Here is a 55,258-nt window from a genome sequence, read left to right as displayed (position 1 = left end):
TTGTAGTGCATGGCTTCCTACTTCTCTTATCAAGTTTAACACTACTACCACCAGTGGCGGATCTAGAACCCGGGGTCAGGGGTTCAAATTTTTTAAATGAACACATCGGTAAAAATATAATTAAAAAAACTTTAACATGTTTTATACATCAGAAATTATACAAGTCATAGTTGTGCAAATAGGTGAATTTTTTATGCAAATAGGTGCAAAACTTGGTTTCCTAGTATAATTTAAAATTTTCAGCGGGTTCAAAAAAATATTATATAGGGGGGTTATGTGCAATTTTTTTTTCCAGGGGGTTCAATTGAACCCCCTCACTCTAAGCTACATCCGCCACTGACTACCACCCTTCCTATCAAACTCAATGCCACAAATTATTCTTCACGGTACAAACAATTTAGCTCTTTTCTTGTTGCTCGTGACCCTGAAGGTTATGTTACCAATGCTACTCCATGCAACACAGCTACTATTGGTGAAGACAACATCCCCATTGCCAATCATGCACACTCTCATTGGGTACGTCAGGATCAGTTCTTGTATGTTGCATTCCTTGGCTCTTGTGATGCTGATGCACAAATCATCATGTCTTCCACTGACATGTGCCCAAGCCTGTAACAAGCTCCGTCAAGCTTACTCTAGCAAATCTCGCTCTTGTATTCTATGTCTTAAGGAACGCTTCAACACAATCACAAAAGAGTTTCACCTATGAGTAATTATCTACACTTCCATTCGTTCAATTCGTGACGAGATGAACCTTATTGTTCATGTCATCGATAGCTTGGACCTTGTTATTTATGACCTTAACGACCTTTGATGAGCTCTCTAATAAACTGGTTGATTATTTTGAGGTTTTTCTTCAACGTGAAGATCATCTCCATATCGCTCCTCCAATCACTCCCAATTTCTCAAATCACCATGACCCTCATGATCGTCATTATCCTCATGAAAAAGTGAATTTTATTTCACTGTCTCAAATTTCATATTTACACCAATCGACCTTATTTTAACTTTGTGTCGGCTTAACGTCAGTATAGCCGACACTAATGTAAAAATATAGCGTTGGTGTCATGGCCGACACTAGTTATACAATGCTAAAATGCACTTTTTTTCCTGTATTGCATGTTTTCATACTTCTCTTATTGATTTTAACACTACTACCAACCTCCGGATCAAACTCAATACCACAAATTATTCTGCATTTACAAACAATTTTACTTTCTTCTGCTCGAGACTCTAAAGGTTATGTCACCAGTGCCACTCCATGCCTCGTAGCTACCATTCATGAGGGCAATATCACCATTTCCAATCCTGCATACTATCATTCGGTATGTCAGCATCAATTCGTGTATCTTGCACTCCTTTGTTCTTATGATGTTGATGCATGCATCATCATGTCTTTTTCGAACACGTGTCCCAGCTTAGAAAAAGCTCTGACAAGCTTACTCTAGCCAATCTCGCTCGCATATTATGTGTCTTAAGGAACACTTCAGCACAATCATAAAGGGGACTTCATCTTTGAGTGATTACCTACTCTTCATTCGTTCAATTGGTGATGAGCTGACCCTTTTTGATCATCCCATTAATAACTTAGATCTTGTTATTCATGCCCTTAACGACCTTGGTCCTTACTTCCGTGTATTTATTGACTCCATTTGAGCTCTTGATTCCCATATCACCTTTGATGAGCTCTTTAATAAACTGGTTGATTTTAAGAATTTTCTTCAACGTGATACATTCAGTCCAGTCATCAAACTATAAACAATCAAGTCGGTGTTATGTGTCGCTCTCTTAAGGGTGGTAAATCAGATAATTGGATGTCAACAATGTCTTTCTCCATGGCACCTTTATTGAGGATGCTTAGTACATGAAACAACCTCCGACATTCGTACATCCCACATTCCCAAACCATGTCTGTAAGTTAAACAAAGCTCTCTAGTAAACACTAGATAAAGCAAACCTAGGGGGGGATTAAGTTCTAAAATACTTCAAAATGATAAGTGTTAAGTTCAAACGCATCATAACGTTTTTAAAATCATGTTTTGATTATAACAATTTTATAAAAGAAGTATCGCTGGAAATTTAACTCATTATAACATTTGAATTTCAGGAGAAAACCAAGGAATGCCATATGCTTCAACGTTCTATCATTTCAAAAAGGAAAAAGCTTCAGAAGTTGCAAGACAGTTCTGTAAAGCGAACTGACTCTGACTCAAGCTATAAGACTCTGACCGTTCAATATCACGTCATCAATCAGATTTATTGAAGACAAATCTTTGAGCGCCAAAGTTAAAATTTAAGTGCAATGGGTTGTCCAACATTTGAATCTAAAGGCAACCAATTGACTTGCATTCAAACCAAATCACTTGAAGACAATTTGCTTCAGCTAAAGGCACGCTGACCAATGGGGAAAAGAACAAGCTGTCAACATCAAATTTCCAAATTGTCTCATGTCTGAAAAGTAGTCCAAAGTCTATCACCACCTACTAGCTGACAAACATCATCTTTATAGCTAAAGGGTAGACTTGCTTCTGAGTCCGCATTAAATGAAGCTACCAACCAAAGCCATTTGAATCAACGGTTTGATCTCACCTTACAACGGCTAGAACAACGGTTGGATCTTGTCTCACAAACGGCTACAACACTAGCAAGCAAGTATTTAAGACACTCTTGAAGATCTGAAGAAAGAGAGAATTAATTTTAGAGAATACAAGCATTCAAGCATTCATTCAAAATTGTTCAAAAGCATTCAAAGCTCAAGCAAAATTTCTTAAGTGTCAAACACAAGCCATTACTTCTGCAAGTGAAAGAGAAAACCTCGTACCTCAAAAGAGTCAAATCCTTTTATTCTCTTCAAACTTACGTTAGAACTCATAAGTGATCCAAAGTCAAATCTGAACACAAAAACTTAGAGTTCCAGTGCCATAAATTCTCTACCTCCACTCTTGAAAGAAGAGAAACCCTGTAGAGTGATTTAAATCTTTGTAAGATTTTGGAGAAGTCCTGAACAATACTTATAGGAGGAGTCATGTAGAATACTTGGAGAAGTCCGTGATAATACTTGGAGAAGTCCTGTTGAATACTTGTAATGGAGAAGTCCTTGATACTTGCTAGTGAAAATCTTGGTGGTGGCCAAGTACTGGACGTAGCTCAATCGTTTAGGGTGAACCAGTATAAATCCATGTGTGCTGATCGTTCTGTCTTACTTACTGTTTTATTTCCGCTGCACTGAACAGTTTACGAAAAGTCATACTTAAACGTTTTCATAAAAGAACTTATATTCTTTTCATAAAACAAAGATTTAAAACGTAAATTTCAAGTACACAATTCAAACCCCCTTTCTTGTGTTACTTATTTGCGTCTCAATAAGAAATAATTCCTACTAAAACCAAAAAAATATGGGTAATCTATTATCGTACCGAGAATGAATCTACTATCGTTCTTGGTAATCTATTATCAAAATCAAGCAAACTCATATTTATATTGTAAAAAGAAATTTTAAGTCCAATCAGGTATGTACAAGATTTACACAAATCATATACAACAGATACAATGAACCTATAGCCCAAAATTATGAACCTTAACAAAAGAATTTGCGAAATCATTAAGAGAAAGGGATGAAGATTCGGTTCACTCTCCAACTGAGCTTCATCCAGGCCCTGGCATGCAACGGGATTCGTTGTCCACTATTTAATAAAACATCTATTACAAGACTCACAACAAGTCACTCATGAATCTCTACCAAAAAGCTCAAAACCTAAAGCAATAACACTACTTGCACTATTGCACTCACACTAAACCCTATGGTGCCATCAATTTCACCAAATGATAAGGAATAGAAGAAGATTTTTGCAGTAAGATGGTAATTTAACCCAAGACCTACGAGAAAGAAAACCCTACAAGAAGAACAGACTCATGAGCGCTCGGAAACCTTGCTCTCAATTCCGAAACTTAGAAAATATTTGTTCTTGTGTTAATGTAAGATGGAAAAACTTTTATAGAGCTAGGAAACCCTTTTAGAATTAGATCAAGAGGTTTATGTGTGAGGGAAGTGTTGAGAAGAGGTTTCAATTCGCAAAAGTGTGATAAATCACGTTTTTATTCACATAGCACTTATGCTTAAAATCGGGAATGAATCATTTTTTTGTGGTTACATGGAGGGGCAAAGCCCCGAAAGCGAAAGAAACGCTAGCCTACAGTAGCACGGAGAGAGGCTAATGCCTCATCCATGTCCTGGCACAAAAGATGGCGGCATTCAGCTAGAGGAGAATGCAACACATGAATCTCAAACCCAAACACATGAGCAGACTTAGCTAAACTATCTGCCACAGAATTGGCTTCCCTCAGAGCATACTGGAAAGAACCTCCTTCCCATGTGGGATAGTGCGGCGAATGGCCCGAACCATCTCTAAATATGGATTAACCAAGCTTCTTGTTGCCTGAACAACCTCTATAGCCTCTGTTGAATCACTCTCAACCACTAGCTTCTTGTTGCCCAAAGCTTCGCCATTAGAGGATTCGAAGTACCCAGCCGACGACTGAAGCCCGGCAACCAATGTCCGGAGTTGTTCCGAAGCACACCCCCGCACGCCGCCTCCACAGTATCCCAAACTGAGCCATTAAATATTCACATGTTGGTCTGAGACTGGATAGTCACCGTCTCTCATGTTTCTTTGTGAGCTCAACTTGGTTGTAGATACTTTGCCTCGCCAAGCGTATATATAGAGAGATGCAAGATATGGGAGTTTCCTCTTTCCAATTTGATCCCGCTTTTGCGCTAGATCTTCTTATTTAATTTATTTTTTTGAGTTCTTTAATCTTGCAAGTGTAAAAAAAATTGAAATGAATTTTGTTCTTTATAATATTTATCGTCGTTAAGTACATTTTAATTTTTTTACTTAAATAATTGCTAACACAATTATTATATTTTTCTGCTAAATTTATTTTTATCAATTTGTTATTAATGATTTTTTTCCAATTTTTTATTAATGATTAATACTCATAAGTGAATTTTAATAATTTGAACATAATCATATAAATCACAAAATGAATTATCAACTTTAAAAAAAAATGAAGTCATTGTCAATTACTCAATTCTTTCATTGATGTTCCTTATCGCTTTTATTATTAACTTTATAGTTTATACTAAAAGAAATATTGTCATAAACTAAATGAGTATACTCAATAGGTGTAGGTCACAGATTCTCGTTGTAGTTAAAACTACTTGTTTGAAAGTCTGATCCTTATGATAAACGCTAGCTCTTGGGAGACCTTTGGCAATTATAACACTCATGACGAATAAGATTGTCTTGATAGAGGATACATATAGTTAACCAACAAAATTAATTAAGTATCTCACCTCCTTAAGAAATATAGTTAAATAAAGCATTATTTTGTTCTCAATTATATCTGTTTTAATTTTCAAAATTACGTATAATTGTATAAACCACTTTTTTTTATTTTTATCCCTCATTAATGCGTTATAGAATACAAAAATGAGAGAATTAATGTTATATTTAAAAAAATTAATGCTTCACATATTGTAAATTTATTCTCATAACAAACAAGTTATATCTCTAATTTAGGTTTTATAATAAGGATCATAGAAGCATATATACTACAATCCTATTTAATAAATTAATATAAATTAATAATATTTTGGTGTAAGACAGATGTGCTCCTTCGGAAAAAAATTATGTCCTAGTTGGGAACATCCACATCATGGTGGAGCTAACTCTCCCAACGAGGTTTTTTTTTCATCTACAAAACTCGAATCCAAGACCTTAGTTAAGAGAAATTAAGCATGTACCACTTGAACCAACTACCCGTTGGTATAAAACTAATAATATAAATTCTCATAAATATTTAATTAATATAATCATTGATACTGAATACAAGTTAATTTGACTTAGTGATGAAACATAATTAATTTGCTTACATGTATACATCACAAAAGCCAGCAAACGTGCCCCGCGCCATATAATAGCGGCATGAAGATGGAATTCTGACCTGTCTCAATGCCAAACAAGACAAAGAACCGGTCATCACTCTTCACTATAAATAAATAAACACACATTGTTTTTGCTCACTCAGTGGAAGAATTAGAGTGAGTGGAATTAGAGGTTGATGATGGCAATGCAGCAACAAGAGCAAGTGATTGGAGGTGGTAGCAACCGTATAGCAGCTGTCAATGTCACACCCTCTAACAACACTAACGATCTTCATACACCATCACATTCAAAAAAAGAGGTATGGCCTTAATTGGTTACCATCTTTCCCTCTCCCTCTCTTAAATTTTATGCATTTTTCCATCCTAACGAATCGTTAGTTCAAATGATACATATTTAATTTTTCTAAAACAAAGTTCCAAGTAAGCCTTGTGTATGTAAAGAATCAAGTGAGAAAAACTAGCCCCACACGCATGTAGATGTTTGGGGCTCAAACAGTTTTAATTGCAAGATGGTTTTAATACTCCTCCTATGATTCTTAGTTTTACCTAGTTTCATTTATGCAACACATACATATATGAATTTTCTAAATATGATTTCTAACAGAAGCTTATGTAATGACACAGAAACCATGGAGAGAGTTCTTGACATATTTAGGTCCCGGTTTTCTAGTCTCCTTGGCTTACCTTGATCCTGGAAACAGTAACTCCCTCCCTCTCTCTGTGTATCTCTTTATATTCATCTTGATCACTCTCTTACATGTGCTTAATTGCTAGTTATTTTCCATTTTGGCAGTGGAAACTGATTTGCAGGCGGGAGCCAACCACAAATATGAGGTAATAAAGCAATTAATTGAGTCATAATTAAAACCAAAGTTTTGTCTACCGGGAACTAAGAAAAATATGGTTCACAAATTAAAAGAATTTTTTGCCAAATTAGTTTTAGTACATAATGAACATATTATAAATAAATGTACTAAATGTTATTTATAAAAACATGGTTCATGTGTGTACCGATATTTAACATGATTCCCCATAGAACTGCGCTTAAACTACATCAAGAAGTTTTAAGAAATTAATTAGCAGATTCATTGACATAAATGTTATCTTAAATGAAATTACCATAAGCTCTCGAACTTTGACATATTAATAATGTTGGTGTTGTTTGCAGCTGCTGTGGGTGATACTTATTGGGTTGGTGTTTGCTCTTATAATTCAGTCATTGGCTGCAAATTTAGGCGTTTGTACCGGTAAGATCCAAAGCAGTGCACAATCATATATATATAAATAGTTTGTACAAGCTAATGGGATAATATTAAAGACAAAAAAATACAGCTTTTTTAAATATTTGTAGCCATAACGATCAATGACAATAAAGCTAAGAATTGTATCTTTCCTTTTCCAACCGCCTATTGTTAAAAAAAGAAGAATTATAATTCAATCATAGTAATAGCTGAAACAAGAATGTATTATTATTATTTCAAAAAAAAGAATGCAATTATTAATGTTATTTAAATTGTGCAGGCAAACACCTTTCAGAAGTATGTAAAGCAGAGTACCCATTATTTGTCAAGTACTGCTTGTGGTTATTAGCAGAGGCTGCTGTCATAGCTGCAGACATACCTGAAGGTAGTAATTTGTTTTCAATTTTATTGGTTTCTTTTTTTCCTTTCAACAACAATAAAATACACACTTTGTATTCATAATTAGACTTGTAAATTAATTAAATTTGTCCAAACTTGATACATTGTTGCAGTGATTGGCACAGCCTTTGCACTTAACATACTCTTCCACATACCAGTATGGGTTGGAGTTCTCTTAACGGGCTGCAGCACTCTCTTGCTTCTTGGTCTCCAGAGATTTGGGGTAACAAATATGAACAATATAATTATAAAGTAGTGGTGGAGCCGGAATTTTATGTTAAAGGATTAAGATCAAAGAGTATGTATAGTAAAATTTTAAATACCACATCAACATGTAAAATCTCTCTCTAGGCGCTTGTGCGTGCAGTATAAAGTAGTTATTAAAATTCAATCATGTTTTATTTTCTTTGAACCACTCATCTCTAGACAATACAAACTCGCTTATAGTGGTTTGTTTATAGCTATTTTTCTACATTTTTGTGTGATATTATGTTTTGGGGCAGGTAAGGAAGTTGGAGCTGCTTATATCAATCCTAGTTTTTGTGATGGCTGCATGTTTCTTTGTGGAAATGGGATATGTCAAACCCTCTACTTCCGGCGTATTGAAAGGAATGTTTATACCTAAACTCAGCGGTCATGGAGCCACAGGCGATGCCATTGCCCTTTTGGGTGCCCTTGTCATGCCGTATTCATATTCTTCCTCTTTTCCTTAAATTGCACCATACCAATTTATTTCATGTCTCCACTTATTTTGTGCGTATTTGGATATGCAGTAGAAAAATATCGTGAAACCAAAATCACGGTGAAAAAAAAAAACAAAGGCTAAAAGAAGTTGTTATATATCATGATTTTGACTTCATTGCGGTTTTACCGTGTATTCACACATGCACTTCAATTTTTTTCTCTTGAAATAACACTTGAGTTTGTTTTTTTTTTATCTAAAATACTCTGTTTGAGACTTTGAGTACACTAATCGAATTAATACATAACTGAGTTTTGAAAATTTATATTGTAAGTAACATGTTATTAATTTATTAGCATATATACACCCAATTAGGAAATCGTTTATGTAATAATCTCTCCAATTAAAATCTCCACCTAATTTCTTTCTTTTGACAAAATACAGACACAATCTTTTCCTCCACTCTGCTCTGGTGCTGTCTAGAAAAGTGCCTACTTCCGTACGTGGCATCAATGTAAGTCTCTCATCACTGATAAAGATACTTACACACTACACTCGGAGAGAGATAGAAAAAGAAGTGAGAGATATGAGGCGACGTGATGGAAATACAAATAGAAAGTAAAAGTAAGGGAAAATGAGATTAAAGAGAAAATTAGTGTTAGTGAATCAATAACTCCCTTTTATCACACAAACAAATTAAGGGTAGACAAACTTCAAAATTCAAATCCAACCACGTACCCCTATATGTTGTTAGCATTCTTTGCTTAGTATACTCAATACTGTACACATAAATGATAAAACTCATTTGACCAATTAATCTAATTGATTATGCAGGATGCATGTAAATACTTTCTCATAGAGAGTGGATTCGCATTGTTTGTGGCGTTTCTAATCAATGTTGCAATGATTTCTGTGTCTGGCACTGTTTGCTCTGCTACCAACCTTTCTGCAGAAACTTCTGATCAATGCAGCGACCTTACCCTTAACTCTGCTTCTTTCCTTCTTAAGGTTCTTAATTTAATTCACTGTATATATAAGTTGTTATAATTAATGAAATCATTATATCATGTTTAGTACTAATTAAGCTCCAAGTTATCTCACATACAATTTTGATGTCATGCTTGTAGAATGTGTTGGGACGGTCGAGCTCAACCATTTATGCCATAGCATTGCTGGCATCAGGACAAAGTTCCACCATCACTGGAACCTATGCAGGGCAATACATTATGCAGGTAATTTAGAAAAGTATTTGTGAACCTCCCCATAATGCAGACACGCCGTATACCATCATTGAAGTTCGGCTTTCTTTGGATTGTGTGCTATAGGGTTTCTTAGACTTAAAGATGAAAACATGGAAAAGGAACTTGGTGACAAGGATCATTGCCATAACACCTAGTCTTGTTGTCTCTATCATTGGTGGTTCTTCTGGTGCTGGTCGACTTATCGTCATCGCATCGGTTTGTATATTCCAAAATTTGTCATTCTTTTCTCCACGTGTGTGCATATTCTTGCCTACATACTAACTAAAATTGTTTTGCAGATGATACTTTCTTTTGAGCTCCCATTCGCTTTAATTCCGCTCCTTAAGTTCAGCAGTAGCAGTACTAAAATGGGACCTCATAAGAATTCTTTGTTTGTGAGTTTTCATCTTCCATCGTCACTTTAGTCATTATACTAAAGCAAAGTTAGAGATACTCTTGATTCAAAATTGAAAACTTGGCATATCATTTTGTGCAGATCATTATCTTCTCATGGATACTAGGTATGGGGATTATCTGTATCAATGTGTACTACCTCATTACCGCTTTTGTGGATTGGATAATTCATAATAGTTTACCAAAGGTGGCAAATGTGTTCATTGGGATCTTAGTGTTTCCTCTGATTGCGATCTATATTCTCTCAGTTATCTACCTCACATTCAGAAAAGACACTGTCGAAACATATATCGAGACAAAGAATGACCCAATGATGCAAACTCATGTGGAAAAGGGGTTTATGAACAATGGTCAATTAGAGCTGAGCCAAGTTCCTTATAGAGAAGATTTAGCTGATATCCCACTACCACAATAGAGGACCTAAGCTATGAACCAAGCGCATCACCGTCTATAAACAGCAATTTCAAATTGCTTTCGAGTCATTTCAGTGAGTTATAAGAATCTGATGATGGTCGATTCTCCAAATGGTTGGTTTAAAGTGATTACAACTTTAGGGCCTTATAAATCTACTTCTCAAGTTGCCCCCCGTTAATGGTTGTGTGCTATAGTAAAGTTTATAAGAAAACTAAATTAGGTAAATTAAGCTCCAGAGTCAAAGAGTCTTGAAATTTATTGAATAACAAACCCCAATACTAAGTAGTTTTGTCAATTTCTCCAGTGTAGTAGAAGGTATGTACTCATTGTATTCAAACATTTTCTCAGAGAATGTGAATTGTTTTCCCTTCTGTTATTTCCCTTGTTCTAGTACTTCTTACTTCTTAGGCAAACACGGGACACAAGCTAGGATTACAATATAATTTCTATCTTTTGTACATGAGACAAACTACTTAACAGTCACGACAGTAATGACAATCATACACATAAAATTGATATCTTTACATTTAAACCGTCTGGTTGAGATATACTAAGGAGTCATGAATGCAGTGACTTTAAGGATTTCTGACAGCAGTTAGTTCAAATCCCATTATAACACTAAAACGGGACATGGTTGATGGACATCTTCTCAAACATGCTATTACTACTAATAAACAAGGTTTGTGTGAACTTAGAGAAAAACTAGATTTATAGAACATCAAATGCAACTTACGTTCTTTTAAGCAAACATTACGAATCAACAGCAAAGAATTACAGGTTCTAACATTAAAAAATATATTAGAAAAATAAAGCATTTATTATATTGAAAATGTAAAAATATAATGAATAATTTCCCTTTTTAATAAAATTATCTATTTTTTGTATTCTTAAAATCACCTCCCAAACTAAGGGCTGATGTTAATCAAATATAAAAATATGTTAATTCCACATAAACATAATATCAATAATGGAACACTTCAATCCTTCATCACTACAACAGAAAATGTGATTAACTTGCAGTAATAAATGGCAATTGGTTACTATAATCTGAGTGCCAGAGGTCAATAACTCACTGCCGGCTTTACTGTCGGAAAATAATAAGGTAGAAAAATAGTCAGCATACTTCAATCAAATATACCTTTCCAACTCCACTAGTTTGAGCTACAAGGCAGTTGGGCATGCTAAATCCTCAAATTTGAAATTTTATCAGCAATTTGTTACCACTGCCTCTTGTCAATCACAGCAGCAATAATGCCTTTCAATGTCTCCTGCATAATGTTTGAATATGAGTAAGGCAGCTATATTGATTTTTCTTCGTTTTTTTCCTTTCGACAAAGAAGAGCAACTAAGTAAAACTTACCGGAGAGTGGTCTTTAAGACCAAGTGAGAGCACCAATGGCTTAGAGAAGCCAGACAAACTGCAAAATGCAAATGAGGAATCGGATAGTCAGTTATGATTTCCAAAACCAAATAATGAATTATACAAGCACAAAGTCCATATAGTAACAACTGTTTTAAAGTATATATTTTAGGAGATCTTTAAAACCTATATTAATTTAGATGAAAAGTCAGAACTCACAATAAACAAGTTGAACACCCTAAAAGATGTGGAATGACAAATAAGAGATTTTCTCTAAATAAGAAAGAGTTACCTACGTCATATGCTCAATCAGCTGACGTGCACATGCTACTAACATTGGCTGCATAAATACATTTAGTGAACAAGAAGCACAACCTTCATAGAAAAGATCACAAATAATTCAAAACATATACCAGCTTACCTCATCTCGTTTGCCAAACAAAACAGAAACGCTGAACGTTGGATTAATGGACATCCCTTCTTCCTTCCTGGCATTGAAAATATACATGTGATTGTTTGCGCAATCATTCCTCCCTTAAGCATAACTATCTTGAAAGTGCATGATAATCCAGAATTTCAAGCACGGAATAAAAAGGTGGATTCTCAGAAGTCTTATAACAGCTTTCCCATAAGTTTTAACCCAACCAACCCATAAATGATGTAATGTTTGGGGAACTAAACAAGTGACTTAGTTCAGTTGTAAAAGAGAAAATCTTTGGTTGAGAGGGAATCCCTTGGAAGGAGAATTCTCCTCTTTGATCTCTGTTTGTGATTCAATAAACCATTAAATATTTGCTCTTTCTCTTTCTCTTTGCTGTACTTTGGGTCTAAAAGAAGTTTGGTCTGACCTGATGGGCCTAAGGATAGAGGCTTTGGAAATCTTGGTGGATTTCTTGAGGAACACGAGAAGAAAATATGGATTCTTAGATCCTCCGGATTCTACTGTGGTTGAGACTCGGAAGAACATGGATGGAATCAGTAATAGAAGGAATATGGCAATAATTGAATAAATGGATGACAAAACAGGGCGTCAACCTTGATATGGAGGAAGTCACTGAACCGCCCACTTCAAAGAGACCAAATTTGTGGCTCATTCAGGAGAAATCTGAGAGCAAAGGTCGGATCGTTCAATTTATAGTAAGCAACAACTCAAAGGGTTGGATCGTCCAATGCCCAAGCAGAGAAATCTTTTAGGTGCATCAAACAAAACTGAATGTGAAAATGCAACAAGCGTTTGTAAATTGTAACCATAGAAGGATCCAGATATTTGGAGGAAGAAATTCAGGAAGCATGTATAAAAGGCAATGGTATCATCACATATAAGTGTTGCATGAGGTGTCAGATGTGGAATTCTATTTGGTACAATTAGTTCTCAAAGAATTTGTTGCTAAAATTTTAAGGTCTGTTCATTTTCAGAAAAAAATTCTATTTTAATTTCTAATTGCTAAAATGCCACCTTATTTTTACTTTTTTTTCCTGTTTTCAAAATTTTTGTCTAAGAAATAGTAACATTTGATTGTTTTCATCATTTCCTGAATTGAAAGTCGAAATGGAGGTAAAAACCATAAAGACCCTTAATTGCACAGAATTTAAGTATTGACCTGGCATGCAGTATTGTCCCCATGGATCCAATTTGTGTGGCAACAACCTGATAAGAAGTCAGAAATTTAGTAACAGTCACCATATTAAGAATATAGATCCACAGGTCCGTCAGCACTCACCAGAAAGTGATCTTCATAATTTGAAAGGAAAATTTCTGTTTTGTTTCCCTGCAAGTAAGCAACTTACTCAGCATTAATGATCAAATTTTAATATTAGTATTAATAGTTAATTAATAATCAATGGAAATATAAGCTGAAAGATAGTTTTCGAGGATCAGAAACTAGAACCCTTTGATTTTTACTTAAAAATATCCACAATTTCTTTTCATAATTTCCAACCACACATTTATTTAGAGTCATTTGAAAGACTGAGCTGAAATTGTGCATCGTAATTAAAATTTAATTTTATCTAAACTAACTCAACTTACATATCATACTTTATTTGTAGAAATTACAAAACTAGTCTACATGTCCCATAAAAGAGGAGGGTTTAGGTAGTCAACAATCAACTTAAACTTTTCTTTATAGAAACTCTTGTGAAATGGATCAACAATACAGTTGACCAAGTCCCACTGGTTTGTTCTGTTCTGGGTCTTTATTAATGTTTGGTTTTATGATGAGCTCTCTGATTTGTTCTGGCTTTTCCGTGGCACTATAAGGCTGCTACTCCCTTGTTTTTTCCTAACTTATTATATTGGAAATACCATCCGCTCCTAGTCTGACCCCCTGTTTAAATGAATTGTAAGTTCTAACTTTAACTTGTAGCCTAATTAACTAGAAGGCTTATACCTTCTAGCAAACTTATATGCATTAAGCATTTTGAGTGAGAATGTATCTAAATGTTTGTTGGAAAACATGTAATCTTGAAGCTCTTTTGTTGGTGTGATTATATATGTACACGTAAATTGTAGAATATAATTTTACATACTAAGTAGGACCTTACGTTTTGTGCGAAAATTAAACATTTTATGTACCTCCTCTCCCTTTTTAAAGTTTGACAATGTCGGTATTAACCATGTGATCAAATGGAAGAAGGTACAAGTAAAGGGAGTAGAGGAAGACCTGAGATAACATTGTAAAAGACCTTGCGCTAAATGGTCTCACTCAATTATTATTTAGATAGGGCATAATAACATCAAACTGTTGCTGCTTGCCTGTTTCCATGAAACTAAAATAAGGCTGGGTTGTTGTTTCTGACTTTCTGTAACTCATTTCCTTTTATTTTTCTCTAGCTTTCTCTTTCTCTCGACTCTCCCCGCCTTTCCTTGCCATTGCTACAAGGCAAACGCGTGATTGAGTTTTAGAGTCTGAAGAATGGGCGCTACGGCTACCTAAATCTGTGTGAACTGCTTATGGATGTTATTAAATGAGGTTTTCCTTTGATGTACAGAGTGACTAAGCAACCTTGCTGCATTCTAAATTTTTGTACATACTCGCATTCCTTCTAATATCTATAATTTTCTATTTTGTAGGATATCTTATCATCTCCTACTTGTTATTTTCCTCATTTTTATCGCCCATGCATGTCACTTTAAAAAAATTCATTTTGGAGGTGCTATTGCTAGGAGGCACCAGTGAGAAGGGTTGATAACATGATTTTTAGTCGTGAAAAGATAGGTAGGAGAGACCAAAATAAACATGGGAAGATATTGTTAAAGATGATCTCGTTATCAATAGTATCCCTCATAATTTAATTTTTGATCGAGCTCAATGACGTAATGTAATCCATATAGCCAACCTCAATCCTAACTGAATCTCTCAATCATAACTTTCTAATATGAAATCAAATCCTTCTACCATTGCTATATACATCAATCAAGTAAATTATAGAGGATTTTCTTTTTCTCTCAACTTTGATTTTCTCAGATTTTAAAACCCTAAGAACATAAAGAGATAGAGGTGGCATGCATGCATACCTTGATTTCCAGAGAGAAATTCAGTTGGGATACAGGGAATTTCATGGCTGAGGAAGAAACGTTGTCTATATTCATTGACGGAGGTGAGGTGAGAGTTCCAACAATGAAGGGTCACTGCACTTCACAACAACTTGATGCTCTGCTCGTAGCAGCAAGTGTTTCATTCACTGGTCGCGTTCGCCCAACTTTTCTGCCCCGGTTTACATTCTGTCTTCATTACTTCTAATTTTAATATAAAATATTTTTTTATACTAGAATAATTTATAATTATATTTTTTTTTATTAATTAGTAAATTTAAATAGAAATTGGTAACAACTATAACTTATTTTAATATAAAATATTTATTTGGTATAATAATTTTCACTCCTTAATATAATTTTTATATGAACATGTCTTAACACAGTTGGTAGATAGTTGATACGAGCCACGAGAATACATTAGTAATACCAAATAAAATATTTTTTCTATAAAGTTTATATTTTCTTGAAATATACTTTCAAGTTTGATAACTATACACTGAGTGGTTAGTTCATCGCTTGGAAATCCGGGTCCCAGCGGACAGCGGAGTTGGTGAAGTGCTCCTTCCGTTCCAGAAAGTTTGTAGTTTTGGGTCTTGAATGAGAAAGGTCGTTTGTTTATTAAGGATCCATAAACCTGACATTGTGATCCTGTTAGAAACGCGTTGCCAGTTTTCCCAAGCAGCGCAATTCTGGAACTCCATGAACTTTGTACCCAAATTCATTGAAGAGGCACAAGGTTTTAGTGGGGGCATATGGGTTCTCTGTAATAGTATTATAAACGTTTCACTTCGCTTGGTGGAGCAAGACAGGCAGGCTATCTCCTTTGAACTCTAGCGAGACAGCTTCTCTTAGGTATGTAGTGCTATTTATGCCTCACGTGTTCCGGCTCAAAGGGAGAATTTATGGGCTCATTTGGAGGATATCAGAGGAAGAATCATTCACCCTTGGATGATGGTTGGAGACTTTAATGAGGTATTACACCAAACTGAAATTAGAGGGGGCAACTTAGTTAGGAGCAGGGCAGACCGGTTTGCTTCAATGATGGCCACGTGCCATTTGATTGATTTGGGGGTTGAAGGCAACAAATTCAATTGGTCCAGGAGGCAGAATAATCGACTTGTATTGTCAAAGAGACTTGATAGAGCAATGGGGGATGTGGAGTGGAGGATTGCCTTCCCGGGTGCTTATGTAGAAACATTAAATAGGGTCCAGTCAGATCATTGTCCCCTTCTCGTAGCTTGTGGGGCGAGACTTTCTGGGGCCCAACATCGTCCCTTCCGTTTTATTGCCGCTTGGGCAGATCATCCGGAGTACAGGTTGGTGGTGGAAAACGCCTGGAGAGGTGGGGATGAGGAGATCAGTACCATTCTTGAGAGAGTGCGTTTGGACTCGGTCAATTTTAATAACCAGGTTTTCGGCAATATCCATAGACGGAAGCGCAGAGTGGAGGCCAGATTGAAAGGGGTGCAGAGGGAACTGGATATAAAAGAAACGTCATATCTGGTGCAATTTGAAAGAGAACTGCAATGTGAATACACTAGCATTCTGCAACAGGAGGAGCTCTTATGGTATCATAAGGTCTGTGACAACCGCGTTCGGCTAGGGGATAGGAATACCTCCTATTTCCATGCGCAATGTGCAATAAGGAGGAACGGAACCGTATTCACGGGCCTAAGCTAGGCGATGGGGAGTGGTGTACGGATCCGGAAAAAATCTCAGAGGAGGTGAGCTCTTATTTTCGCAGCTTATTCAGTGAGGTTCCTGAGTCTTCCTCCTCGGTGTTCCAGCATGGAACGTTTCCCTCTCTCTCGGAGGTGGCGCGAGAGGCTTTGGCCTTGCCGGTAGAGAAGGAGGAGGTGAGACAGGCATTGATGTCCATGAAATCCTTCACGACACCTGGCCCGGATGGATTTCAACCGTACTTCTATAAAAAATACTGTGACAAAGTTGGCGATACTCTTTGGAGGATAGTTCAAGAGGCCTTTGTTTCAGGGAGAGTGGATGCTAAATTACTGGAGGTCTTGGTGGTGTTGATCCCCAAGGTCGAGCACTCTTCTAATGTCAAGGACCTGACACCGATTAGCTTATGCAACGTCACTTATAAGCTTATCACGAAGGTTCTGGTGGCTAGAATGAGACCGTTTCTCAATAATCTCATTAGTCCGATGCAGAACAGTTTTCTCCCGGGGAGAGGCACTATGGATAACGCTTTTGTGGCACAGGAGGTAGTTCATCGTATGTCTAAATCCCTGGCGAAATATGGCAGCCTAGCGTTTAAAATTGATCTAGAGAAGGCCTATGATAGTGTCTCTTGGCGATTCCTGAGGGAGACTCTAGGGCTTTTTGGATTCCCATAGCGGATTATTGAGTTGATCATGTCATGTGTTTGTTCCTCACAGATTTCTCTCTTCTGGAATGGTGAGCGGCTCCCTTCGTTTAAACCGGGGAGAGGCCTCCGTCAAGGCGACCCGATGTCCCCCTACTTGTTTGTCATGTGTATGGAGCGTCTTTCTGTGTCTATCCAACACTTGGTTGATAGTGGGGAGTGGAAGCCAGTGAGAGTTTCAAAGAATGGCCCTCTGATTTCGCATCTGTTATTTGCGGATGATGTCTTGCTTTTTTGCAAGGCATCGGTGCACCAGGTTAACTTGGTGGCTTCCACGCTTCAACAGTTTTGCGCTAGCTCGGGCCTCAAAGTTAATCTTGCAAAATCGAAGGCGGTCGCGTCTAAGGGAGTAACACAGGAGGTGAAGGCGGAAATCTCGAGTATTGCACTGATTCCGTTTGTTAGAGACTTGGGGAAGTACTTGGGGTTTCCCCTACGAGGTGGGAGCATGAGAGGTAATGGGCTCAACTTTTTACTCGATAATATTAATAAGAAGTTGGCTTCATGGAAGACTAATATGTTGAACATGGCTGGACGAGTTTGTCTAGTGAAATTTGTGATGGCTTCCATTCCTAGCTACATTATGCAAGTGTTTTGGTTGTGTAGAGGGTTGGTAAATAAGCTCAATCAAACCATGAGGCGTTTTATATGGGCTAAAGGAGGAAACAACCGAGGTTGGCACCTTGTGAACTGGAAAACTCTTACTCAGAAAAAGGAGCATGGGGGCTTGGGAGTTAGGGACATGTCGTTAGCGAGTTCAACTCTCTTGGGGAAAGCGGTTTGGAGTGTGCTCCATAGACCGGATAAGTTGTGGGTTCAAATTCTGAAACATAAATACTTGAACAACAGTACAATATTCTAGGTTACTGGAAAGCATAAGGATTCCCCTCTGTGGAAAGGGGTGCTGTCAGCCCGTGATCAGTTACAGGGAGGGTTTAAATTTAGGCTTGGTGCATGAGATATATCCTTTTGGTACACGGATTGGTGTGGTAGAGGGGCCTTGGCTCAAAGGATCCCGTTCGTCCATATAACGGATACGAATTGTCAGCTCAAGGATCTGATTCACGGGGGTGCCTGGGACTTGACGCGGTTATACACAGTTCTTCCTCCTGAGGTGAACACAGAGCTCCAGCAGATTGTGCCTCAGCAAAGACCGAATGCTATGGATGCTTGGGTTTGGGATAGCAGTAGCAGTGGCATTTATTCGGTGCGAGATGCGTATGATTGGTTGAATAGGAGAGAAGATGGGGAAAGGAATGGGCGTGGATGGGACTGGATTTGGAAGCTTCGGGTTCGAGAAAAAATAAAATTGTTTGTGTGGAAGGTGATGAGGGGAGCGCTGCAGACGAATCTGAAGCGCTTTGGGTGCAACATGGCTTCGTCCTCGGCACGTTCTAGGTGTGCGGCACCGGAGGAGAACATCCTTCACTGTCTCCGTGAGCGCCCACATTCTCGCGAGCTGTGGGTGAAGCTCCAGGCGCAGCAGTGGAGTGGGTTTTTCCATGTTGAGGTTACGGATTGGGTGGCGACTTTAGCCAGAGGCCCTCACAGTGTTGCGTTTTTGTCAGGATTATGGGGGGTGTGGCGTTGGCGGAATAACATGTGCCTGGAAGTGGTTTGGTGGACGTTGGATGAAGCGTGGAGGAGGTTGTGTCATGTTTATGATGAAGTGTGTCGTGTGTGGGAGGCTAAAGATGGGTCTGGAGGGGGTAGTATGTTGGGTGATCTTTGGCTGCTACCACAAGCGGGGTTTGTGAAGGTTAATGTGGATGGGTCGCACAGAGAGAATGAGCTTGATGTGGGTAAATGAGGGGTGATCCGAGACGAGAAGGGTAATTGGTTAGTGGGTTTTGCTGGGAGGGAACAGGGGGCGAACGCGCTCATGGCTGAAGCCTCTGCGTTACGGGACGGTTTGAAACTGGCTTGGGAGAGAGGCTGGAAACGTGTGGGCTGCGAAGTGGATTCGGTGGAACTGCTGCAGGTGCTGCAGCAGCGTATGAATGGCAACATTTTTCCAATTGTAGTGGAGATTTGGAACTACTTGGATAGGAACTGGGAAATTTCTATTAATCGCATTTCGCGTGATTACAACGCTGTGGCCGATCACATTGCCAGGATCATAGCCCGTACAGTGGTGCAGGAGTTTTGGGTGTTGGAGACCCCATCTTTTGAGTTGGAAGTTCATCTCCTTAGAGATGTTATGTCTGTAGTTTAGATTCTTGTTTGTTAGATTTCCGACGGAGCAAAAAAAGAATGTCAATGCATTTTTTACCCATTTTTTTCCACCTATACCCTCATTTAATACATTTTCTCTCATCTATCACCTTTCATATTAACCAACCACAACTCTTCTCTATTAATTACATTCTTCTCTATCTAAGTATAATTTAATAGTTGCACATCATACTAGTAAAATTAAATGAGGACAATTTAGTCAAATTATACTATCAATAATTGATTTCTTACTCTTTGTGCCACAATCTTAAACTACAAACTTTCTGGAACAGAAGGAGTATATATGTCTTATTCTTGGCTTTTTCTCTAAGAAAGTGGAACAGATGTGAGCATTTAAAGCAGAAGTAAAAGTATCTTAAATGCTCTTTTTTTTTCAATAATTCCAATTCAGGTACATCATCATTGAAAGTGATGCATCGCTTGTTGTTGGATGGTACAATGTAATGTAAGAACAATAAACATTAGAAATTTATTAAATGACCTAAATTTTATTGATGTATTGTATTAATAGTTGAGGTTGAATGTATTGTTGTGGTTCATCTGTTTATAGAGGCTAATCCAATAGCTGGTTTTTTAGCAAAAAAAATTGTAATAGGGAGGTTCCTATTTGGGAAGTGGTAGCACCTTCTACCCCTACTTGAGGAATAGCACCTTCTACCCCTACTTGAGGAGGGTGTCCTCAAGCTGTTACTATTAAATAATATATTTCATTTTTCAAAAAAATAAAAGGTTAAAAAGCACTTTTGACCCTGTTGTTTTAAGTTTGTGCAAATTCTGCTCCTACTCTATTTTTATCGATATTTCTACCCCTCATGTTTTCAAAAAGTGCACCGTCTACCCCTCCGTCAGTCAGACGTTAAAAAACTAACGGAATGAGCTGATTTAGTTTTTTTTTTTTTGGACTTGCCACGTGAAAATTACAAGTGAAATTGGAAAAAAGGGGCCTGCGAGATTCAAACTCAAGACCTGTAAGTAGCAAAACATGCATTTAACCAGCTCAGTTACATACATAATTGATCTATACATCAAACAAATTTAATTTATATCATTTCCTTGATCATCATCAACTTCATATACTCCTCTTCATCTCTTCAATCCACTCAGGAACCTCTCATGGGAAAGTCTTACTGACGGAGGGGTAGACGGTTCACAGTTTGAAAACATGAGGGGTAGAAACATCGACACAAATAGAGTAGGGGTAGAATTTGCATAAATTTCAAACATCAGAGACCAAAAATGTTTTTTAGCCAAAAAAAAAAAAAACTATACACTAAGTGTAAAATATTTACATATAAATTTTTCATCATTTATTGAAAAAATAATTTAAATGTATTTTATTATAAATTTCCTAGCGAATTACTCAGTTTTAACAACCTTCTATTAGTTGCTATCATCCCATGTTAGTAAAGATTTTAAAAACTGCACTAAATTCATTATATTAAAAGTAAATTGCACTATTTCAAAAAAAAAAAAAAAGCTTACTTAAAAGATTAGTATAATCTTATTTAGCTTACTTTTTTTGTTACAAGAGGATATTTAAGTAGAGGACGTACGTTTCAAATTTTCTTATTTGCAGGCAAATGCTGAACACTCACTAGAATCAGAAAATCGTGGACACAACCAAACCAAGTGGTGTGGACTACATCATGCAACGGAGCAGGCAGTGGAAACATCCAAGTAGTTAATCTAGTGTGTAATCTAGCTAAACAATATTGGTGTCACTGAAAAGCTAAATCAATAAACTTTCATGGTACCTAAACTTCACAGGAAAGAATAGAACTATGGAACATTAAATTCTACTTATTTTCTTTTAAGAAACAGAAACAATCAACTGCAACAAATTACAGGCTCTCTAAGTAACTTTCTTGACACATCCACCTAATTTCCTCTTCACTTCTGAAATCAATGACCAAATTAAATTGCACAATTGAAGTTTCAAAACTTACATCTACTCTTCTAATTAACCTAAACCTGAGTTAGTTCCTGACACAGGCCTCAACAATGGGTGATTGGTACTCGATTGCACATTACTAGGAGCATTGAACATGCCAGTTGAAGAAGCTGCTGATTGTGATTGTTGTATCATAGACAGGGGCAATCTTTGCCCCAACCCAAACATTGAAGGTCGCGGGGCAAAGGACATATGTGGATGAACCGGTTGGCTGTTGCCATACCCTGAGATGCTGGGCTGTGAGGGAGAAGCAATTTGTTGCCTATTGTTGCCATTATTACTAGCCACTGAAGGACCAACACCTGATGCATTCATTGGAGGTGTGGCTCCTGCAGTTCCAAAATGTGCCGATATAATGCGAGACCGTTCAGCACCAAACCTCTGCTTTGCCCTTTCTACTTGTTCACATTCTTTCATCAGTAATGTTTCAATTTCTGCAAACTGTTTCAGCTTCAATTCCAGTCTTTTCAACTGTCAAAAACAGCAAGTAACTAAGTTAAACTCATCAAATTACTATATCAGCACCTGATTTAAAATTTTCTCCAAGTGCTTAATTTACTGACTACTGCAAAATAAGTTTATCTGGTATGTATGCATAACACATGCAAAGGATCAAATAGAAATAAAAAGGGAGCAATGAAGTATATTGATATTTTAATTGAATCAACTAGATATCAAAAAACAACAGGTATACCTGATGATTAACTATATTGGCGCATAACCTCTGAATTTCACGTTCTTCGTGATCAGCAAACAATTTAGCTTTCATTGCTGCCGCAGAGAGGCCTGCTTTAGCTGCATCTTTAACTTTCTCAGCAGAGAGTGGGGTTGTCCGACCTTCACTTTGACCCCGTGTACTACGCATTTTTGCCTTATCCTCTGAAATCAAAAGCAGTATATCTCAAGAAGAAAACTACATATAATAGGTCTTATTGGAGGTTGAAGGGATTATTGGATATCAGCAACATAAAAAGACAGCAACCATAACTGACCATTATGATTAATTGAATTTGCAGTTTCTCCATGAGGGCCACCATCTCTAGCATGAACGCTTTCTGCATTTGTCCTTCATGGGTGAAAACTACTAATTTTTAGTACAAAATTCATAAACTAGCAACCAAGGTTGCCTTTCTCACTCTAGCAACCCATAAAATTCTACAATAGCAATAGGACAAACAACTTAATAAATGCTGGCTTCCCTTTTTCCTTTAGGGTGTGTTTTAGGTGGATGAGGATCCTCTAGAGTTAAAAAACTAGCTGCAGGGTGTGCAGTTCATGATCTCACCACTAAAATTTATTTAAATAATTTAATTATTATTAATTTACTTAATTTAAAATACATTTCAATGCTTGAGATCTCTGCAGTTGCTTTTTCATCTGCAGAAGATCGTGATCTGTTTTACGTAAGGTTCAACCATTCCGTATAAGATTTTTAAAAATTAATATTAATAATATTTTTTGTAAATGGAAAATAATAATAATAATAATAGAGAAAAAAAATGTATAAAGCAGAAGATATGTACAAAGGAATGAGGAATAACCCAGGAGAAAACAATTCATCTGGTAAAACAACATGTGTTTTGACGATCATACTAACCTATTATCGTGTCCTGGTGCTTCTGTCTGTGATGTACTGCCAGAACCATCCTCTGACAATACTGCTAATGCTGCATGAGCACAAGACGCAGCTACTCTTGGTCCAACGGCAGAGGCTAAAAAGGAAACCTTTATAGAAAAACAAACCAAAATCAGATGTGAAAAAAATCTCATCAAAAGAACAGCAGAAAATAAAAGACAATTTAATTTGTTGTGGAACTCTGGGACAGTATCTAAATAAATCTCATCATCAGATCAACCTTTTAAAGCTTTTGTTAATCAAGTGTGATGATCAATAAACTCTATCTCTCAAAGAGAAGTAACACAACTTGAAGAAATAAGTGTTCTTAAAATAATTTTGAATAAATAAGTTAAGAACAAGATATTAGGTGCAGAATCCTAGGCTTATTTATAAACATGTTTTCAAGTGCACCCTTAACTAATAACTTTCCTTAGGGATATTATTAGCAACCACCTACCAGAGCCATAACAGGATTTCCAGAATTTGCAAAAGGCAGACGGCTGTCAGACTCTCGGCTTTGATGGATGGGTCCTGTGAGAGAATGGATATGAAATCAAAACATATCACAACAATTTGGTTTAAAAATGTAAGACATACCAGCAGAATCCCCATTTAAATGATGATGCAATCTTCCATTATCATCTCTATTCATGACACTGGATGATAAAGACATGCTTGGAACATTGATATTTTCCAATTTTCCATCCTCCATGGGTAGACGAAGAAAATGAAGAATGCATTGTGCTTTTGACTTGGTACCAACATGCTCCGCAATTTCATTCCAATTCTCATTGTAAATCTCCATTGCTTCAAGCAGCAACAAAGTTTCTTGATCAGTCCAACTTTCCCAATCTAGTTCACCATAATCTCTTGTTGAATCCACCCTCATAAAATCTATACTTGAATGACCAATGACAAATCTCCCATCATGAAAGCAATCAGTGCAGAGTAAAATATCAACCTGTAACATAAAATGTTAATTAAATATGATTCAAAAGCAACAAAAGTTTTTCTGCAGCCTATTTAGTTTAGACATGGGTCATCATAATATATCCATAGTTTACAAATTTTTAGTATAGTTCATCAGATAAAGCAACACTTAAAATTTACATTAGTTTGCGTAAAACTTGAAATACTCTGCATTAGTCAAGCACTCTGTTGCTCTCTCTGTCTCTCTCTCTCTCACACACACAGAAAAAATAGTTAGCATTTTTCACCCAACACAGCTTAGTCATTATTAGGGTTAAAAGACAGATGCTCCATTGAAGTCTGAATAAGAGATTAATTTCAATACAAGTAATAACAGCAGCAAACATACTATAGTGTTAACAGACCCAGTCAACAAAAATGAAAAAAGCCAAGGCAAAGCAGTATGTAGTAAAAGAATTAGTTGGGTGGCGAAGATTAGCTATGGAATTACTTAGGTGGTTAGCTTAAATAGTAGGAGCAGGTACAGATGCTTTGAGTGTGGCTAACCATTCCCCGTACTATGCACCAATGCCAAGAAAGGTTAAAATCATGACAGATGATGAACAAGCGGATAAGGATGGGGAGATGATCCAGACTAAATGTGGGGAGGTGACCAACAAGAGTACTCATGCAAGAGAAATCCCCAATTTCCACCTAGGTTAAATAGCAAGAAGGGGGTAGAAGAGGTTTCATTCTGAATTGTTAATATTGGAGAACAGAGTACTTGCTCAATTGTAAAAGGAGAAATCTTTGTTGAAGGGGAAACCCCTGGAAGAAGAATCCTCTTCTTTTTTCTGTTTGTTTCTCAATCTACTAACACAAAAGCATTCTTGTACCTTCTCTCTTCTCTGCCTTCTCAGCATTTTATTGAAATCTCAGACTCTGTTTTCAAGTTCATAACAAAATACTCTCTATTAACTTCGAAATAACATGCTATCAAAAAGTCATTGACATAATGACATGTTTTTGAGCATTTGATGTGTTAAGATTAAATATAAATTAAATAATGGGATTGCATTAGTGAAAAGGAGGACGAAGTTGGAAATACGTGGAAGATAATGAGTTGTTTACCTTTAGTTGAAGAGAAATAGGAAAGCATTTAAAAAGAAAATTTAAGTTAGGCCTTTAACAAAGAGTGGAATGGACTTTGATTTTGCACAAAAAAAACTAGCAAAAGGCTAGGAGCTAATAACTGGTAAAAGCTGATTTCTAGTTTCTTGTCTTTCTTGAACTCTATTTCAATTTTGTTTGTTCCATTCCTATGGGCTCCTATATGCTACTTTTATTCAGAAGTGCATCCCAAATAAGGAATGGTAATAGAATGTTTCAATAGTTAATCTTGATGAAGCTGACAGCTCACCAGTACAAAGGACAACAGATATTTCGTTATCGCCACCTTTATATTTTTGTTTCTACAGCATGACTTATATCACACCAGCGCAATATAACTCCGAAACTCAGAAACCTCTGGGCGACATAAAGCAACCAAACTTCGCTTTGAATTAGTCCAAAGAGGGAAACAGGTCATGCGTGGCAATTAAGCTCTGGTTATTGAGTCTGCCGATCAAATCCTCCCTGACAGAGTGAAGGAACTGTAACACGCGCATGGTGATCGAGTTACTGCAGTGGAAGACACAACGATGAAGCTAGTCGCTGTTGCAGTCTGCAAAACTCCAAATCAGCTAAACTCTTGACGAATCAAGCGGAGAGGCAGGAAGAAAGCAAAGCAGACTGGACAAGCAACAACCACCAGAGCTGCCAGATTTAGCTTTTGATGCAATGGCTGATAGAAAGGTGCTAGATAGTGCGTTGGCAGATACGGCAACGACGGTAAGGGAACGTGTACATGAAAAGCATGGCAAGGGAGGACAAGAATGGAATTACAACCATTGAGCTCACTTTTGACCTAATGGGCCAAGACCGAACCATTAGGAGGTGTTGGGAGTTTGAAAGGGATTATCTTTTAATTTAATGATGCAGCTGGTGGAATAGAAGTTTATTTATCAGAGTTACTACTGGTTCAGCTCATGGAATAGCTCACTAACATGCAGACTTGACATCCATGCATTACTCATAGGGCACCCCAAGTCATTGCTGAAATTATGGAGAGGGAGGAAGTTTAAAAGTTTAGAGAAGCATATCTTTTGTTTTAGAAAAGGATCTAGAGTGGGAGAGAACAAGGTGTCTCAACTACCTGGCTGTACCAACAAATTTCTTGTTAATAAACACATTTTCTTCCTATATTCTGATCCAGTTTCTATCAGTTTATAACCTCTCTGTGTTTCCTCGCTCAAGGTTATTTCACGGGGTCTTCACCAGAGATGTGCAGAGAAATTGAACAACTTGTATTACACGTTTAGGCCAGTTTGGCTCACTGTGGTAAGGTTTAATTATTTTCCACTAGTTGTACATTCTCTCCTTTCTTTTTAAAAACTTCTTTATATCCTGGAAAAATAGAAGTTCCTTTTATAAAAAAATTACTTATGGAAATTATGAGGGAAAAGATTGAATGAGGTTAAAGATCGAAAAGAGTAAATGTTTGGAAAGAAAGTATTATTAATGAGATGAGAGGACATGTGTAAAGCAGAAACAGTGACCTGATAATCCTATTTATATTAATATTCTAGGTCAAGTACGAACTTTGTACAACTAGTACAAGCCCAACACTACTAACATAACAAGACTCCTACAAGAATTCTAAAATGTCCTTTTGATGCATTGGTCCTATAATACAAAATAGTCTCACATCAGTGCTATAATTGATAAATAAACTTTCACATATGCCAAATACAACAACCTAAGCAATTCAGTAATTTCTTACTGATACTGACTATGTAGGGGTTGATTTCTACTAAGCAAGCATAATAAACAAAACCACAGAGCCAAGATTTAGTGTGTGTTTGGAAAACTCATCCAGGATCTACGTTTGGCCCCAATCCACGTTTTCAGAAGTAAGAAATAGTTGCTTTTGAATTTCTGGATCCACGTTTGGCCTCTCCAGATTTGAAACCAAACACACACTTAGCAACAAACCATCTGCACAGTATGCACTAGATGCACCGTCAGATGGCATACTGATGAACACTATAGAACTCTGAACTGAAACTAGATTGAATTTGAATGAAAATAGAGACTCAGATTCTCAATGAGAACCAGAGCTCAAGGTACAGAAATGGTGGAATGAACCCTAGTTCTTCCTCTGGTTGTTCGAGAGACCAGTCTCTCCACAATTACCTACTAACTGAATAACTACTCGTTAACTACCCCCTTCCCTTTATTTATACTATCTCCCAGATGCTAACAGAATGCATCTCTAACAGAAATTGCCAGCTGGCCACTAACAGAAACAACTAACTTGCCAGCTGGATACTAACTAACTATAACAAACACATTAAGCTGTGGCTTTCCCCTTGTTCTTTCTCTCATACACCTTCTTGATTGGAGGCCTATACTCATCAATACCCCCCCCCCTAAAAGCTTCACCTTGTCCTCAAGGGGAAAAGTGGGGAAAGCTTCATGGAGCTGAGCAGCAGATTCCCAACTATTCTCACAAGCAGGTAGAGAAGTCCACGGAATCAACACCTCAATGTGCCCCATAGTATCCTCCCGAACAGCCACTACAGCTTCAGGTTCAGCGACCAGCTCATGGTCCTCATTCAAAACCTCAGGTAAAGGTTGAGCTTGAAAATCAGTCCCTATGGCCTTCTTTAAGAGAGAGACATGAAAGACAGGGTGCACCCTACTATGGGCTGGTAAGTCCAATTTGTAAGCTACTGCTCCAATTTTAGCTGCAATAGGATAAGGACCATAATATCTAGGACGCAGCTTTTCATTCAGTTTCCTAGCCAAAGACCGTCTTCTATAAGGCTGCAACTTAAGGTAAACCAAGTCCCCAATCTGGTATTCCACATCCCTTCGATGCTTATTAGCATAGGTTCTCATCATATCTTGGGACTTCAGAAGGTTAGCCCTGAGATCAGCTATCAACTCATCCCTACCCTCCTGCAATTCATTCACTGCAGCAATGTTGGAGGGAATTGTAGTGCCCTGTAGTAGCAGTGGTGGTTCCCTACCATAAAGGGCTTGAAAAGGAGACATCTTAGTAGACCTATTATAATTGCTGTTGAACCAGAACTCAGCCCAAGGTAGACAAGTGACCCATTTCTTTGGTCGGGAACCAGTAAGACACCTCAAGTAGACCTCTAAGCATCTATTTACCACTTCAGTCTGACCATCAGTTTGAGGATGGTAGGCAGTACTGAACCTCAACTGGGTACCAGAAACTCGAAATAATTCTTTCCAAAAGCTGCTGAGAAACAGAGAATCCCTATCTGAGACTATTGTTGCAGGGAACCCATGTAGTCTCACAATTTCTTGCAAAAACAAAGCTGCTACCTCAGGAGCTGTGAAGGGATGGCTTAATGGAATAAAATGGGCATATTTAGTCAACCTGTCCACCACCACTAGGATTTTATCCTTGCCCTTGGATTTAGGTAGACCACCAATAAAATCCATAGACACATCGGTCCATACTTGTGTAGGAATTGGCAATGGCTGAAGGAGACCTGCTGGGGATAAATTGTCAAATTTATTCCTCTGGCAAGTGTCACAGCCAGCTACATAGTCCTTAATGTCTTTCTTCATGCCCTCCCAATAGACCACTGCAGCCAACCGCCTATAAGTTCTGAAAAAACCAGAATGCCCCCCCAACAAGGTAGCATGGAATTCCTTACACAAAATGGGAATCCTAGAGGATTGCTTGGACAGCACCAGCTTCCCTTTGTAGAACAGCTTGTGGTCTCTTAGAGAGTAGCCTTTGTGAGCTTCTGGATCCAGAATCAGATCCTGCACTATTGCTTGCAATTTAGGATCCTGTAACATTTCAGTTTGCCATTCCTCATAGTCATTAACCTTGAGGACTGAGAGTGCACAGTAAGAACTTCTCCTAGACATGGCATCAGCTGCAGAGTTGTCCTTTCCAGGTTTGTATTGTATTTCAAAATCATAACCTGAGAGCTTAGAAATCCACTTGAACTGTTCTGCTCCCAAGACCTTCTGCTCAGTCAAAAATTTCAAACTTTTCTGATCTGTCCTAATGATGAAGTGCCTCCCCATAAGGTAATGTCTCCATCTTTGGACGGCTCTAACCACTGCCATTAATTCTCTCTCATTTACTGACTTAGCTTGGCTCCTATCTGAGAGTGTAGCACTCCAAAATGCCAAGGGCTTTCCTTCCTGAGACAACACTGCTCCCAACCCTGTACCAGAAGCATCTGTTTCTAATACAAAAACCTTTGAAAAATCAGGAACAGCTAGGGTGGGTAATTCAGTGAGAGCTTGCTTGAGGGCTTCAAAAGCTTGCTGAGGGCCTGGTCCCCACTGAAAACTATCTTTCTTCAAGAGCTGTGTTAATGGCCTAGCTATTTTTCCATAGTCTCTAACAAACCTTCTATAGTATCCAGTCAGCCCAAGGAACCCTCTCAAGCTTTTCAAATCCTTTGGAATTGGCCACATCCACATAGCTTCCAGCTTCTTTGGATCTGCCGCCACTGCTCCAGCAGTCAAAACATGGCCTAAATACTCTATTTGCCCTCTTCCAAACACACTCTTCTTGCCATTGATTTTTAAGTCATGTTGTTCCATTAGCTGTAATAGAGATAATGAAGTGGTAACTCAAAGAAGTCCCACATTGCCAAGATTAGCAAGTGCACAAGTGCATATATAATAAAGAACGCACACACCCATTGCCTTAAGCCTAAGGTTTTGTGGTGTTGTGTGGTTCTAACAGTTAGAACCACACAACACCACAAAACCTTAGGCTTAAGGCAATGGGTGTGTGCGTTCTTTATTATATATGCACTTGTGCACTTGCTAATCTTGGCAATGTGGGACTTCTTTGAGTTACCACTTCATTATCTCTATTACTCCCCCTCAATTGGGACTCCATTTTTTTTTTTTTTTTTTTTTTTTTTTTGCCTGTGCCTTGCACTCCAGCGGGAACATCAGTGGTCGTCGGACTTGTGCTCCTTCGTCTGAGTCTGCCTTTCGACTTTCTTTGTCTGGGCTAGTACTCTAGCGGGAGCATCGGAGTTCCTTGGACTTGTGCTCCTTCGTCTGAGTCTGAGGCCTTGGCTTGCGCAAATGGGACTGCCATTTTTGCTTTTTTTTTTCTCGGATTTTTACTTTTTTTTTTTCCGGTTTTTTTTTTTTTTTTTTTTTTTGGAAGCGGAAGTCATGGCTTGGATCAGACCAGCTCTGATACCATGTTAGAAATCCTAAGTTAGAACCACACAACACCACAAAACCTTAGGCTTAAGGCAATGGGTGTGTGCGTTCTTTATTATATATGCACTTGTGCACTTGCTAATCTTGGCAATGTGGGACTTCTTTGAGTTACCACTTCATTATCTCTATTAAGCTGCAGTACTTGTGTCAAGTGTACTGCATGGTCTTCCATGGTCAAGCTAAAGATCAAAATATCATCAAAAAAGACTAGTGCATGCTTCCTCAAAACTGGCCTCAACACCTCATTCATTAAGGACTGAAATGTGGAGGGAGCATTGGTGAGGCCAAATGGCATCACCAAAAACTCATAGTGCCCCTCGTGTGTCCTAAATGCTGTCTTTTCTACATCTTCAGCCTTCATCAAAATTTGATGGTAACCTGATTTAAGATCTATCTTGGAGAACACCTTTGCTGGACCAATCTCATCTAATAGTTCATCAATAACTGGGATAGGAAATTTATTGGGGATCGTGACCTTGTTCAAGGCCCTATAGTCTACACAAAACCTCCAGCTACCATCCTTTTTCCTCACCAATATGACTGGACTTGAATAAGGGCTAATACTTGGTCTAATGATGCCTGCATTAAGCATTTCAGCAACTAATTTTTCTATCTCATTTTTCTGAAAATGGGGATACCTGTAGGGTCTAATGTTAGGTATAGATGCCCCTTCCTTCAAATGTATTGCATGGTCATGTCTTCTTTGAGGTGGCAGTTCAGTTGGTGAAGCAAACAATGCTGGAAAATCTGCCAAGACTGCTTTTAATAACTCTGGAGTGTCTTCTGGTTGGGCCACTTCCTTTTCTAACATCTGGCATTGCAGAACATACCCCTCACCCTGTTGCTGAATGGCTTTGACCATTGCATTCAGTGAGGCACCTTTCCTCAACAGCTCAGGTTCACCCTTGAGTACCACTTTGCTGTTCCCCAGCTTGAACTTCAAGGTGAGCTCTTCAAAATTGGCCTTTATATCCCCTAGGCTTGCAAGCCATTCCAAACCCAGCACAACATCTACACCTCTCAACCCAAACAAGTAGAAGTCTTGTGTTACCATGAACCCTTGGATCTGCACACTAACATTCTTGCAAACCCCTCTACCTTGCACCTTATGTCCATCTCCAACTTCCACTGTATAAGAGGAAGTTTCAGTAATCTTTAGTTCCAAAGCTCTTGCCAAAGTAGCTGAAATAAAGTTGTGTGTTGCTCCACAATCTATGAGCACAACAATAGTAGTTTCCTGCAATTTTCCCCACACCTTAAGTGATTTCCTGGTAGAGAGTCCTTGTATGCTGTTGAGTGATAGTTGCTTATACTCCATAATTTCTCCTGAATCTTCTGGCTGAGCCTCTATAGTCTCCTCTTCTTCTTCCTCACCTTCCTCCTCCAGCAACATGACTCTGAGTTGCTTATTCTTACACACATGGTTTGGGCCAAATTTCTCATCACACCTAAAACATTCCCCTTTCCTTAGTTTCTCCTTCATTTCTTCCCCAGTAAGCCTTTTGAAAACCCCTCCCCTTGCTGGCTTGCTCCCTACTCTATCACTAACACTTCCACTAGAGGATTGTACTGTGTTTTGAACAACACTACCTACTCCACTCTTCTGTCCACTATCAATTGTCACAGTTTTCTGATAAGTTGAAGCTTTAAAAGGTGGTTTGTAAGAAGAATTGTACCTGCTAATGCTGCCAACCCCTGCTTTACTCACAGCCAGGTTCTTCTGTTCCACCATCAATGCTTTCTTGACCATGATTGCTAGAGTTCTAGGCTCATAGAGCTTGATTTCTGCTGCAATCTCTTCCTTGAGTCCATTGACAAAAATGTCCATGTAGTGTTCTTCTTCAACCCCTCGCAACATGCCTGCAAATCTCTCAAATTGAGCCACAAATTCCTCTACACTTCCTTCTTGCTTAAGAGCTAGCAACGCAGCAAAAGGACTTGAAGCATATGAGAGTTGGAAACGTTCCAGCAACGCTTCCTTGAACTTGTCCCACGTAGTTACCTGATTACAAGTCTCCCACCATTGGTACCAACTCAACGCCCTTCCATCAAGAGCCACCATGATAGCTTGCGTCTTCTCTTCCTCTTTCGCTCCCTTCAATCGGAAGTATCTCTCCAACTTCTGAATCCAACTGTACGCATCTTCTTCTCCTTGGAACACCGGAATATCAAGCTTCCGCCACCGCTCCGCTTGCGGATTCTCGGTGCGCGGTGTTCTCTCCTCTTCGTGTTCTACTCTCTGGCCTCCCACGCTGCCACCATTCACCGTTCGCTCTTCCCCTATTTGCCGGCGATCTCGCCCGCCGCTGCCTCCGTCATCGCGTTCGCCGTCGAACTTCCTGGACAGCGATTCTACAATCGCTTCCAAGGTGCGAAGTCGCTCCTCTACACGCTCTCTCTCCGCCGCACGCTCTCTGCGATCTTCCTCTCGATTTCGTCGTTCTTCGTCGCGGTTCCTGCGCTCTTCTTCCCTGTCGCGATTCATAGCCTCGATAAACCTCTCGATCGCATCAACTCGAGATTCCATTCTGCTAGCTACCATAGATCGATACCACAGCTCCTGGATGGAGCTCTGATACCAATTGATGAACACTATAGAACTCTGAACTGAAACTAGATTGAATTTGAATGAAAATAGAGACTCAGATTCTCAATGAGAACCAGAGCTCAAGGTACAGAAATGGTGGAATGAACCCTAGTTCTTCCTCTGGTTGTTCGAGAGACCAGTCTCTCCACAATTACCTACTAACTGAATAACTACTCGTTAACTACCCCCTTCCCTTTATTTATACTATCTCCCAGATGCTAACAGAATGCATCTCTAACAGAAATTGCCAGCTGGCCACTAACAGAAACAACTAACTTGCCAGCTGGATACTAACTAACTATAACAAACACATTAAGCTGTGGCTTTCCCCTTGTTCTTTCTCTCATACACCTTCTTGATTGGAGGCCTATACTCATCACATACCAAATCTCAGTTGTTTTGTTTTATCCTCCGTTTTGTTTATGTATTGACCTTGAGTAAAGGGAGATACTCAGAATGCTAGGATAAATACAACATTTCCAGAAATAGTAACGCACTGTCAGCAATTGTAATCCATTTTCTAGATTTTTAATTTTGATTTTACTAACCAGTTTTAAAAGAAAGAGAGTGAGTTGCTATTTATAGAAATGGTTAAGGCATGGAGTAACCATTAATCTTTCAACTACATGAGTTTTAACTCCCACAACAATATGCACTAAACATTCAATGTTATGGAAGCTCCATGTTCATGCCAGGTCATATGGTGTTATTCAATAACTGAAGCACTTCCTAGTTCCTAGTCATCTTTTCATAAGTATGTTACCTAAATGACAAAAGCAGTCGACAACAGGACCTTGATATGTTATTAAATTTAAAACAAAAAAATCCAGTGTACCTCTTTTTGAGACTGATAGTATACTACAGGAAGAGGACGAGAGCAATAATTGCAATGATTTTCAGACAAATGCTCTCTTATTCTGTCGTCAAGATCAGGGGAATCAGCATTATGCATTGTCAATGATGAATAAATTTCATCTGCTTTGAGCTTACACTTCGGATTGTCAAATTTGATCAAACTATCAATGGATTTCAAAGCCTCAGACGGCACACGGACCTCTCCACCCGTGTCTTCCTTCAGGCTGGACACAGCATTCGGAAGCTCAGGCGTCCGAGCACAGTAATTGATAATTCCCCAGTGATCAAGAAACCGGACAATTCTAGCCAGATCTTCTTGATCAACCCCAACCACCAATCCTTGGCAGTCAGCGACAGTAATCCTCTTCCCCAGATCCTCCATGTACAGTGCAACAATGCAATTCCTACATTCCATGTACTTCTCTGGCGTATGATCCGCCGATTTCCCAGAAAAGAAATGGGGCACCGCCTGTCTCTCTAGCCTATGCACGGTGGCCGGTGAAAACCAATCTGCTCATATAAACAATAAACTCCAAAATTAACATCAAATCAAAGCTTTCAAAGTTCAACAAAGTTTAAGCCACTAGGAATTGAACCAGTGACGAAATGTTTAGGCAATTACATTACATGTTGCCATAACTTCAAACCCCTTTCCATAATGAAGAGGGGTTTGAGTAACTCAACAGAACTAACTACCTGAATGCATTGGGAGCACAAGAGCCTTGTTTCCAAAGCGCTTAGAAACGCCACGGCCTTCCAAAATAGGGGGTGGAGTGATGACACAAGAGGAATCACCGCGGTCCTGATCGAAAGCGGAGCTATCAGAGGGCACGGCGGAGAGCGCCTGAAGCTGGCCGTATGACACATTCTCCAGCAACGGAGTAGGGTTCTGCACCTGACCCTTGTTGCTGTTGCTGCCACTATCTCCCAACTCAATAGCTCGTTCAAGAGCCACGATTGCGGCGACGGAGGAGTGAGGGCGGTTGACGGTGCGCTTCACCACCAACGGGAACACCGAAATCTGGACCGGGTGATCTGACAGAACCTCCATCTCGTGGTGGTGCGGTTGGGAATTAGGGTGGTTGTGGTTGTGGTTGTGGTCCTCGGAGTCGTCGTAGTCGTGGTGGTCGTCCTCCGCCGCGTTGGGGTTTTCCTCGTCGTCGTCGTCGTCGTCCTCGTGGTGCTTCCGGCGGCTGATTTGGGAGTCCCGCTTCCGCTTCCTCCATTTGGTTCGGTTTTCTGCCAAAAACACAAAATCAAAAATCAAAAATCGCATCAATTGGAAAAAAATAGGGTTGGCATTGTAGAGAAATCAGAGAGAAAATAGAGAGAAATGAAAATGAGGGTTTTAGAGAGAGAAAGAAGAAGAAGAAAATACCTGAAGGGGAAGCTGGCATGGTAACAAGGAGGAAGGAAGAGAAGGGTTTAAGAGAGAGAAAGAGAGGGAAATTGAGAGGAAAATTTTGGATTGTGGGGTCGTTGATTGGCGCAAAGGGAAGAAAATTATTTGTAGGTTCAGGATCGAGTCTTTCTCTTTCTCTTTCTCTGATGCGTGAGTGGTGTGTGTGTGTGGAGTGAAAAATCTGGTTTTCTTTCAGTTTTGGGGCAAAAACTGTGTTTGATGGAAGAGGATACCAGAATGAAAATGGTGGGTGCAGAGTAAAATTTCCTCGCGTGGTTGGATTTGCATGCGCGTGTCGGTAACGCGGGGTTTCTATTCGGTCGTGTTTTGCACGCGGGGGTTGACGCGCTCGAGCTGCCTTTCCTTTTTCTTTTTTGTCAGTCTCAGGATGAAAATCCAAATCTAGTCTGGACAAGGAGGAATAATAATGTGTTTAAACGGACAAAGCCATGAGAGATGTGGTTATGTAGAGATGGAATTAGCACAATCTTAATGATATTTTAATCACAGTAAATAAAAAAATAGAAAGAGTATTAGTCTTTTGATAGGAAATATTTATTTATTATGTCGCAGATAGAAAATTATTTCATCTACCAAAAATGAAAATTATTTCATGTTTATTTTCTAAAATAATAGTCTTCAAAAAGAAAAAGTGTTATTTAGTGTGTATTATGATATTTGGGATCTATTAGGTAAAATAATAGGGAATTGATAGAGATAATACACTGAAAATTCAAGTTGAGTGGTAAAAGTTGGGAAAAGTACTTGGAGCTATCCGATACTACAAAGTTTCTGTTGGAACCAAAAGATCATGGATGAATTTTTCAGCTAGAAGCTAATATAGTCGGGTTTGGCCTAGTAGAAGTATGTTACATTTGTGATGTTTGAGACTCTGTACATGAGTACTCTATAAGGTCTCTAATTCGATTCCTTGCGAAAAGCATTTTTTTGAGATGAGGTTTAGTCATGTTGCTCTAACCTCGGTGGCTGCGATGTTCTATCTCCATAGTTTAAATCATCAGGAAAACCAATTTAGCATAGTTGAAGTTCTAGTTTAATTTTGTTGGGAATTCTTCAATTATGAGAAAAAAAAAGTCTCACATTGAATAAAAAGGTGAGTGATAGTTATAAGCGAAATGACTCATACATCAATTGACTTAATATTTAGGTGAAAGATGTGGTGTCCTTAACTAATGTGGTAAGAACTCCTCTCTCAATGTGGCTGTGTAAAATTATATTCATAACCATGTCTCTCCCATGCTACAACCGTGAGACATGCCTTTCATACCATAACAACTGATATGGGGATCGATGGTAACGACGCTTAGGTAGCGTTTGGTGGGAGAACAGAACGGAACGGAACGAGACAAAAAATGATGGAACAGGACAATAATGTCATGTGTATTGTGTTTAGTAACTCCAACTCATTAGAATGGAACCATAATTTTAATTACATATACAACTCTGATAAGCTAATTAGAATTGTGTTTGTTCTAGATAAAAAATTGGAAATTTTTAGCTCTCTAAAAAACAGATCAATTTTTGAAATTTTGAGAAAAACATAAGTTGATTTATTTTTTGCTACACTAATTAAAATCACATTTTATTATCTTATCTCTTATATATAAGCTAATTAAAGTGCCTATTTCAAATAATATATTTTCATCTTCTTTTAAAATATTGATTTTTTAAAAAGCTAAAACAAAGATTTTAAACTTTTATAAAAATGATTTTTAATTGAAAAAAAGTAATTTTTTTCTCAAATAAGCTGAAACAAACGCACTCTAGAATAATTTTTCCAAATAATTTACTTTCAGTTTTTTTAAGTAAAGATTTTTTAAAAAGTTGAAAAAAATAAAATGATTTTTAATTGAAACAAGTGATTTCTCTAAAATAAGTTGAAACAAACACACTCTAAAGTAGCTTTTTCAAATAATCTGCTTTAGTATTCCATTCTATCGTCAAGCGACACTTTCCTGGGAAAAGATATTAAAAAATATAAAATAATAAATATACAAAATAACTTTTTACATGTAATAAAATTATAAAACAGTAACTCTAATTGATAATTATTTTTTTCAAAAATAAATAAAACTAAAATGTTTTAATTCATAAGTCCAAAAAGTTAATTTTGTTTTTCATAATTTGCTTTGTATGACTTTAACTTATTATTTTATTTAATTTCCAAAACTTTAAATATTTAAATGATTCATTCCCGATTTTAAGCATAAGTGTTGTGTGAATAAAAATGTGATTTCTCATGCTTTTGCCGTTTTGCGAGTTGAATCTTACTAGTGTTTTTTACCCGCGCGTTGCACGGGAAATTTGTCTATTGTATTGATACATTGATTAATATTTTAAATTATAAAATATTTAAAATGCTAAGAATGTAATTACAATCATAATAAAGATGTAGATATTTAAAGAGTACAAATTCAGACACTCAATTTTAGTGTTTTGTAAGCATACACTGAATTAACTAATATAAAGATTTTGAAAAACACAGAAGTTAATAAGTCAAAAGCTTTAAGTTTTGCATATGTGAGGTATAACTGAATTTTGTTTGTGAAGATGTATATTCGTGTTGCATAAAGGGTAATGCTTTTGTGTTTTAGATATGTAACAATACATAAATATATAATTATTGTTTAAATTATTAAAAATACACTTAAGTTATAGAAAAATGATTTTTTTTAACTCGTACGAATTTTCATTTTTCATGTAAAGTGTTCCTCTCTGTGAGATCTCGTAACTCTAATTTGTTAGCACTAAAAAATTTAGGTCATAATTTTACATGCTAAAAAAACTATTTGTTGAGATTCTTACCTGATGAAATTAAAAAAACTAACAAAGATAATCATTTAATAAAACAACTCCACAACACAAACAAAATACCACAGACCTCGTGAAATCTCACATAATTTTTATGTATATTTACTCATAAAATCATTATAAAAACTATGAACAATTTACTTTAATCATATATGAAATGTTATTTTCTTATTATGTTTGACATTAAAGCATTTCCATGCTAAAATGTTCTTTCCCGTAGGAGCATTTTGCCCTGTAAATTGAACAAAATAAAATAAAAATAGACTATATTATTATGTAGAACATGTTTAATATGAAGTTACATTGTAAAATAGTGACATCTTATTAAAATTTATTTTTCTGTTAATTTTGCATGAATTTTCATGTAAAATGTTTCTCCCCGTGGGAACTCTTAACCATATAGTTTAACTTAAACAAAAATACACTATATATGTATTAATGTTTTATAATCTCCGCAAGATACATTTTAATCATCAAATTACAATGCCTTTATATTTATTTCCTTTTAAAACTTTCAAAAAGTTATGAAAACAATAATGACTTTATATTGTTTGTTATTTACAACTCAAAGGAATTAGATTTCGACCTATGAGTTCAAACAATCACTTTTTATCAGTGTGTTGCACGAAGAACTTTCTCTTGTGCTTAAGACATGTTCAATACCATACTTTAGCAAATTTTTCAAATACTAAAGGACATACTTAATGAGACATATATAATGCTACATAATGCGTCCATCTAATTTGATTTCCCTCTATTTATAACTCATCTCGTACTACATGAGTTTGAAAATTTAAGTAAACACACTTCTCTTAGGTGATAAATGAAAAATATATAGAAACAACTGCAGTCCGCAGCTAATGAGAAACTCTGGCAAATTCACCTAGCAACCATCAAATCTCTACGTGTCCATGGTAGCTCTATGGACCCTCGGCACCAGATCAACTCAATTTTCCTCGAATTAACAATAAATAAAAATAAGATAAATTAAGATAAAATTAAGAAATAAACAACCTAAATCCTAATCAAATCTAAAATTTAAAATGGTATTAATTAAAGAAAGATAAAAACTACCAAAATCTAACAAATCACAATAAAAACTCATAAAATCCTAAATTAAATAAAAAATTCGAAAATTAAATATAAATACCATAAAAATTAATTTATACTCGAAAAGTAAATCAAAAGACTCACAGATAAAATCAAGAAATAAAAAACCTAAATCCTAATCAAATTTAAAATTTAAAAAGGTGCTTATTAAAGATAGATAATTAAAAAGTAAAAACTATCAAAATCTAGCAAAAGAGAAGTTCTATTTAAAAATATTATAACTTATTTAAAAAATTTATCTACCTATTTAAATACTTTGATATGAACTAAGATTTAAATAGGTTTTAAGGCCTTAAAAAATTCAACACAACCCAACCAATTTACATTCATATTTATAATTTTGATATGACATGTTTATATATAGATTTACGTTATTATATTAGCTTGTAAAGTTGTTGGCAAATTCCATTTAAATTTGTTGATCTAATTTAATATTTTACTATAAAACATATATTTAAATCATACCGGATTTTCAAGAATATCATGATAGATAATAAAAAAGCTTTTAAGAGGTGATAGACAATGCTTTTAAGATTTAAATTTTCTTATCTCAAACTTATTTACGTAAGAAATCAATGGAATGATTGATGTATTAAAATATGTGATTATCTAAGATATGTGATTAATGTATTAAAATAAAAGACCTATAATAGAAGAAAATCTATCTAACAAATTGACACGTGGTCCCCGTAGGATAACTCAAGTGGTAGGAGCTAGGAGACATCTAGGTTGGGTAGGGGAGGTCCAAAGATCGATTCATGGTGGGTGCAATTTATTTTTCCGATGTATCAAAAAAAAATTGACACGTGAAATTTGTTATTATCTAATAAATTGACATGTGAAATTTTTTTAATGAGAATTAACCTAGTGTTGCCACCTCACTAAATCAGTCTGATGGAAGTTCTTAGATATAATAATTTTTTTGATGATTTGGTTTTAAATCAAAATAGTTCAAGATTGATTTGATTTTGAAATAAAATATAAAATAAATAACAAGATAAATTAAGATAAAATCAAGAAATAAACAACCTAAATCCTAATCAAATCTAAAATTTAAAAAGGTACTAAATAAATATAGATAAAAACTATTAAAATCTAGCAAATCACAATAAACACTCATAAAATCCTGAATTAATTAAAAATCTGAAAATTCAATGAAAATACCATAAAAATCAATTAATCTTCTAAAAATAAATCAAAAATAAATTAAGATAAAATTAAGAAATAAACAACCTAAATCCTAATCAAATCTAAAATTAAAAAATGTATTTTTTTTTATGAGAATTAACCTGAGAATTACACGTGAAATTTTTTTTTATGAGAATGACACATCACTAAGAATTAACGTGAGAATGACACGTCACTAAATCAGCCTGATAGAAGTTTTTCTTTTCTAATATATATTGATTGATATTGATTCTCAACACTTCCCCCACACATAAAACTCTTGATCTAATTCTAAAAGGGTTTCCTAACCTCTATAAAGTTTTTCCATCTCACATTAACACATGAACAAATTGACCGTAGGGTTTGTTCTTCTTGAGAGCAAGGTTACCTCTCATGAGTCTGTTCTTCTTGTAGCTAGGTTTTCTTTCTCGTAGGTTTTGGGTTAAATTACCACCTTGTTGCAAACATCTTCTTCCATTCCTTATCATTTCGTGAAATTGATCATTTAAAGTTTACTGTGAGTGCAATAGTGCAAGTAGTGTTATTGCATTAGGTTTTGAGATTTTTAGTAGAGATTCATGAGTGACTTGTTTTGAGTCTTGTAATGTATGCGACGATGCGTTATTAAATAGTGGTCAACAAGTCTCGTTGCACGCTAGGGCCTGGATGAAGCTTAGCTTGAGAGTGAATCGAGATAAAAATCACAGTGTCATCTTCTTCGTCCCTTTCTCTTAATGATTTCGCATATTCTTCTTTTAAGGTTCATAATTTGAGGCTTTTTGATTTATGATAAAATTGGTGCTATAGGTTCATTGTATCTGTTTTATATATATATGATTTGTGTAAATCTTGTACATACCTGGTTGGAGTTAAAATCCATTTTTTCTAAGAATGATAACAGATTATCATTCTCGATAACTATTACCAGGAATAGTAATAGATCACCCATATTTTCTGTTTTTAGTAGGAATTATTTCTTAGAGCAACACTATATGACCCGACAAAAACAAGGCACGAATGCCCACGAATGACTTGATCAACCAATCATTGTAATTCTCTCTCATCCCATGATTGGTTGATCAAGCCATTCGTGGGCATTCGTGTCTTGTTTTTGTCTGGCCATATAGTGTTGCTCTATTTCTTATAATTGTGAAGTTTTTAAAACTTAATTCACCCCCTTTAGGTTTGCCTTATCTAGTGTTTACTAGAGGGGTTTGTTTAACTTACAAATATCATTTGGGAATATGGGATGCCCTAACGCTGGAGATTGTTTCATGTAAGCATCCTCAATCAAGGTGCCATGGAGAAAGACACTGTGGACATCCAATTATCTAATTGACCACCCTCAAGAAATAGCGACACATAACACAGGCTTGATGGCTTATAGTTTGATGACTGATTGAATGTGTTAGTAAGGTCAATGCAAGGACGTTGATGAAACCCTTTAGCAACCAACCACGTTTTGTATCGAAAAATTAAGTCATATTCACTTTATTTAAATATTAATAATTATTTTTTAACTATACATCAAAATTGAAAGTATTTTTAAGAATTTAATTTCAAATTTAATTTAAAATGTTTTATTTGTATAATTATAGTTTTTCTTATTTTCTAAATTATATCTTTGAAATGATATTTTTTGTTTAAACTGGACTAAAACGATTACAGCAAATAAAACAAAATTTGGAACTATTGTTAATATAAATGAGCAATTCATTTTCTAAAGCATAAGATGAAATAACCCAAAAGAGAAATTGACCTAACCTTCCTAGCAAAATGACCCCGAACAAAAGAGTGAATGAGTCTCCATCAATAATTCTACACCCAACAAAATAACCCAACCCCTACACATGGACCCTTATTTAATTTGCACTATGACCGTAACACAATCCAGCACAAGACTACTCGTCCTTCATTAGTTCTACTTGTGTGAGTTAAGCTAAACACACTCACTGACACATGTTGGTAGCTAGGTATTTTACTAAACAAAAAGTTAAAAATACCTAATTCGATATAATAGCTATGGCATAAATACCTAACTAGTGTGATGACCCGTGCGTTGCACGAAAATTTTTAGGTTGTTCATTTTTTATATATGAATGAATTAAATTAAGTTTATTTAAATTGTGATAATATGTATCTTTTTTTGTTGTTGAAGAAAACGTTATAGTATATATCTTACATGTTAGTTATGTTGTTCTATAGTAAAAAATTCAATATGTAAACTGGATAATTTACTTAGTATAAAAAATAAGTAAATACATGTTTGTTCAATACAAAAATTTTTAATTTTTCAATGCACAGAAAAAAATACAACAAACCTTACCAAAAACTTACTTATACAGTACATTCAAAGTAGAAGTTTGTATGTTTATTGCATCATACAATATACGAATTTAAAAACCCCTCTTTGATTGTATTCTAGAGAGTGATAGGAACAACTGACCATGAAGAAGAGAAAATGAGAGTATAAAAATTTTAAGAACCCCTCTTTGATCATACTCTAGAAAGTGTTACGTACAACTGACCGTGAAGAAAAGAAAGAGGAGAGTGTTACGTACAATTTCAAAATTACTTTACTAATGAATTTATTAAAATAACAGACTATAAATTTGTTTAACTGCTTCCACGAACAGTGAAAAAAGGTAATGTCATGTGATCTAACTATAATCCATCAATTTGGCATAACATACTTAAATTCGAACTTAAAAATATTTCAATAATGCGCTCATCATATCCATTATCATTGTTGTTTCTTACATTAGATTTATTGGTGTGATTTTTTGCTTTGGCAAGAGAATCACTCTCTCGACTTGAAAAAGGCTCATAGACTCAAAAGGCTATAGGGTTCAAAAGGCTTATATTTTGTCCAAGCCTTTGTCTCGTCTCATTTCTCCCTTTGAAATTCTATGCATAAAGTTAAAAGAATAAGTATGATGGGATGCAAGAATTTGGATTCAAGCTCATTGATATTTTCTACGTCCATCAACCTAAAGAATACAGCCTCATGTTGTCATCAACATCATAAGTGATGTCTAACATCAAATGACTGCAAACCAACAGCTCCTTGTAGGACATGGGTGCGCTAGTATCAAGCCCCTTGCCTTTGAGAGATGACATATCCCCAATGAATTGTGCAATGATGATTGATGATAGATCTTACACCGGCACCCTAAATTATAGTCACAAACCCTCAATTGAGCGTCTTTCAAATTGGATCATATCCAATGTTATCTATGGCCTCTCTAAGGCAACCATAGCTTCCCTTGCTATCTGAATGCACAACTCCACATTTAAAACATAGGCAGTTCAAAAAATCTAAATAAACCTCAATGTAATGCACAATATTTTTAATTCATAAATGTGGTGTATTAAATCAATAGGTAGCAAAAAAAAAATTACAGATACATGAGATAAAATTGGTCTTTGTCTTTTTTCTATGTACTATGATCTGACTTCCAATTCTTCTTCTTGGTGCCCACCAACACTTGCAATTTCTTTGCATCTGAATGTTCATATCAAATGGGGTTTCCTTTTTCAACACCATCATTCTCATGGCTAACTTCATTGTTGAATAGTCAATGAGGTTAGCTATATGTTTCACTAAAGTATGTTATGAAATTGAATCATCAATCTGGAGCAAGCTTGGAATAAATCTAGCAAGAAACCCATCAGAAGCAAGTACTTATCAAAAAACTTGGATAACTATACAAAAAAGAGCTGCTTTAATAAGGAAAAGTGCATGAATATTAATGGTTTAACTTCATTTTTTCTATCATGCTCAATGACACCTTGACTAAAGGCAAGTTGAAGATTTCCTTCAAATGTATTGCTAGTGTGTGTGCATATCAGAATAAGTGTTAGAACAATTTCAAAATTGGAGGGCCCTTAGGGTACATTTTTCAGTAGATATCTAATGAGTTAAAGCACAATTATGATTATTACTTGAATAGTGCCACCAAAAGGATCAATTATGTACCAATGTTTATTAATAAACTCCCAACCCAAAATCATAGAATTCTCCCTAGAATAACAATTTTTAGGGAAACTATTAATTTCCCAAAAACCAATTTTAAAGGCTGGAAACATGATTCTCAAATGGAATTTGAAAGCAAAACAAAAGGAATAGTCACACAAGGGAGCAGAACTATGACAATCATGTTTTGACATCTCTATCATCTATGAACTAACAAAACTGCGAAACAAACATCTAAGAGTTACAATCAAGGAAACCCCTGCCATCGACCAAAGCAAAAACATAAAAAATATTACCTTATTATAATACCAATAACCATAAACTTGAATTAGCTTTTAATAGCAAAGTGTCATAAACAACAGATCTTCAGTATAAGTTCCCTGCAAGGAAGATGATGAAAACTAAATGATTAGAAAAATATTAGTCTAGATAAGAAAAACAAATCTTAGTGTAAAGCATCCTAGGTAAGAAAAGATTCTAGTTTTGTAAAGCTACATCTTAAGTGACCAAAATCTTTAATTCGCACTTATTTACTCGCACGTGCGCGCAAAGGCTATTGCTCTTAAATTATTTAAAAATAATTTTTTATTATTTTAACATGATGTATTTTCATGTAAGAATATTTCTTCTCAAGAGAGTATTAATTTCTAATCTTATATTTCATATTATCACCATCACTTCATCCAATAATTTGAACATAAAAAATATAAGTTATATATATATATACACTCCAAAAAGAGATAAAAAAAACCGAACAACCAAACAGAAGGGTAGCAAAAAAGAGATAAAAAATGAATCTTTAAATCGGTATCATGAAAAGGAACAAAAATAGTGTCGTACCTCGCAGAGCCTTCGAAGTCTCATGATGTCGTGCAGTTATCTGAAAGTAAAACTATGGAAGGTTTGTCGATTGATTGGGAGCTCGGAGAGAGAAATTGCAAACCCTAGCTGAGAAGGTTGAGAAGGAGTGCTTCGTGTCATTGCCCTTATGAAAATCACACACAACAAACAACACAGTTCAATTCATGGACGACAAAAGGAGAAGTAAAAGAAAAAGAAGATAAAAAAGTGAAATTGAAGAATGTGAAACAACGTTGCGTCTTGGCGCCGGGAAGGAAGATGAATCATAGCAGAGAAGATTGAATTTCTCATTGGGGTTGAAACTTTTTGAATTTTTTTGAAAGTTTAGAGAGAATGTGTTGCACGTAGTTATTGTAGATAGAATTTTGTGTTAAAATTAGGATGAAAAACAGAGCTGGATTTAAAATTCAAATTGGTGTATTGAATAAGATTTATTATGAGTTGAAGAGATAATTGAGGAAAAATCAATGAGTGAAGTGATTTGATTGGTTGAGAGAAAGGTGGAGACATAAAAAACAATATATGCAGAAAACATATGGAAAATGGGTTCAGGGTATTTTTTGTTGTTGGAAATATTATGAAAATGTAGATTTTTATAGCCTTGAATGAATGAAAAAAAACGGTATTTTAAAAAAAATTAAATATTTTTAAAATAGTAAACATTGATTTCGTTCTTTTCTAAAAAAACTCAATTTTAAAATTTTGGAAAAGGGCACAAATATTTTGTCAAAATTACCAATTATAAACAACAACAAAAATGCAATGGCCATGAATGCATGGGCAAAAAGTATAGTATCCATTCATTGTCATCGTTTTTTTTTAACGAAAGATTTAGTCAAAATATACTTCTTTTAGACCTTTAATTTTTGTAACGGTTAATTGGAAGGAAAAAAAATTAAATCATGTATCTGCAATGCAATGTGGCCAATGCATGGGAAAAAGTATAGTATCCATTCAATCGGTATCACCATGGTCATCCTTTTTTTTTATGAACTGGTCATCCTTTTTTTTGAATGAAGGAATTAGTAAAAAGATGCTTCTTTTAGACCTTTAATTTTTGTAACAGTGAATTAGAAAAAAAAATTAAAATCATGTATCATCTAACGGTTAATTGGGAAAAAAATAATAATTTAAAAGTTATGTATCACAAATCAAATTAGGAAACAATTGATTTAATAACTTTTTTATGTATTGATTTATTAATTTATTTATTGACTCATTAAATTCGACTAATGAAAATTAAACAATGTGGACCAATCATAATATGACATTTGGAAATTTAATAGCAACAACCAATAGAATGAAAACATGTGAATATTAAGTAACAATGCGGCCCACTTTGGTGGATGAACTTTATATATTATTAAGATTGTGTACCAATTTTCTATTATTTTATTTTTTTTGAATGGAAACTGCAATTATATTAAGCAAAAGTAGGCATAGAAGCCATTACATCAGCATGAACCAAATCAATAACCTCAGCTGGAACCTCTTCCAACCAAACCATGTCAGAATAACTGGAAGCATTGCCAGCTAGGTAATCAGCAACAGAATTGCCCCCCCGGCGAACAAAAGACAAGTCAACATAATAAAAAAAACGAGATAACATGAAACTATCAACAATAATACTAGCTAAATAAGATCTGTCATCTGGCGGCTTCTTCCAACGTTGGAAGAGCTGTAAACAGTCCGTCTCAAACAGCACACGCCGAAAACCCATCTGAACAGCAAGCTGCATGGACCACCTAAGAGCCATTGCCTCCCCCATGATTGGCGAAGAATCATGAAGGAGGTGTTGTGCTGCAGAAGCAAGCACCTCACCATGCCTATCCCGCACAACCAAACCAAAACCCACCAGCCCCATGGGTGCCACCGCTGCATCGAAATTTAGCTTGTAAATTCCGTGCGTCGGCCTTACCCAAGAAGATGGTAGCGTCGGGCTTGGTCTGGGCACCACAGTTGCGTCCACGACGGGAGCAGCAGCTAGCATACAACAGCGTTGTACCACAACAGCAACCGGGACAGGCACCTCACCATCCTGGAAAACAACACGGTTAAGCGTCTCCTAAAGAGCATACACACCTGCCTGCCAAACCGCGAGAGCATCATCATCTGCCGCAGGGAGAAAATCAGCCAAAAATTCCTCCATGTTTCCAAACCTGTGCAACCGAAGGGATAAAGGGGAACCAAACCAGAAGCTCTGTGCAACAGGACAAGATACAAACAAATGAAATATTGTCTCCTCATCACAAGCGCACAACGGGCACAAAGGGTCAACATCAAGGCCTCTCCGGCGAAGGGAAGCACGGACAGGCAGCAAACCAGAGACCACACGCCACGCCACCTCCTTGCAACGGGGCTGAGCATCAGTACGCCAAAACTTCTTCCACAAGGGTGCAGGAAGCGAAGACTGAGAAGATGTTGAAGAGCAAGCACCAAGAACCTTCCTGCGAACAAAAACATATCCAGATTTGGAACAATAATTGCCATCCACAGTTTCAGGCCACATAAGAGTATCAATACCACCATGCAAAGGCAAAGGAATTTGTAGAATAATGGAAACAGTAGCTGGGTGGAAAATAAAATCCACCAGGTCATGCTTCCAAGAGTTGGACACATGGTCAATCAAATGAGTGACCTTAGACACCCCAAGTTCAGCCATTAAATCCTGCCTACAAATAACAGGAGCCCCATTTGATAACCATTTATCATGAAGGATATCAACCTTGCTACCATCTCCAATTCTCCAAAGGCCTCCTTCATGGAAAATCCAACTGGACTTAATAATACTGGACCATGCATAGCTTGGGAGATAGCCAAGTTTTGCACCCAATAAATCACCATGCGGGAAATAAACTCCCTTAAAAACCTGAGCAAGTAAAGTCTCTGGATGAGAAAAAATTCTCCACCAATTCTTAGCCACAAGGGCAATATTAAACGACTTAAAATCACGAAAACCAAGGCCACCATCAAATTTAGATCTCGTTAACTTTTGGCAGCTAGCCCAATGTAGGCCTCTCCTTTCGACATCGCCACCCCAATAAAACCTGGACACCATCCTTTCAATATCTGCACAAAGAGAGTCAGGTAAAATAAAACATGACATAACATAAGATGGTATCGCTTGTACAACAGATTTAATCAAAACCTCACGACCAGCTCTGGAAAGCGTGGACTCCTTCCACCCTTTGAGCTTCTTCCAGACACGATCTTTAACAAAATTAAAGATCCGAGTCTTAGACTTACCTATCATAGTTGGTAAACCAAGATATGTATCAAAGCTCTCCACTGCCTTAACATTCAAAAGCTGTTTTAGCTCATCCAAACCATTCTGAGGCACATTGCGGCTAACTGAGAGCATGGATTTATCAAGGTTAATAACTTGACCGGAAGCCTTCTCATAGGTGGACAAGACGTCCAGGACACACTCCGCCTCCTGAGAATTAGCTCTAGCAAAGATAATACTATCATCTGCAAAAAGATGGTGAGAAATCACAGGGGCTCTATTTGCCACTTTAATACCATGCAACATTCTAGATGCAATACTCTTCTCAATCAGAGCTGAGAACACTTCCCCACACAGAATAAAAAGATAAGGCGTAAGGGGGTCACCCTGACGCAAACCTCGAAAAGGGACAAAGCTCGGTTGGGGGTTCCCATTAAGCATAATAGAGAACCTCACAATAGTAACACAGCTCATAATCAGAGATACCCATGATGGAGGGAACCCCATCTTCTGAAGAACACCCTGTAAAAAAGGCCACTCGACTCTGTCATATGCTTTGGACATGTCAAGTTTCAGAGCCATCATGCCATTACGCCCAGAAATTTTCTTCTTCATAAAGTGGAAACACTCATAAGCGACCAGCGCATTATCTGTAATTAGTCTACCTGGCACAAAAGCACTTTGAGTTTGACATAATCAGGTTTCAAATAGATGGCACAATAATCACCACACAAAATCACTGTGATCGAGTTTGTACTTTGTATGACATCATCGAATTTATAGCACTCCAATTAATTATTACTCGAAAATCTTTTTAAAAATAAAGAAAGAACTAGGAAAAATTAAAAGTGAAATACATACATTCCCCTTCCTTAAAGTTTGCTTAAATGACACTCACCCACATTTTTAACTAAAATACTCCAAATTAATTAATTTGAATATTTAAATAATAATAAGTATAAAAATATATTTTTTATTAGAAGAAGTTTTTTTTTACATTATTTGAAGAAGTTTAAGATATTTAATTTACAATTAATATTTTGATAATGTACAAAAAAAAATATTGATAATATTTACATGGGCCAAACTAATAGTTTTCCGCCCATGTACCTTTTTCTCCAAGTTAATACGCTCTGCACACTGGGACATGTATAATGGAAGCCATTAAAACAAAAATTAAACTCATTTCCATTTTAGGGGATGGACAAAATGCATTGATCTGATGGGCGATGGGTGATGCCATTTCTTGTCCTATTACCCTAATCTAAATCACATGTTCCATTAAAATCATGTTTCATTTGTTTCTATTTTTTTACTCTTAGTTTTACTATTAATTTATGTTTTTTAGGGCCTGTTTGTACGCCGTATTAGGCATCAATGGCGTATTCAGGACCCAACATCATGTGGCTCAAAATTTTCAAATAAACGCATCGATAAAAATATAATTAAAAACAACTCTAATATGTTTATACATAAAAAATTATACAAGTAGATTAACGGCGCTGTGAAAATCGATGGCGCGAAGCGTGACGGGCGAGCGACGAGGTGCGGCGTGCAGTGGACTGGTGTCTGTTCATGGAAATATCTATTGTAAGATCAAGAATTGATCAGTAGTTGCATCTCTATGTTTTGATGATTACAATTAAGGTTTTTGAGTATGAACAATTATGGTACTCTAACGTTTGTCCTTTCTAGTTATGACAAACAGGTTCTGATTCTAACCAAGCTGATTCCATCAGAAGATGAAGACCCAAGGGTAACCAAAAGAGAGTTCTAAAGCTCACCATGTTCGTTCAGAATAGTGGCAAATCCTTCAGAAGTTCGGACGATAGAAGCTCTCAAGAGGTATTGAAGAACCGGAGTCAGAAGTTCTGAAGACCAGATGTTCCAGAAGGAACGGTCTTGAAATAGAAGACTCAAGTTCTGAAGACCTGCAAGAAGTTGGCTCTGAAGACCCAAGCTATTATAGCTCTAGCATTCAGAAGTTCTGAGGAATATGCCCAGAAGCAGAAGTTGCAAGGTCAGAGGATCCAATCTTCCGTCTGACTTTGATCAGAAGCTTCACCAACGTCCATCTGAAGCACTCCAGATCTTAAGTCAGCTGGTGAAAGGACAGGTCGCTGTCATAGTACACATTGACTGTCATAGCCTGTCCGCCACCTACCTCGTTCTAGCAGTCTGATATTACAAGATTGTCACTCCAACGGACAAAACCCTAGCAACGGCTACACCATATGCCTTGGAGTATATAAGGGCTGAACATAGAAGAAAGAAGCTAAGAAACTTTGTTGATATTCTTGAATCCATTCTAACCGATCTCTTAGCAATATTTCTTCATTGTTCTTGAACATTTGAGTTTACTATTAGCTTTTCAGAAGCATTTCTTGTAAACCCAAAACCTTTTACAAACACTTTGTAAAGTTCCTTAAGAGACCAAGTTTGGTCGGATCTTGAGAGGACTGAATCAAGTTTGGTTCAGTGTTTAGCTAGTCTTGAGAGGATCGGTTGATCAGCTTTTTGAGAGTATACTAGTGAGGAAATCAGTGTATTGTTAGTCACTTTGCAGGTTGCAAGTGCAGTTGTAACATTCATTGATTTTAGTGAATTGCCTTCATCAGAAGAAGGAAGAAATCACCTTCACGGGTGGACTGGATTAACTTGAGCTTTTATCTCAAGTGAACCAGGATAAAATACTTGTGTTCTCTACTTCATATTCTTTAGCACCTAGTTCTTATCTTTAAGTTTGTCAAAACTTAAAAAGGGGAAACTTTTGTTTAAAAACTCTATTCAAACCCCCCCCCCCTTTCTAGTGTTTTTCGCACCTTCAATTGGCATCAGAGCTCCGGTTATGATTTATACACTTAACAGTGATCAGTGATCCAAAACCAAGTGTGAAAAACAACGATGGCCCAAGCCAATACTTCCGCTGACAACAACAACCAAGTCAGAGCACCAGTCTTTGATGGTGAAAAGTTTGAGTACTGGAAAGATAGAATCGAAAGTTATTTCCTTGGCACTGACCCAGATCTCTGGGATATGGTCATGGAAGGCTATACTGATCCAGTAGATGCTGCAGGAGTGAAGATCCTCCGTACTGAAATGACTGACGCTCAGAAGAAGCGTTTCAAGGATCATCACAAGGCGAAGTCCATGCTGTTCAGTTCAATATCATATATTGAATATGAGAAGATCTCTGACAAAGAAACAGCAAAATCCATCTATGACTCCTTGGTCATGACGCACGAAGGAAATGAAGAAGTCAAGGAGACTAAGGCTCTTGCTCTCATAAAACAATATGAGCAGTTTAAGATGGAATCTGGTGAAACCATTGAGGAGATGTACTCAAGGTTTCAAACTCTGATTGCTGGAATCAGAGTGCTAAACAAGAGCTACTCTACTGGTGATCATGTCAAAAAGATCATCAGAAGCTTGCCTAAGGAGTGGTTGACTTTTGTCACTGCACTGAAGCTTTCTAGGAATTTGAACTCCTTGAAGCTAGAAGAGCTTGTGAGTCATCTCAGAAGCCATGAGATTGAACTCAAAGAGCACAAGCCTCAGAGGAAAGACAAATCTATTGCTCTTAAATCAAAACCTGACAAGGCAAAAGCCTATCAGGCAGAAGAGGAAGATTCCTCTGAAGAATCATCAGATGCTTCTGGTGATGAAGAGCTATCTCTTTTCATAAAGAGATTGAGCAAGCTCTAGAAGAACAGACAAAGCAAGGGCAAAGGACCGAGGAAAAGTAAAGGAAGATTTGAATCTTCATCTGGTCAGAAGAAGCCCTCTGGGAAGGAAGTCGCCTGCTTCGAGTGCAAGGAATCTGGGCACTACAAGAGTGACTGTCCCAAGCTAAAGAAGGACAAGAGACCAAGAAACGTCTTCAAGAAGAAAGCTCTTGTGACCTTTGATGCGACTGACTCTAATGAAGCTGAGTCAGAAGAAGATGAAGCTGTGGAAGCTCTGATGGCTACCACTAGCAGAGATGCTGAAGCACAGGATGATATGATAGCTTCAGAAGATGACTCAGACTCCTAGAATGACGATGATATATCTTATGCAGCTCAGTTAAGACACCTGTCATGGTACCTGGATAGTGGATGCTCGCGACACATGACAGGCATAAGGTCTATATTCCAAAAATTGATGCCACTTAAGTCAGGAGGAAACATTGGCTTTGGAGGAAACCAGAAGGGAAAGATCATTGGAAAAGGTTCCATAGGAGATGGAAAAACTCCAGTTATTAATGATGTACTTCTGGTGGAAGGATTATTGCATAACTTGCTCTCCATAAGCCAAATTCAAGTTACTTGCTACATGCTCAACACAAAGGAGCAATTGGGTAAATTCGATTCTAAAGCTTTAAAATGCTATTTTCTTGGTTATTCTGAAAGATCTAAAGGTTTTAGAATTTATAATATTGTCCCTCAAACTGTTGAGGAATCTATACAAATTAGATTTGATGACAAGCTTGGCTCAGAAAAGTCAAAGCTGTTTGAAAGATTTGCAGATCTCAGCCTTAATCCATCGGAAGCAAATCAACCAAAGGACAACCTAGAGGATGCTGCTCCAGAGGCAGAAGCATCAGAAGATGCTCCAACAACTTCTGATCAACTTCAGAAGAAGAAGAGAATAACTGCCTCTCATCCAGAAGAACTGATTCTTGGCAACAAAGATGCTCTTGTCAGAACTAGGTCCATGCTCAAATCTTCAGAAGAGGCTCTTCTGAGTCTGAAGGGACTTGTATCTCTCATTAAGCCCACATCAGTTGATGAAGCTCTTGAAGATAAAGGCTGGATTCTGGCAATGCAAGAAGAGCTAGACCAGTTCACCAAGAATGATGTCTGGTCTTTAATGCCTGAACCCAAAGGTTTCCATGTCATAGGAACCAAGTGGGTATTCAGAAACAAGCTGAATGAAAAAGGAGAAGTCACGAGAAACAAGGCAAGACCGGTAGCTCAAGGCTACAATCAACAAGAGGGGATTGATTACACTGAGACCTTTACTCCTGTGGCAAGGCTTGAAGCTATAAGGCTACTGATCTCATTCTCAGTGAATCACAACATAATTCTTCATCAGATGGATGTCAAGAGTGCCTTCCTCAATGGCTACATTTCAGAGGAAGTGTATGTCAAGCAACCTCCTGACTTTGAAGATGACAAGCATCCAGAGCATGTCTACAAGCTCAAGAAGTCGCTCTATGGACTGAAACAAGCTCCCAGAGCTTGGTATGAAAGGCTTAGCTCCTTTCTTCTGAAGAATGAGTTTGTAAGGGGTAAATGTGACAAAAATCTTTTCTGCATAACCTATAAGAATGATATTCTTATAGTTCAGATTTATGTTAATGACATTATATTTGGTTCTGCTAATCCCTCTCTTTGCAAGGAATTCTCTAAGATGATGCAGGCTGAATTTGAGATGAGCATGATGGGAGAGCTCAAGTACTTCCTGGGAATTCAAATTGATCAACGACCAGGAGTCACTTATATCCATCAGAAGAAGTACACCTTGGAACTTCTGAAGAAGTTCAACATGAGTGACTGCAACATCTCAAAGACTCCAATGCATCCAACATGCATTCTTGAGAAAGAGGAAGTTTCCTCTAAGGTTTGTCAGAAGCTCTATCGTGGAATGATATGCTCTCTTCTTTATTTAACAGCTTCTAGACCTGATATATTGTTTAGTGTGCATCTCTGTGCTAGATTTCAATCAGATCATAGAGAGACTCACTTAACAGCTGTTAAGAGGATCCTCAAATATCTGAAGGGAACCACTAACCTTGGCTTGATGTATAGAAAAACATCAGAGTATACACTTTCAGGTTTTTGTGACGCTGACTTTGCTGGAGACAGAGTGGAAAGGAAAAGCACCTCAAGAAGTTGCCATTTCCTTGGAGCAAATCTTGTCACTTGGTCAAGCAACAGACATAACACAATTGCTTTATCAACTGCAGAAGCAAAATATGTCTCAGCTGCCACTTGCTGCACACAAACCATTTGGATGAAGAATCATCTAGAGGACTATGGTTTGTTTCTGAAGAAGATTCCAATCTTCTGTGACAACACAACTGCTATCTCCCTCAGCAAAAATCTCATTCTACACTCAAGAGCAAAGCACATAGAGGTAAAGTATCATTATATTCGAGATCATGTTCAGAAGGGCACTCTATCATTAGAGTATGTTGATACTGACCATCAATGGGCAGATATCTTCACTAAGCCCTTGGCAGAAGATCGGTTTTATTTATTCTTGAAAATCTGAACATGGACTTTTGTCCAAAGTAAGGAATTTTCAGAACCTCTGAACCTCACGTCCAGGACTGAACAACTTGGAACGTGGTTTCAACAACAACGGGTGCCCTAAATATGGGAAGACTCCACAACAAACAACAAATGGATCTAGGATAGGCTCTGATACCTTATATCTCCATTGGAATTTTCCTTATACAACTTGTACTTTAGCAGAGATTTTCATTAAAGTGGTTTATCAGCTACATGGTGCTCCCTCCAATATTGTTAGTGATAGAGATACTCTTTTTACTAGCAAATTTTGGACTGCTTTCTTA

General features: G+C 37.0%; 5 protein-coding genes across 5 annotated transcripts; 2 read left to right on the top strand and 3 right to left on the bottom strand.

Moving 5' to 3' along the window:
• The first annotated feature begins 6,075 nt into the window (after positions 1-6,075).
• Positions 6,076-10,714, top strand: LOC130738620 (metal transporter Nramp7.2-like). The gene is made up of 13 exons (XM_057590700.1): positions 6,076-6,246; positions 6,572-6,647; positions 6,741-6,781; positions 7,116-7,194; positions 7,469-7,573; positions 7,701-7,810; positions 8,091-8,272; positions 8,714-8,783; positions 9,104-9,277; positions 9,397-9,501; positions 9,595-9,726; positions 9,810-9,905; positions 10,007-10,714. Exons 1-13 carry the CDS (start codon positions 6,124-6,126, stop codon positions 10,337-10,339), a joined length of 1,626 nt encoding a protein of 541 aa, XP_057446683.1. The 5' UTR covers positions 6,076-6,123; the 3' UTR covers positions 10,340-10,714.
• A 542-nt stretch (positions 10,715-11,256) lies between these two features.
• LOC130738624 (uncharacterized) lies at positions 11,257-15,435 on the bottom strand. The gene is made up of 7 exons (XM_057590711.1): positions 15,216-15,435; positions 13,420-13,467; positions 13,300-13,346; positions 12,120-12,186; positions 11,995-12,038; positions 11,699-11,756; positions 11,257-11,606 (listed from the first exon to the last, which is right to left on the bottom strand). Exons 1-7 carry the CDS (start codon positions 15,288-15,290, stop codon positions 11,556-11,558), a joined length of 390 nt encoding a protein of 129 aa, XP_057446694.1. The 5' UTR covers positions 15,291-15,435; the 3' UTR covers positions 11,257-11,555.
• Positions 15,436-19,504: 4,069 nt separating this feature from the next.
• On the top strand, positions 19,505-19,837 carry LOC130742565 (uncharacterized). Its single transcript, XM_057594659.1, has one exon. It carries the CDS (start codon positions 19,505-19,507, stop codon positions 19,835-19,837), a length of 333 nt encoding a protein of 110 aa, XP_057450642.1.
• Positions 19,838-21,573: 1,736 nt separating this feature from the next.
• Positions 21,574-35,796, bottom strand: LOC130738607 (SWI/SNF complex subunit SWI3C). The gene is made up of 9 exons (XM_057590676.1): positions 35,501-35,796; positions 34,819-35,361; positions 34,103-34,632; positions 24,024-24,387; positions 23,884-23,957; positions 23,406-23,533; positions 22,801-22,874; positions 22,503-22,687; positions 21,574-22,279 (listed from the first exon to the last, which is right to left on the bottom strand). The coding sequence occupies exons 1-9, from the start codon at positions 35,517-35,519 to the stop codon at positions 21,818-21,820; spliced, it is 2,379 nt and encodes a 792-aa protein (XP_057446659.1). The 5' UTR covers positions 35,520-35,796; the 3' UTR covers positions 21,574-21,817.
• An 11,097-nt stretch (positions 35,797-46,893) lies between these two features.
• LOC130742539 (uncharacterized) lies at positions 46,894-47,334 on the bottom strand. The gene has a single exon (XM_057594639.1). It carries the CDS (start codon positions 47,332-47,334, stop codon positions 46,894-46,896), a length of 441 nt encoding a protein of 146 aa, XP_057450622.1.
• Positions 47,335-55,258: the final 7,924 nt, after the last annotated feature.

Source organism: Lotus japonicus, chromosome 1 (genome assembly GCF_012489685.1).
Source record: "Lotus japonicus ecotype B-129 chromosome 1, LjGifu_v1.2".
NCBI classification, from domain to species: Eukaryota; Viridiplantae; Streptophyta; class Magnoliopsida; order Fabales; family Fabaceae; genus Lotus; species Lotus japonicus.
The sequence above is the reverse complement of the archived record's forward strand: the minus strand, read 5'-3'. Positions and strand labels throughout refer to the sequence as shown.

What these genes read in the sequence shown, in the direction of transcription:
- LOC130738607 (XM_057590676.1), bottom strand. An exon ending in GAAATCCTGTTATGGCTCTG is followed by an intron (nt 23,534 to 23,883) that starts GTAGGTGGTTGC and finishes TTTTCTATAAAG; the next exon opens with GTTTCCTTTTTAGCCTCTGC. An exon ending in CCAATATAGTTAATCATCAG is followed by an intron (nt 22,280 to 22,502) that starts GTATACCTGTTG and finishes TGTTTTTGACAG; the next exon opens with TTGAAAAGACTGGAATTGAA.
- LOC130742539 (XM_057594639.1), bottom strand. Translation starts at nt 47,334, where the DNA reads ATGGGGCTGGTGGGTTTTGGTTTGGTTGTGCGGGATAGGCATGGTGAG.
- LOC130738620 (XM_057590700.1), top strand. Translation starts at nt 6,124, where the DNA reads ATGATGGCAATGCAGCAACAAGAGCAAGTGATTGGAGGTGGTAGCAAC. An exon ending in GAGCCAACCACAAATATGAG is followed by an intron (nt 6,782 to 7,115) that starts GTAATAAAGCAA and finishes TGTTGTTTGCAG; the next exon opens with CTGCTGTGGGTGATACTTAT. An exon ending in TTGGTCTCCAGAGATTTGGG is followed by an intron (nt 7,811 to 8,090) that starts GTAACAAATATG and finishes GTTTTGGGGCAG; the next exon opens with GTAAGGAAGTTGGAGCTGCT.
- LOC130738624 (XM_057590711.1), bottom strand. Translation starts at nt 15,290, where the DNA reads ATGAATATAGACAACGTTTCTTCCTCAGCCATGAAATTCCCTGTATCC. An exon ending in ATTATGAAGATCACTTTCTG is followed by an intron (nt 13,347 to 13,419) that starts GTGAGTGCTGAC and finishes ACTTCTTATCAG; the next exon opens with GTTGTTGCCACACAAATTGG. An exon ending in CAGCTGATTGAGCATATGAC is followed by an intron (nt 11,757 to 11,994) that starts GTAGGTAACTCT and finishes TGCATTTTGCAG; the next exon opens with TTTGTCTGGCTTCTCTAAGC.
- LOC130742565 (XM_057594659.1), top strand. Translation starts at nt 19,505, where the DNA reads ATGGCTGAAGCCTCTGCGTTACGGGACGGTTTGAAACTGGCTTGGGAG.